General features: G+C 39.9%; 1 non-coding gene across 1 annotated transcript; it reads left to right on the top strand.

The window, feature by feature from the left end:
- The first annotated feature begins 41654 nt into the window (after positions 1-41654).
- LOC127491903 (small nucleolar RNA SNORA70) lies at positions 41655-41785 on the top strand. The gene has a single exon (XR_007920832.1). It is a non-coding gene; the product is annotated as a small nucleolar RNA SNORA70 (small nucleolar RNA).
- The last annotated feature ends 30304 nt before the right edge of the window (positions 41786-72089 follow it).

A 72089-nucleotide genomic window follows, 5' to 3' on the forward strand; every position in this document is an offset into this window, starting at 1 on the left:
AAAATAGTTTGACAAAACACTGTATTCTCAAAAAAACTTATATACATAGGCATTTCTTTCTTGTTTTTTTTTTTTAATTTTTTTTTTAAATTTTAGCTTCTCCATATAAGGGAGAACATGCATAATTTTTATTTTAGTGTCAGCTTATTTCACTATACATAATGTCCTCCAGTTGCAGCCATTTTGATGCAAGTGATAGAATTTTATTCTTTTCTGTAACTGAATAATATTCCACTATATATTTGTACCACATTTTCTTTATCCATTCATCTGATGATGGACACCTTAGATAATTCCCACATTTGGCTATTGTGACAATGGTGCTATAAAAATGGTAAGGCAGGTATCTCTTTGATAAATTGTATTCATGTCTTTTGGGTATATACCCAGTAGTGGGGTCATATGGCCAATTTTTCCCAGTCTTTAAAGAAATTTCAATACTGTCTTCCACAGTGGCTGCAGTAATTTACATTTCCACCAACAGTGTGTAAGAGTTCCCCTTTCTCCACATCACCAACATTTATTACACACTGTCTTCTGGATAATAGCCATTCTGACAGGGTCAAGGAGCTACCTCATTGTGGTTTTGATTTGTATTTCCCTGATGGCTAGTGCTATTAAACATTTTTTCATATGTTTGCCTACAATTTATATTTCTATTTTGGAGAACTGTCTATTGAGGTCCTTTGTCCATTTCTTAACTGGATCGATTGTTCTTTTGTTGTTGAGTTTTTTGAGTTGCTGGTATACTCGGGATATTCATCCTTTGCTAGGTAGCTCACAAATATTTTTTCCCATTTTGTTAGATGCCTCTTCTCCTATTGATTGTTTCCTCTGATGTTCAGAAACTTCTGACTTTGCTATAATACCATTTGTTCAGTTTTATTTTTGTAGCCTGTACTGGGAGGTCTTAATTCAAGAAGCCATCACCTACACCAGTGTATTGAAATGTTTCCCTTACATTTTCTCCTAGCAATTTCACAGTGTCAGATCTTAAATTTAGGTCTTTGATGCATCTTGAGTTGATTTTTGAATGTGGTAAAAGGTAGGAATCTAATTTCCTTCTTCTACATATATACATCAGGTTTTGCCAGCACAATTTATTGAAGAGATTATCTTTTCTCTACTGCATGGCATGGACATTTTTGTCAAAAATCAGTTTGTTATATATATGTGGATTAATTTCTGAACTCTCTATCCCATTCCATTGATACATGTGTCAGGTTTTTTTAAATGTCACTGCCATACTGTTTTAGTTACTATAGCTTTGTAGTATGATGTCTCCAGCTTGATTTTTTTCTTTTGATTTGCCTATTCTGGATCTTTTGTATTTCCATATGAATTTTAGGATTTTTTTAAAAATTCTGTCAAGAATGCTATTGGCATTTTGATATGGATTGCATTGAATCTGTAGATTTCTCTAGGTAGTATAGACATTTTAATGTTATTAGTTCTTCCAATTCATAAGCAAGGAGTATCTAGTCTCAGGATTGGTGTATATGAACTAATCCCTGATCCAGTCCTACAGGGTGACTACAAGGTATACTGGAGGTTTTTGCACTGGCAGGTTTGGGTCTGCAGAGGTGGAATTCAGGGAAGTTTTCAGTTAATTCCAGTGGTTTTGAGGAAATTAGTACTGAGTATTACAGTACTGGTGTTTCAAGGTACAATGGGGCATTACCCAGATCTCCCAGGGTGGGATCATGGTGTCGGGAATAGTGGTAGCCAAGTGTCTAAGCAAAGCAATACAAATAGGGCACTCCAGATGCAGTGAGTGAGTACAACTTACTCCAAAGATTGTAATACCATCACTAACAGCCCTGGCTCTGCAAAGCACAGATGAAAATGCCTCCAATCCTCACAAGGCATGCAAGGGTGTTGTTGGGGTTTGTGCTTGGGGATCCCAGCACAGATAGCTAGGAGGTATGGAGGGAACTCCCTCAGGTCAGATCCGGATTTTATATAAGCTTCTGATGGTGCAGGCCCCAAGAAGCTGAGGGGAAACCCCTGGATCACATGGAGGGCATGAGTGCAGCTCTGGGGTTTGTGACCCAAACTCCCCCACTTCCAGGATGCAGGGCATGTCTCCTGTGCAATACAAGACGCCCTGACTCTGGCTTTGGACACTTTTGGTAGCAGCTAAAAAGTGAACAGCTTCAGGCTTCTTAAAATAATTATTTAAGGTAAACACATTTCATGTATTTTGTATATACAGATTCTGGAACATAGTGGTACTTCCCACCCTGGCTTCCACCCTTCCTTCTTCTTCCTCTCCTATTCCCTCTCTTAATTTTTACAGTGATTTACTTTCAGTTTACTTTATACTCATAAGAATAAACCTACACTAAGAGCTCAAAAAGTGGTTACAAGAAAAAAATATTATTCCTCAACAGTAGACACAAGGGTTGTAAATAACTATTGAATCTTTCACTCCCATACATTACATTTTTAGTACACTATTAGTTACCACAGATAAGGGAAAACATATGGTATTTGTCTTTTTGGGACTGGCTTATTTCACTAAGTATAATACTTTCCAACTGCATCCATTTTGTTGTAAAAGACAAAATTTCATTTTTTTTTTACAGCTAAGTAGTATTCCATAATGTATATTTACCATAATTTCTTTATCCAGTCATCAGGTGTTGGACATCTGGGTTGATTCCATATCTTAGCTATTGTGAATTGAGCTGCAATAAACATGGGGGTACAGATAACTCTTTCATATGCCGATTTCATTTCCCCTGGGTAAATTCCCAGGAGTCATATTTTTGGGTCATATTGTAGATCTATTTTCAGCTTTCTGAGGTATCTCCATACTGTCTTCCACAATGGCTGTACTAGTTTACATTCCTACCAACAGTGGACCAGGGTACCTTTTTCCCCACACCCTCACCAACATTTGTTGTTTGTTGATTTCTGTATGAGAGCCATTCTAACTGGGATGAAGTAAAAGCTCATTGTGGTTTTGATATGCATTTCCCTAATGGCAAATGATCCTGAGCATTTTTTTCATGTGTCTGTTGGCCCTTTTAAATTCCTATTTTGAAAAGTGCCTGTTCAAGTCCTTTGCCCACTTCGTAACTAGAATATTTTTTTTTCTTGTTGTTGAGTTTCCTGAGCTCTTTATAGATTCTGGATATTAATCCTTTATCAGTTGTGTACTTTGCAAATATTTTATGGCATTCTGTCCATTGTCTCTTCATTTTACTACATGTTGCCTTTGCAGTGCAAAAGCTTCTCAGCTTGATGTAATCCCATTTGTCAATTTTGGCTTTGATTGCTTGTGTTTCCAGGATCTTTTCCAAAAAGTTTTGCTTATGCTAAGGTCTTACAGAATATCCCAAATGTTCTCCTCCAGTAATTTGATGGTATCAGGTCATAGATTTAGATAATTGATTGATTTTGAGTTGATTTTGTTTAACTTTTATTTAATAAATATGAATTTCCAAAGTACAACTTTTGGATTATAGCAGCTTTTCCCCCCCAAAACCTCCCTCCCACCTGCAATATTAAATATCTGGTAGAATTCAGCAGTGAATCTATCCGGTCCTGGGCTTTTCTTTGTTGGGAGGGCCTTTATTACTGATTCAATTTCTCTCTCAGTTATGGGTCTATTTAGGTTTTCTATGTCTTCATGGTTCAATTTATGTAGGTTGTATGTGTTCAGGAATCTATCCATTTCTGATAGATTACTCTGTTTGCTGGCATACAAGTCCTTGTAGTAATTTCTGATGACTCTTTTTATTTCTGTGATGTTGTTACATTCCATTTTTCATCTCTGATTTTATTGTTGTGGGTCTTTTCTCTTCTTTTTATAGTTAGTTGGACCAATGGGGTGTCAATTTTGTTTATTTTTTTTTTTTAAAAAAGCTCTGTGTTTTGCCGATCTTTTGTAATTTTTTTTATTCAATTCTGTTCATTTCTTCTCTAATTTTAATTATTTCTCTTCTCCTACTAGATTTGGATCTGGTTTGCTGCAGATTTTCTAGATCCTTGAGATGCATTGATAGCTCATTTATTTGGTGCCTTTCCACTTTCTTGATGTAGGCACCTATTGCTATAAACTTTCCTCTTAACAGTGTTTTTGCTGTATCCCATAAGTTTTGATATGTTGTGCTGTTATCCTCATTTACTTCCAGAAAGTTTTTGATTTCTCTTTTGATTTCTTTTATTACCCACTGTTCATTCAGGAGCATGTTGTTCAGTCTCCAAGTGCTTGCATATGCTCTAGGGATTCCTGAGTTGCTAATTTCCAGCTTAATTCTACTGTGATCTGAGAAGATGCATGGTATGATTTAAATTCTTTTGAGTTTGCTGAGACTTGCTTTATGGCCTAGTATGTGATCAATCCTAGAGAAGGTTCCATGTACTCCTGAGAAGAATGTGTATCCTTTAAGTGTAGGATGAAAAGTTCTGTAGATATCTGTTAGATCCATTTGGGCTATAGTGTTGATTAAATCTGCTGTTTCCTTGTTGATCTTTTGTCTGGTTGATCTGTCTATTGCTGAAAGTGGAGTATTGAAGTCCCCCAATACTATTGTATTGGAGTCTAAGTCTCCATTTAAGTTGCCTTTTCGTTTCTGGGAGGAGGAGCATGGTGGGGGCAAGAGGCATGGAGTCACCACACAGACCATGGGAGTCAGGTGAAAGCAGGCCTGAGGCAAGCAGCCTGCAGACACATTTATTTCAGTTGCTACAACAGCTTATATAGCCAAGGCAGCCAATCTGGTCAAGGGGTGGTCTATGCTCTAACCAATCACATCCTGTTGCCAGCCAGTTTCTGAAGCCACCCAATCACAGCCTGTTGCCAGGCAGACTCTGCTGTCATGTGTTTTCCGAATCCATCCAATCACAGCCTGTTGCCAGACAGTGTCTGTTGCCAGCGGCCATCTTGGCATGGATTTCTCATTCCACCATATTTCTAATATATGCTTTGAACTTCCTGTGATCTTTTACTGGGAGATTTTCTTCCTTTAACTTCCTTTGTATTGATGTCTGTGTTTCTGTGTGTAACACATCTTTAAACATATTTTGCAGGTCTGGATGAGTGGTGACAAATTATTTCAATTTCTGTTTGCTATAAAAGGTCTTTATTTCACCTCTGAGAGTAATTGGATGTTTCTCTCTTCACATTTTAGAATCTTTTCTTTATGTTTCAGTATGGTGAGTTTGCTTACAATGTGTCATGGTGAGGATCTCTTTTGGTCATATTTATTGGCAATTCTATGTGCTTCCTGTGCTTGGATGTCTCGTTCCTTCTCCAAACCTGGAAAGTTTTCTGCTACTATTTCACTAAAAAGGCCTTCTAATCCTTTCTCCCTCTCCATGCCTTCAGGAACTCCTAGAACCTGAATGTTGGGTTTTTTAATAGTATCCTGTAGATTCCAACAATATTTTTTAGATTTCTAATTTCCTCTTCTTTTCTTTGGTTTGACTGTATACTTTCCTGTGCTCTGTCTTTTAAGTCTGATATTCTCTCTTCTGTTTCACTGATTCTGTTTTTAAGGCTCTCAAATATGTTTTTCATTTGTTCTATTGAATTCTTCATTTCATTTTGGTTTCTCTTCAATATCTCAATTTCATGTTCTACTAAATTCCTCATGTAATTTTGATTCCTCCTTAAGATTATTTTCACAAGAGATTTTCTGTCCTGTCCTGTATGAATTTCTGTAGTACATGCATTTGTTTTTGATAACTTCTAAATGTTCTTATCATAAATTTTTTTTGAAAATTTTTTTATTTTTAACTTTTATTTAATGAATATAAATTTCCAAAGTACAGTTTATGGATTACAATGGCTTCCCCCCTATAAAGTCCCTCCCACCCGAAACCCTCCCCTTTCCCACTCCCTCTCCCCTTCCATTCACATCAAGATTCATTTTCGATTCTCTTTATATACAGAAGATCAGTTTAGCATACATTAAGTAAAGATTTCAACAGTTTGCTCCCACACAGAAACATAAAGTGAAAAATACTGTTTGAGTACTAGTTATAGCATTAAATCTCAATGTACAGCACACTAAGGACAGAGATCCTACATGAGGAGTAAGTGCACAATGACACCTGTTGTTGACTTAACAAATTGACACTCTTGTTTATGGCATCAGTAATCACCCTAGGCTCTTGTCATGAGCTGCCGAGGCTATGGAAGCCCGCTGATTTCACTGACTCTGATAATTTTTAGACAAGGCCATGGTCAAAGTGGAGGTTCTTTCCTCCCTTCAGAGAAAGGTACCTCCTTCTTTGATGACCCATTCTTTCCACTGGGATCTCCCTCGCGGAGATCTTTCATTTAGGTTTGTTTTTCCCCCCCCCCCAGAGTGTCTTGGCTTTCCATGCCTCAAATACTCCCATGGGCTTTTCAGCCAGATCCGCATGCCTTAAGGGCTGATTCTGAGGCCAGAGTGCTGTTTAGGACATTTGCCATTCTATGGGTCTGCTGTGTATCTCACTTCCCATGTTGGATCATTCTCTCCCTTTTTGATTCTATCACCTAGTATTTGCAGACACTATTCTTGTTTATGTGATCCCTTTGGTTCTTAGTCCTATCATTATGATCAATTGTGAACAAAAATTGATCACTGGGACTAGTGAGATGGCATTGGTACATGCCACCTTGATGGGATTGAATTGGAATCCCCTGGTATGTTTCTAACTCTACCGTTTGAGGTAAGTCAGCCTGAGCATGTCCTGAATTGCACATCTCTTCCCTCTGTTATTCCCACTCTTATATTTAACAGCGATCACTTTTCAGTTAAGTTTCAGCACTTAAGAAGAATTGTGTATTGATTACAGTATTCAACCAAAAGTATTAAGTAGAACAAACAAAAAAAATACTAAGAGGGATAACATATTAAGTTGCTCATCAACAGTCAGGGTGAGGGCTGATCAAGTCACCATTTCTCATAGTGTTCATTTCACTTTAACAGGTTTCCTTTTAGGTGCTCAGTTAGTTGTCACCTATCAAGGAGAACAAGTGGTATTTGTCCCTTTGGGATTGGCTTATTTCACTCAGCATAATGTTTTCCAAATTCCTAACAGGGATCACTTTTCAGTTAAAATTTGAACACCTAAGAATAATTGTGTGTTAATTGCAGAGTTCAACCAATGGTACTAGAACAAAAAAAAAATACTAAAATGGATAAAGTATTACATTGTACATCAACCATCAGGACAAGAGCTGATCAAGTCACTGTTTCTCACAGTGTCCATTTCACTTCAACAAGTTTCCCCTTTGGTACTTGGTTAGTTATCGCTGATCAGGGAGAACATATGATATTTGTCCCTTTGGGACTGGCTTAATTCACTCACCATGATGTTTTCCAAATTCCTCCATCTTGTTGCAAATGACCGGGTTTCGTTGTTTTTAACTGCTGTATACTATTCTATAGAGTACATGTCCCATAATTTCTTATCCAGTCTACTGTTGATGGGCATTTGGGTTGGTTCCAGGTCTTAACTATTGTGAATTGAGCTGCAATAAACAATAATGTGCAGACAGCTTGTTTGTTTGCCAATTTCATTTCCTTTGGGTAAATTCCTTTGGGATGTCTGGGTTGAATGGTAGGGTTATATTCAGGTTTCTGAGGAATCTCCAGATTGACTTCCATAGTGGCTTAACCAGTTTGCATTCCCACCAACAGTGGGTTAGTGTCCCTTTTTCCCCACATCCTCTCTAGCATCTATTGTTGGTAGATTTCTGAATGTGAGCCATTCTACCTGGGGTGAGGTGAAACCTCATTGTGGTTTTGATTTGCATTTCCCTGATTGCTAGTGATCTTGAACATTTTTCATGTTTCTGTTGGCCATGTGGATTTCCTCTTTTGTAAAATATCTGTTGAGGTCCTTGGCCCATCTCTTAAGTGGGTTGTTTGTTTTGATGTTGTGGAGTTTCTTGATTTCTTTGTAGATTCTAGTTATCAACCCTTTATCAGTTGCATAGTTTGCAAATATATTTTCCCATTCTGTTGGTTGCCTCTTCACTTTCCTGACTGTTTCTTTTGCAGTACAGAAACTTCTCAATTTGATGCAATCCCAAATGTTAATTTTGGCTTTGACTGCCTGTGCTTCTGGGGTGTTTTCCAAGAAGTCATTGCTGGTACCTATATCTTGCAGGGTTTTTCCAATGCTCTCTAATAATTTGATGGTGTCAGGTCGTAGATTTAAGTCTTTAATCCATGTTGAGTGAATTTTTGTGTAAGGTGAAAGGTAGGGGTCTTGCTTCATGCTTCTGCACGTGGAAATCCAATTTTCCAAGCACCATTTATTGAATAGACTGTCCTTACTCCAGGGATTGGTTTTGGATCTTTGATCAAATATAAGTTGGCTGTAGATGTTTGGATTGATTTCTGGTGTTTCAATTTTTTGAAATATGTATCTTGCATTTCTTCTGTCTCATCATCTTCCTAATCTTGGAGTGTCATGTTCATTTGGGAGTATCATGATGTCTTCTTTGTTCTTGTTTCCTCGGTTTTTGCATTTGTTGTTTGTCATTGTGGAGTTATTATTTGGTTTCTTCTCCTCCTTCCCCTCTCCCTCCTTCTCCTCCCCCTCCCCCTCCTTCTCCTCCCCCTTCCCCATCTCCCCCTCCTCCTCCTCCCCTTTCTCCTCTTCCTCCTACTCCTCCTCCCCCTCCTCACCTTCCTCCTCCTCCTCCTCCTTCTTCCTCTTTTTCCACTGTGGTTTATTTTCTTGTTATACTATGACTCTAGATTAAGTGGACTGTCTGCTTTTGTTGAATCTCTAGCGGCTTGTGTTGGGTTTGGCCAGAGAGCTGTGTTCAGTTCTTCAGGGTTAGCCGTGAGTCTAACTGGAGATCCTCTGTCTCTGTCATGCACATTTTAAAATCTTTCCTTTATGTTTTACTGTTGAAAGTTTGACTACAATGTGTCATGGTGAAGATCTTTTCTGGTCATGTCTGTTAGGAGTTCTATTTGCCTCTTGTACTTGGATATCCCTTTCTTTCTCCTAATTCAGTAAGTTCTCTGTAATTATTTCACTGAATAGGCCTTCTAATTCATTCTCCCTTTCCAGACCTTCATGAATTCCTAAGACCTGTATTTTGAGTCATTTAATAGTATACCATAAATCTTGACCTTTTAAACATTTTTTTTCTAATTTCTTTTTTTTTGTGGGGGGGCTTGATGACTGAGATATTTCCAAGTATTTGTCTTCCAGATCAGTTATCCTTTCTTCTTACTCATGAAGTCTGTTGTTAAGGCTTTATATTGCATTTTTTATTTGACATAGTAAATTCATCATTTCTAATATTTCAGCTTTATTTCTATTGAAAATGTCAATTTCATGGGAAGATTTTTCTTCCGTGTCATATATGGATTTTTTTAACTTGTGAATTTGCTTCTCATTGATTCTAAGTAATCCCTGTGAATAATCTTTTGAATTGCTTTTGAGGCATTTCATCAATCTCTTCATCTTCACATTCTAGTATTGAAGTTTTTTTGTGTTCCTTTTGAGGTGTTGTGTTGTCTTCCTTATTCTTGTTTCTTAAATTTCTGTATTTATTTTTAGGCATTTGTGGAAATACTTGTTGCTTTTTTCCTCTGATAGATTTTGTCTTCAAACTATGCCTCTGAGACTTTGTGGAGTGTATGCTCTTTCAGTGACTACCCAGATACATGTGGCCAGAGAGCTCTGGTCAGTGCTCTAGGGTGGAGTGAGTATCCAGGGTGAAATTCATATTGGGCATGGTAGATCTCTTCTATGCCAGCATGGAGGGGGATATGATTACCTCTGTTGTCATAATCACAACCTTACCACCTCTTTTCCAAGGTGATCCATACCCAGGGTTAGTACACAGTGGGTTCAAAACTCAAGCATGCTGCTGCATGAACTGCACAAAGGACCTGTGTCGTCCTCAGTGTGAGCACAGATCCCACTACAATGACCCACCCCAGGAAATCAGGGATCCCTGAGCCTCTGGTGCTGCACAGGGAGAGAGAGAGAGCGCGAGAGCGAGCAAGCAAGCGCATTAGGTCAGTTTGCAATGAATGAATGAATGGGTATATCCTAAATATATCCTAAACACATTTGATGTGGCAAAATTTCCTTCTGAAAACTATTATAGTGTCTAGTAGTTAGAGGGATGTCAGGGGCTGTTATGTTTGTTTGTTTTCCTGGATGAGGTTTCATTTGTGCCTATTTACTGATGCCCCATTTGATTTAGTAGTTTCTTTAAAAAATTAATTATTTCCTTTAAAGGCAGAGAGGGAAGAGGAGAGGTCTTCCATCCTCTGCTTCACTCCCCAAATGTTTACAACAGCTGGGGCTGGACCAGGTTAAAACTAGGTGTTAGGAACTTGATCTGGGTCACTCGGTGGCAGGGACCCAAGTATAATTTTGCCATCACTTGTTTCCTAGGATGTGCATTAGCAGGGAACTAGACCATAAGCAGATCCTAGACTAGAATCCAGGGATTATGTTATGGGATGTGGATTTCCCAAGTGATGTCTTAACTTCCACTCTAAACACCTGTCCCTAGTAGTTTAACACTTTAAAAAGTGTTCTGGCTAATTAGGTGGTTACTCAGCTTTGGGTTCTTCCTCTACAGTCTCCTGAGCAGAAAGTATTATATATTAAAAACAAATCTTAGGGACAATTTTGTCGCTTTAAATCTTGTATTAGCAAGCAGGCATACAGCCTGTGTTGAAAGCTCAATGAGGGTAACACTTTGTCTAAACAAGGTCCTAAGTGACCTAAAGCTTCAATAATTCTGAGTTCTCTTCAAGAAAAAAAGACAGTATGAGTCAAATACAAACTACAGATAAAAATGAGTATTTATTTAGAAAAATAAAATGAACCCAACAAATCACACATTTTATTAAGCTGACAGAATACAAAATTTGGACAAATCATGTTTCTTTGAAAAAACTAGGGCAAAGATAGGGTTCACTTTATTTGTTTACTTTTTGTTAGGCTTCACTGTCCTGGGTTGCTTCTTAATGTCTCCAAACTTTTACTTAATTTTATATTTAATTTTCTAATTGTTTATGTGGGCTGGAAGTCTATCATGGGTAGAAGCAAAAGTCAGACCTGATTTTATCAATAAAAAAACTTAAAAAATGTATTAGATTACTACAAGAGCAAGAATGTTTATTTTCTTCACTGTGCTGAAGTTCCTATAATTGGGGCCAGTGCAGTGTCATAGAAGGTTGAGCCTCTTTTTACAGCATTGGCATCCAAAATGGCTGCTGGTTTGAGTCCCAGCTGCTCTACTTCCAAGCCAGTTCCCTGCTAATGTGCCTAGGAGAGCAGCAGAGAATGGCTCAAGTGCTTAGGCCCCTGCACCTACTTGGGAGACCAAGAAGAAGCTCCTGTTTCCTGGCTTCAGATTAGCCCAGTTCCAGTCATTGTGGTCATTTGGGGAGTGAATCAGCAGATGGAAAATCTCTCTCTCTCCTTCTCACTGTGTATTTCTGCCTTTCAAATAAATAAATAAATAAATCTTTTTTACAAATGATTCTGTAATCATGTGTTGGTCAATATGTATTTAGTCAGTACTTGAAGAAATGAATAAAATCCATTTTTGGGAAGTAATTTGATTTCTGCTATTGACCAGAAAACAGTGTTGATGTGATTAGATTAGCATATTTATGAAATGTGGACTTTGATCTCCACTTTTATGTGCCTCTTCTTATTGATGGCTAGTTAGATAATGTAATCTTGATGAGAACACTTCAAGTATTAACTAACTCCCAGGATAAAGAATATGTTAACATATTTAATGCACACATATACATCAGATCATGTTTAATTATTTTATTTTAAGGATTTATTTATTTGAAAGGCAGAGTAATAGGAGTGGGGAGAGGGAGAGAGAGATAGAGATTGAGATTTTCCATCTGCTGGTTCACTCCCTGAAGGTCTAGGCCAGGCCAAAGCCAGGAGCCAGAAATTCCATCCTGGTTTCCCATAGGATGACAGGGGCCCAAGTATTTGGGCCACACTCTGCTGCCTTCCCAGGCATATTAGCAGGGTAGCTGCATTGGAAGAGGAACAGCTAGGACTTGAACCAGTGCTCTGGTGTGCAATGCCAACATTGCAAGCCACGTCTTAAACTGTTGCACTACAACACCAGCTCCAAAGCTCAAGGATTTTAAATGAAAGTGAAGACAAAATACACAGTACATATTAGGGTGATAAGTAAAAATTCTCCTTTTTACTCATGATTCTTATGCACTCAATCCCTTCTTCACAGTTACTATTTTTAATTGCCTATGAAGATACAAGTTACATATATACATGTGTAGTCTCCCTTTTTTTCCTCAATATAATTGTGTATTACATAAACTGTACTTTACTACCTCAGATGTAACTGTCAAGGAGAATTTTATAAAACACTTCATTGTACTAACAGTGGCCTAGTATTTCATTGACTAATATGTCATAAATTATTTAAAACATTTCCTGTTGATGGGTATTTGGAGTTCTTTGCAATTATGAACAGTACAGCAATTAACTTCTTAGCATATGTCTGTGTTTTTCATATTCCACAAGTTTCATCACATAGTTGTGCAAAGCAGCAATAAAAATGTACCCAAGAGGGAGGCATCTGGTCTAGCAGTTACGATGCCAGTTGAAACTCCCACATCCCACATCAGAATATCTGAGTTCACTATCTGGCTCTGGCTCCTAGTTCCAGCTTCATGAATAATGCAGACCCTAAGAAGCAGCAAGGTGAAGGCTCAAGTAGTTGGGTCTCTGCTACCCATGTGGGAATGCTAGATTGCATTCCTGGCCTAGCCTAGCCTCTGCGATTGCAAGAATCTGGGGAGTGAACTCACAGATCGGGGTGGGCTCTTTCTCTCTCTCTGTCTCTCAAATAAAAAACAAAATGTACTGAAAACCACATATGAGCAGGCAATCCTTCAATACAACAATCTTTTATTGCTGCACAGCAATTGCATCTTCCAGTTCAAATTTTTATAAAAAAAAATATATCAGGCACACAAAAGCACCCCAGACTGAAACTCTGCTTTGTAATACCCCCCTGCCTCTTAAGTGGCTCTGTGTTATAATATGTGACATTACTTTGGTAAAAGTCATTTTTATTAAGAAAGTAAATTATATCCTCGTGCTTCCTCGGTCTCTGGATTAGAAAAAGGAAAACCTGAAGCTTTGAGCCTTTGTGTGTATGTGTGTGTGTGTGTGTGTGTGTGTGTGTGTGTATGTATGCTTCTCGTAAGTGAAGACTCAGAATCTTGTTTGCATTTTCCTCATTTTTAAGTATCACTAAATTAATTGTTTGCATTCACAAGAGAACTGCATTTCTCTTGCCTTTATTTTCTCATTAAGTTGTCTTAGGACACCACCCCTGACAAAGGGAATTCTGGTTTTCAATTCTAAAGTGCTGGATGCTCTCGTGTTGATAGAATTATGGGTGTAAGTTCTCACCAAGATGAGGCACAAGTATTATTTCATATGTTAGAAAAGATAAAGCTTTCCCAAGGAATTCTGGGTCAGAATGTCTGTCAAATAGCTTCCTTGTTCTCCAATTAACATCTTTAAGTACTGAAGAAACACTGGGAGCCTAAAAACGTTATTAAAACAAAATACAAGCTTAGACTTTTTTTCTCAATGTGAAGATTTATGACAGACATAGGAGCGTCTGGACGTGGAGTGATTCTTACTGCTTCACAATAAAGGTCATTTGCCATGACCTTGAAACTGTAATTTTCTTAAGGCTTTGATCCTTATTTGTTTTTCCCCTTACCAGCACCTGGAGAGCTCCCCGGACTTTGCTTATTTCACAGCGCTCCTTCCCTAACAACCACCCAGGACATTCAGAACAGGTGATCTTAGAAATGTACTGTTGAGAGGGAGAAAAGTCAGGCACCAGCTCTCTGGGAGACAGTCTGCTGGATTTGGGGTTCAGACTACAGCACATCTTAACGTGGCGTGGCCACAAGACCTGGCGGACGGCTGGAGGGTTTGGGGAGAGCAAATGGAGCCATGCGGCTGTGGGAAGAATAACGAGGTGGCCCTTCCGGCACTGCTTCTCTTGACCTCACTGCTCTGGAGCCACAGTTTCGCCAGCAACTGTGATGTCCGAATAACTGGAACTTGCTGAACACCACCTCTTCCCTGATATCTGGCTCGACAGTCGTGACAGCCATAAAGAAGAGACTGAGGGAAAACTTGTTACTGTTGAGCGTTTAGAGAATGTCAGCAGAATGCTTGGTGCTGTGGAAAGTGTGGAATACAATACTGAGAGAGCTCCGCGTTTACGGTGTTAAACAGCGGCAGGTCCAATATGGGGCTGTCCTCGTGAAAGGGACAGACAGGACTGGTTTGCCCAGGTCAGTGGTTTGTGTCTCTTTCCCTCCTCCCGTCTTTTAGTGTTTTCTTGAATGACTGATATTCCAAGCTCCCTCAACTTGGCTACACATTGAAACCATCCAGAGCTTTGAAAACACTGCTGCCTGCTTCTCACTCTGGACACACGCAAGAAATCAGTCGAGGGTGTTTTCCAGACTTCAGGATTTTCCAAAGCTGCATGTGCTTCCCACGTGCAGGTGAGTCCGGGTTGATGCTGCTTGTTTAATTCTTAGGCGACTGCCCTGGTAGCACTATATTTGAAACACAACTGGTTCCTCTTCTCATCTTCTTCCTCTCAGTGCCTTTTGCGACAAACAAAAACTTCAAGAAACACACAAAAAAGTTAATTTTGGAGATGTTTTTATTTTAAAAAACAAAAATTGTGTAGTAATACAAACAATTCCCATATATATTCCACACACCTCTTAGCCTATTATTAACATCTCATGTTAGAATAATAATTTGTCATAATTAATGAACAATACCCAGCTTTCCTTAATTTTTTATCCAAATTCTTCTCTCTCTCGTCTTTCCCAGCCTCTAGTAACCATCATTCTATGTGCTGAAATGCTTTTGTTTTTATCTCATACATATAAGGGAGAACATGCAGTATTTGTCTTGCTGTGTCTGGCCTATTTCACTCAATGTTCCATACATTTTGCTGCAACTATGGCATTTCATTCTCTTTTATAACTGACTAGTATTCCATTGTTTATATACTTCCTTTATTTGATGACGGACACCTTGGTTGATTCTGTATTTTGGCTGTTGTGAATAGTGCTATGATAAACATGGTAGAGGAGGAATCTCATCAATGCAATGATTTTTTTGTCTTTTGGAGACACACCCTGTAGTGGAATTGTTGGATCATGTGGCAATTTTATTTCTACAGTGGCTTCATTAATTACAATCTATCAACATTGCGTAAGTGTTGTGTTCCTGTTTCTCCAGAGCCTCACCAGTATTTTTCACTCGGTTTTTGATAATATCCATGCTGACAGGGTTGAGGTGATATCTCATCAAGGATTTGATTTGCATTTCCCTGATGGCTAGTGGTTTTGAAAATTTTTTTATTTTTTTCATATATTTGTTGGCCATTTGTATTTCTTCTTTTGAGAATTATCTATTCAGGTCTTTTTCCAATTTTAATTGAATTTTTAAAAAAGATTTATTATTTATTTGAAAGACTGAGTGTCAGAGAAAAAGAGAAAGCAGGGGAGATTGAGAAATCTCTCATCTGCAGGTTCAACTCTCCCAACTGCCACAAAGGCCAGGGCTGGGCCAGGCTTGTCGGGGACCACATGGCCTGAATTCTGGTAGAGGCCTAGATTTTGGAGACCACCACATGGCCTGAATTCTGCTGAAGGCATGCTTGGCCAGATCGCAAAGGTGATCTGTTGAGTTATGTTAACAACAGCAAAGGTCATTTGGCGTGATGTTGAAGCAGCTAAGGAAATGCCGTGGGCTCCGGTAAACAGCAAGCGGGATGCTTGTTCCAGTGAATCATTTGTGCCCCTCAAGGTTCCTCCACGTTGTGATTGTTCTCTTAATCCCAGTTTCCAAGCAAACACGTCTTTCCTGTAAACACCAAAATTCCCATTGTTCCCTGTTTCACTACGTTTAAACTCCCTCATTATAAAATTCTGTTTTCACGAAACTGCATATTTTTTGTGATCAATTGATCACATAAAGTTGATAATAAATACTTGGAATAACAAGACTTCTGGGCCTCTGCTTCTGTCTCCATCTCTGGCAGTGGACAGAATGTCAGCTGGTTTCCCCACAGTAAAATCTCTAATCTGAGTCTGATTCCTTAATCTCTGCAACATCTTTCCTATTTCTGGTTGACCTGACATCCTGCTGTACTGGACACAGCACAGGCTGAATCCAGGAGCCTGAAATTCCATGCAGGTCTCCCATGTGAGTGGCAAGGGCCCAAACACTTGGACCATCTTCCTACTGCCTTCCCAGACACATTACCTGAATTGCAAATGGAACAGCCAGGACTTAACTAGCACTCCCATAATGATATGCCAGTATTGCAAGTGGTGGCTTAACTTGCTAGGCCTCAACACTGACCCCGGATTTTGTTGTTGAGTTTTTTGAGTTCCAAATATATTTTGCATATTAATCATTTGTCAGATAATTAGCTTGCACATATTCCCTTTTTGTCAATGTCTGTGTACTCTATTGATTGTTTCCTTTGCTACGCAGAAGCTTCTGAGCTTCATATAATATCACTTTTCTAGTTTTGCTTTTGTTTCCTGCTCTTTGGGGATCCTAGTCAAGAAATTATTGCCTACACCAATGTCTGGAAGTGTTTCTCTTTGTTAACTAAACCCTCTTCTGTCGTAAATATTAATGGAAGAGGTCTCTTTCATCTCTCCCAGGTGGCATGTGTATTTTAACTGAGTTTTCTGGAGGTAACACCTTATCTTTAACCATAGCTATGGATATAATGGTGCAGCTTTTAAGCAAAAGTTTGACATCAGGTCTACTGAATGTGTGACTCACATTCCAGTCCTTAGTCTGTTTCCTTGGGATGGGTACAATAAAAATATCCTTGTTAAGGATTGCATATTGTGCTTTCCTACCAGTTTTGGGTACTTGTTCAAGATCATAGGTTCATCTTTGTTTTACCCAATTCCATTCAGATCCAGAGAGCCTGGTTGAGTTATATATGCTCCCTTGACAATTCCTTAATCTTTCTCCTTTTCTTTCATAATTTAAAGAGCATGTTGCATCATTTGTAGGTCTTTGGATACTACCCTATATATACTATTAGGTCAGGGTGTGAGTACACTAAGACCACAGACATACCACATTGTAGATATATAGATTATGCCTGACTCCTAAGTTTCAGGAGTAGCTTGGCATATTAGTTATTTATTTCTGCCTAATACATTACTCCACAACCTAGCGTGTTTAAAATAACACATACTTGTTATTATTTCAGTGGTTTTCTGAGAGTCAGGAACCCAGAAATGGCTTAGTGGGTGTTCTGGCTCAGAACCTCTCAGGAGGTTGGGTTGGGACATCTACTTACAACCTGACTCACAAGGAAGTTGGCGGGCTTCAGTTATGGCTTGCCATTGGTTAGTAGACTCAGTTTGAAGTTCTCCATAGGGCTATGTATGAGATGACTGCTGGCTTACAACAGAGAGAGAGAGAGAGAGAGAGAGAGAGAGAGAGAGGAGAGAGAGAGAGAAGGAAAAAGAGGAGAGAAAGAAAATATGAACTATAAGCTGCTGTGCTTTTAAAAACTAACCTGGAAAGTGACATACCATCATTTCTGCTGTATTTTATTGGTCACACACATCAGCCTGGTACATTGTAGGAGAAGACTACACAAGACTGTCACCACCAGGATGTAGGATCATTGGGGATATCTTTGAGGCTGGCTACCACAGTTGGTCTGGACCAAACTAAGCAATAGTTGTATGAATTTTTCTGAGATTTAGCTCCTACTCCCATCAAACACTATTCAGTTGTCTAATTATACTAGTTCTGGCCAACTAAATGGGACAGGTGAGTTAGTATTCTTATAACAGGCATTTCTTTCAAGTACCCTGCTAGGTTGCAAGAAACCTGTCCACTCTGATGTACATTTAAAAATGCTTAGTTTGGGCCGCTGCCGCAGCTCACCAGACTAATCCTCCACCTTGCGGCGCTGGCACACCAGGTTCTAGTCTTGGTCTGGGCGCCGGATTCTCTCCTGGTTGCCCCTCTCCCAGGCCAGCTCTCTGCTGTGGCCAGGGAGTGCAGTGGAGGATGGCGCAAGTGCTTGGGCCCTGCACCCCATAGGAGACCAGGAGAAGTACCTGGCTCCTGCCATCAGATCAGCGTGGTGCGCCGGCCGCAGCGTGCTGGCCATGGCGGCCATTAGAGGGTGAACCAACAGCAAAGGAAGACCTTTCTCTCTGTCTGTCTCTCTCACTGTCCACTCTGTCTGTCAAAAATAAAAATAAAATAAAATAAATGCTTAATTTGAAGATCATGCTTCTTCCTCAGTGAGAGATTGACAATGTCAAATGTGAAACATCTTGGTTCTGCTGATTTGTTTGATGGATAAATATTTTGTGCTAATATTTTGTGCTGTTTTCTCAACTAAATATCTTAGCTTCTGAATCTTCCTTGTAATTCTACTTAGTATATTGTTTTCAACTCTAACCTGCTATTTAAAGCTGTAGCAGATGATGCCTTGACAAGGATTATTCTGGGAAAGGAAATTTTTTGATTATCCAAGGGATCCGGGTGATATTCTGCAGCCATATTGTACTTCTAACAAGTCTGGCATTTTTGAGTATGAAAAGATTATTGAGGCCTTTAACTCATTCCATAGGCATGCTTTTTTGTTGTTGTATCCTTTCAGTTTTTTAAATGAAAAAGAAACATGTTTATTGAGGCATGCTGCACAAATAATGGACTTCATGTATTTAAACATAGAAACGAATGGATTTTGACTTTGGTATCCATGGAACAATCAGTGACATGAAGACGAATGTATCCATCATGACTGAAATTTTCTTAGTGGTCCTTTGTAGTCCCTCTTTCACATCCCTCCTTAACTCACTACTTCTGAACAACCACTGATCTTTCTGTTACAGTGGACTGGATTGGATTGTTTAGAACAGAGGTTTTCAACTTCTATACTACTGATATTTTAGACCAGATGATTCTTTGGTTTTTTAAAAAATATTTATTTATTTATTTCAAAGTCAGAATTACAGAGATAGGAGGACAGACAGAGATCTTTCATCTTCTGTTTCACTCCTTAGATGGCCACAATGGCCAAGGTTGAGCCATGGCAAAGCTAGGAGCCAGAAGCTTCTTCTGGGTCTCCCATATGAGTGTCAGGGCCCAACTACTGGGCCATATTCTTTTGCTTTTTGCAGGGAGCTAGATAAGAAGCAGAGCAACCAAGACTTGGACAGATATCCATATGGGATGATGGCTTTACCTGCTACGCCAAATTGTCAGCCCCTCATTTTTTGTTACAGAGGACTTTCCTGCTCATAGCAAGAGATTTATTATATACCTGCCATAAAAGTATAACACCTCTGCTCCACCCGCAATAACCAAAATTGCCATGAGATATTGCCAAATGTCCCTTGGAGTAGAAATTGGCCTTAGATGGGAAGCACTGTTTTAGTTTTATTTCAATGGAATCAAAGAGTATATGAGCTTTATTGTCTGATTTTATTCCCTTTGCATAATTATTTTGAGATTCATCCCACAGAGATTCTTTCCATGAAGCCGTTTGATCAAAAAAGCCCCTGAACATTAATGTTTAGTTGTTAAAGTAGATAGTATAGGGGTCTGGGACAATGTGGGAGTGAAAAGTCTTATGTTCAGATTCTAGCATTTCTACTTAATACTTACTTACTAGTTGTTATGTATTAATACAAAATATCTGTCTTGCTCACTTTTTAGGACTATTATAAGGATCAAGTCTGAGCTACATATTAAAGTACTAGTATTTGCATTAATTTTTTTGTAAAGTCTGTGAAAATGTTTTCTAATCAAACATTCAAAACTATGACATATAATTTAAACTTTTAGAGTGCTTACATTTATATAGTAGTCTATGTACTGCAATCACAAATTGATTTTTTCCCAAAGATCTCACAAGGCATTGTGATTAAAGGAAACAAAAGAAATATGGCAATAAAAAATGTGGTATGGAAGTAACAGAGAGAGGAAAGAGCAATAGATGCATTCAGGAAAGTATTGATACAAAGGTGTTCTGGAGTAGGTAAGATTTGGGTAGGATTTGGAAAGATCAATGTGTCTTACCAGGTGGACAAAAAGAAAGAACTTCCATTATAATGGCAATCATGGAAGTAAGGAGGTATAAAATAGCATGGCATATTTGGGCAACTACAAATAGCTTAGTATTGCAATAACATGAAACCAGAGATCTAAGTTATGGGAGCTGAACAATAAACCAAAACCAATCAAGAAGGATATATTTAATTTTGTTAATGGGTTTGGACTTTGTTATACAAATGGTGAGAGGCTAGTGAAGGGTTTTAAGCAAGAAATACAAACTAGTTAATGTTTTAGAAAGATTGCTTTGGTTCCAGAGTGGAGAATTGATTTAAATGCCTGTTCTCATTACTGAAGTCTAAGGATTTTTATTTCATCAATATTTTATTGTTCCATTGTCATAAATTAACATTGATTTGTGCAATTATGTTTCATTACTAAGTGGCAAAAAAGAGAAGTAATTCCTTATCATGATTTCAATTTAAACAGCCAGGTAAATATATAGAAATTTTTTTTCTCTAATGGGGAATTAGTTGAATGATGACAGTTTTATTAAACAACTCTCTGACCACACGACAACATTAAAAGTCCCTTGTGGCAGAAATCTGGGTGAGAGCCTTGATGAGCAATACAGGGCTACATACAGGAAGCACAGGAAACTTCCTTCTCTAGAGAGAAGTGAAGGGACAAGTTGTCCTTTAAAAAGGAAACTTCCTGCCTTTCAATACTAAAGAGGGAAGCAGGATTCACAAGCCACAAACTTTCATGTCACATATATTTTTTTAAATAAGAATTTCAACTAACAGGGATCTTTGTCCAGATACTGAGACACCTTTATAGAACAGCAATGTCTTCTTGTCTGAGGCCAATGCTGTGACCCTTTAAGATTTCTAAATGTCTTCCTACGTAATGTTGAAACTTCTTTCATATGTATACCATCAGTACCCCTTTCATGTAGCCTTTGCATAGTTTGCTAATTTGTATGTACACATCCTATCCTATCTTTACCTATGGAATGTCACGAGATCTCATATTTCTTACATGTATGTCATGTCATCACCACCCTGCTGACCACAGGTGAACTAGGAGGGCCTTAGATTATACTCATGTACTAATCCGTGTCATATAGATCCTATGGAACTATAGTGCTATAGTCCCTTCCTCTAGCATTGAAATTATGGATGTGTTGTGGTGGAATGAGGTGAAAAGGTCATGCCAAGATGGCCATTGGCAACAGAAACTGCAACAGGCCGTGATTGGATGGCTTCGGAAACCACATGGGCCTGACTGACAGCAGGCTGTGATTGGATGGTTTCAGAAACTGCCTGGCAAAAGAGCCTGATTGACAACAGGCTGTGATTGGATGGCTTTCGGGAAACTGCCTGGCAACAGGCTATGATTAGTTAGGGCATAGACCACCTTTTGACTAGATTGGCTGCTTTGGCTATATAAGCAGCTGTAGCAACTGAAATAAACGAGTCTGCGGGCTGCTCGCCTCTGGCCCGCTTACACCCGATTCCTGGGGTCTGTGTGGTGACTCCGTGCCTCTTGCCCCCACCATGCTCCTCCTCTCAGAACAAATCCTCTCAGAAGAAATCTACCACAACAATGTGTGTGTGCCGTTCTGTAAATATATTTAAAATCATGGAATTATATCCTTTAAATGGGTAGACATTTGGTATTGAAATTATATCTTTATAAAATTGTTAGAAACAAAGAGTCAGGCATTGTCCTACTGTTTGGGACATTCAACCCATATTGAAGAGCTGATGTGAGTCCCAACTGCTCTGCTTCCTATACAGCTTCTTACTAATGCATCCTGGGAGATAGCAGATGACAGATGAAGTGCTTGGGGCCCTGCCTCCCAAATGGGAAACTTGGATGGAGTTCTGGGCTCCTGGTTTTGACCTGGTCTGGCTCTGGCTATTGTAGGCATCTGGGGAGTGAACTAGTGGATTGAGCATACAGTTGTCCCTTGTTCTTTCTCTTTTGATGGTTCTATCTTTCAAGTAAATGAAAATTAATAAATATTAAAAAACCAAAAATTTATGAATATATGATCATGCTATATACACTGTTACTTAACTTTTTCACTTGACATGTTTTAAGGTTTTTTTTATATAAGCCTATATAAAATTGGTATTTTAAATGATTATGCATATATTACATGTATATTTTTAAATGATCATGCATATATCAAATTATAGGTCATTTGATTGCTTCTTATAGTTTGATTTTCTTTTTAGTTTTTATTTTTAAAACTTTATTTATTTATTTATTTATTTATTTGAAAGGTATCATTACAGAGAGAAAGAGACAGAAGGAGAGATCTACCATCTACTGGTTCACTCCCCAAATGTCTGGAATAGCCAGGAATCGGCAGGCTGCGGCTAGGAACCTGCTACTCTATTTGAGTCTCCCATGTGGCTGGCAGGGCTGAAGCACTTGGGCCATCACTCATTGCTCTCTCAGGTGGATTTGCAGAGAGCTGGATCAGAAATGGAACAGCCAGGATTTGAACTTGCAGTCATATGAGATTCTTGAGTAGCAAGTGGTGGTTTAATATGCTATGCCACAATGCCAGCCCCTAGTTTGACTTTGCATAACAAAATTTCCCAAAGTTGATGAGAGCCTTGTTCTTCGCCTGTCCATATATTACAAATGATCACAACTAGAAGATGAGCAGCATTTAGAACTGATCCATCAGAACACTGCAGGATATACCTTGCCTAAACTTTGTCTCTACTGATGATGCTTAGAGTGTTGGAGAAGAGGCAGAACAGCTGCAGCCCAGCTATCGGCTCCTCAGTGCCTTGCCTTGTCTCACCCACTGTTTTCATATATTAAAACAGGGCAGCAGCTCTGCCCCCAATATGGTGAACTTCTTCAGTGTTAACTCAGTGCACTTTTGTGGCTGATGATTTTGTTTTTGATTAGGCCTACTTTGCATTTCTTTGTAGAAGTCAATAGGTCTTTTAATATTTTATATCTTATTTTAATATGTTTGCCTTCTTTCCCATCTCAGTCTTGGCAAGTTTATTTTTATTCATAACTAAGACCTTGGAAATGCTAACTATTCTTTCTTTTATGAATATTTACCAATATATTCTGCTGTTGGGCTTTGATAAGTTCTGTTATGAGGTTAATGATATTTCTTTTGTTTCTTGATAAATAATTTCTCCTAAAAATAAGGAATAGATATGGAGTTTTACTCAATTTGTAGGAACATCCATCATGATGGTTGTATTTGTATTTCTTTATTTATTCTGCTTTAATCTGTTCATGTGGTGAATTGCATTAACACGTTTCCTAGTCTGTTTCCAATCACTCACTTGGCATTCATTTCACACATATTTATTTAGTGCCTTCTCCATGGCAGATGCTGTTCTGAGCACTGGTGATACAGTAATAAGCAAGCCAGACATTATTCTTTAAAAACACTGTTAAATGCAACCTGCTAACATTTTTTGAATTTAGATTTTAGAATTTATTCCAGGAAATATTCAAATGTATGCACAGATATATTATAAAGGAGTATTATTACAGTATTGTATATAAATGTTAATATTTCCATTGATGGGATAATGTTGAAATATATTTTAATTCCTCTACAATATGGAATTACATGTGCCAGTTAAAAGTAATATATATAAATATGGAAAAATAAAAAATTAGCTTGCAGGATTTATGTATGTACAGATCATGCCAATTTTGTAAAAATGAAAAAGAAGACATCTCTCTGTGCTTTCTATAGGCAAGAAAAGTATTTGTAAGGAAATGGAAAATAAACTGTTAGCAATTCATTCCTCTGGGATATAAGAGAAATAAGGAGGATGAGGGCAGATTTTCACCTTCAATGTAGAAATTTTATATTGCTTCATTTTTTAAAAAAATTATTTTTCAGGAGTTAGGTATTGTTGTAGCTATAAAAGGAGAAAAGAGATTGAGGATTGGAAGGAAGGCATACAAAACATTCAGAACATGATCCCATTGGTTAATGCTTGTAAACAACAGAACTGTCTAAGCTAGTTTTAAGCAGAATGGAATTTATTATGGTGTGTTTGCTGGTTTACAACATCATGGGAAAAGTCAGAGGGAAAGGCCATGCTTCTGTATCAGGAAACCATAGAATGGGTAGCTCAGAAGGATCAGAAATTTTTTGGCTCATGGTTCTGGAGGCTGGGAAGTCCAGGATGCAGGGATCAGCATCCTACAAGGACCTTCTTGCTGGACTACACCATGGAGCATGGTGGTCAGAGAAGAGTATGTGTAAGAAGAGTGTGCAACAGGTGACCAATCTTGCTTTTTTAAGACAATGAACCCACTCCTGAGATACAGCATTAATCCATTCATAAGAGCAGAGCCCTCATGTTTTTGCATTGAGGGTTAAGTTTTCAACCCATTAACTTGGGGGAATATATTCAAACCATAGCACAGCAGGTAATGTGATTTTAAAGAAAAACTGCCAGCCAACAGTCACACCACCACTGCTCTTGTGAGCAGGGCAGTTGCAGGAAGAAGCTGCCAAGTCAGGAAGCTGGGGACTGCAGCACCACACTCTAATCTTCCACAATCCGCAGCCTACAACATGCCTCTTTCCCCATTCAATTCACTCCAAATTCTAGTCTCTCATGAAGGTGTATAATAGTTGGAGCTTAAGTCTCATATATAACTCTAGCCTGCAAAAGAACCTAAAAATATAATTTTCAGTTTTCCAAACACTGCAAGATAGGAGATGTAGTAGAAGGAGGCTTGAAAGAATAATGAATAGGCAAGCCACACAGTGTCAACCACAATGAACAAATGGCATATTGCTTTCCAAATACAATAAAGTTATTTTCAGTAAGCTGGGAAAATTATTCATTCGCTGCAAAACCTTCTTTGCACATGCAAGAAATTATATAGTTATTATAGGAAAATGGCAAAACAAGTAGACATTGATAAGAAAAGTATAAATAAAATAATCTGCAGTCAGATATATATTCTGGTTAAGATGCTGGTTAGAATACCCATGTCATATCATGGAGTGCCTGGCTTCTTCTCTTAGCTCTGGCTCTTGATTCCAGCTTCCTGCAGATGCAGGCCTGGGAGCAGATCAAGTATTTGGCACCTGTCAACCTCATGGGAGTCCTGAATTGATGTCTTAGGTCCCAGTTTCAGTCTCCCTGGCTATTCTGGGCATTTGGGAAGTGAACCACCTGTCTCTGTCTGTCTCTATCTCTTTGCCTCTCAAATAAATAAATAAAAATTTAGAAACAGTCTGAAATTTCACTATCTGATGGTAATGTTTTGATTGTTCATAGTGTTAATGGTTTGACTTTTCAAGCACCCATGCAATCTGTGCCCCACACAATGAAGGAAAATAGAATTATACTACATATCCTCAGAATCTCATTGTGTAGCAAAGCTAGATACAGTGTTTTAAAACTAAAGTTAATGAAAGACCACAAAATATGTATTGACTTAACAAGTTAATTTAAAATATCACTGAAATAACATATTCTGAATTTAAAACATGAAATTCATTTTTATTCACTGTCATCAAGTCCAAATAATCAGGCTAGCTTTTCTTCATGTTTAATGAGCTCTAATTTCTGACTTAATAAATATTTGTTTCTAATTAATGTTTTAAAAATTGAAAAATATTTTCCTTTGGCATTCAGGAAATTCCAAACACTGTCTGGTTGCGGAACACTGGAGGAGCTGCCATTAACCATCCACACAGGACAGAAACCTGCTCAGAACCTTTGTTTCTGTGTGTGCAGAGCCCAGAGGTTGCACCAGATTCTCTCGCAGGTCCACATATGAGAGACTGAACACTCTATGAACCAATTTCCATCTGTAGCTAAAAGTTTCAGCTGCAAAATCCTGGCTTTGATTTCCAGGCCTGCTTTTCCACATACCGGGTGACCTTGAGCTTGTTATGAACCGCTGGATGTCTCCATTTATGAATCTGAGCACTGAGATTAAAAGTAGCTCCTATTTACTTCCTGGAGTTTGATGAGGGTTGCCAGCTCCCTTGCAGTGAATGTCCTATATACATATTATAACTAATTAAAATAAGGACAATAATGGGTCCAAGAGGCATCTAAACAGAGTTCTTTAATTTCAGTGTAGATTTTATTCTTGCAGTAAGTTTGGGAGATTTGGGGAGATATAAAAGCAGCTATGCCAAAATTTTAAAATAGCAAGAGCACAAGAATTAATTTTAGGTATTGAATGGATTCTATGACCACTATAAATGAAAAGTTTACTCAGCATCTATAAATCTGCCAATCCAGTAACTTACATTCTGTACACTGACATATATTGGAAAAGTCTTATACAAATTAAATGTACTTATCTCTTCTGATAAAGTTATAATGGGAATCCTGAATTTTCCAAGTTATTAACTGAATTAATTACATATGTATACAGAAGAAATATTTTTAAATCTAGAAAAAATACAATCATGTGCCTTTACACATTTTTATTAACTTAATCTATTTTTTGAGATAAAATTTTTATTTACATTTTAATCAAAGGCCTAATGGTTCTACTAAATAAATAGTTCAACAGATGAAAAGTAGAAAAACCATAGTCCAACAGGAAAAATTATTTGTAAGTGAAAGTCATGCTTTGTTGTGTGTTCTGAGGCTGAGGCAGGTACAGTGGGATAACAAAGAAGAATATGAAATACCTGACGTAGGCGACTTATGAAAAAACGAAGATTATTTAGCACATTGTTCTGGAGGTTTAAGAACAAGGCACTTGCATCTGCTAAGTTCTGCTGAGGACCTCGTAGTGAATAGGCTGATGGCATTGGAGAAAGTGTGTGTTTGGGCAAATGGTCACATCTCAAACCAGAAGTTGAGAAAGAGCTGGGTGGGGCCAAAACCTAGCCTTTAAAACAACCCTCTCTCAAGAACTATTGAGGAAACCTATGAGGATCACCTTCCAAAGGCATATTCCCAATGACCTAAGGACCTCCTACTAGGTCCTACTTCTCAAAGGTTCCATCTTGGGGACCAAGCCTCCAATTACAATGAACCCTTGGAAAACCCTGAAATCACACCTAAACCATAGCATCCACTAAATTATTTTGAAGGTAGGGCAAAAGAAAAGAGAAAAACACAAGTTAGTAGAGTTCTAAGACCCTTCTGGTCATTCATAACCTAACTTCTCATGTGCTCAGTTGACATAGCTTTTGCTTTACTTTTAGATTTATAGGAATCAAAGTTGTCCTTTCTCAAAAATCATTTTACTCCACCTTGACATTAAGAGTGCAGGTGCAGGAACTGCTTAAGGAAGAGTGCAGGTGTTACCAAAACTCTTTCAATGAATTCCTTTTTTTTTTTTTTTTCTTTTTGACAGGCAGAGTTAGACGGTGAGAGAGAGAGTGAGAGACAAAGGTCTTACTTTTTCCGTTAGTTCACCCTCCAAATGGCCGCTACAGCCGCGCGCCCTGCGCTGATCCAAAGCCAGGAGCCAAGTGCTTCTCCTGGTCTCCCATGTGGGTGCAGGGCCCAAGTGCGTGGGCCATCTTCCCGGGCCACAGCAGAAAGCTGAACTGGAAGAGGAGCAACAGGGACAGAATCCTGCGCCCCAACCAGTACTAGAACCCAGGGTGCCGGCGCCACAGGCGGAGGATTAGCCTAGTGAGCCATGGCGCTGACCTCAGTGAACTCTTGTTTCTCACTGCCACCAGTTTCTTCCCTTTATCCATTTTATAATATCCTTCCCATTGTTTTCTGAGGTACAGCTCTCTGATATTTTCATTCTCTAGCCCAGTAATCACAAGTGTATGAAAAAAAAAAAAAATAGAGAACCCTCCAAACTCTTTTTACATGGATTTTCAGGACCTTCTTTGTCTATATCCCAACCTACCTTTCTAATCTGGCTCTATCTTCCTTCTTGAATCCCATCTATTCCTGCTCTTTGCTTTCACTTTCGCCAGTTCCTTGGACTGCCCTTCTGCTTCTCCAGGCATCCATAGTCTTGTCATTAAGGATTCAGCTGTACTCTGTAATAAGAAGTCACCTGCAATTCCTTTCTCTGAATACACCTTCGACTCAGCTCCCATGAGCTCTGTCTTTTCTTCTCTTGGGCACTTAATACCTTCTACCTTATGTGTTATTTGTGCTCTCTGGGATTCCAGCCATAAACACACTGTTTCCAATCTGACTTCCTCTTTTCTGTAGTCTTGAAACAAATTCATGCTTTTGGAGAACTGGCTTTCAACATTGTTTCTAGGCTAAATCCCACTAGGGTAGCTATGTGGTGAATACTTATTAAACTTTTAAAAAATTAACTTTTCCAGGCTACAGAAAAACCATTTCATGCCAGGAGGACTATACCTTATTAAATGATCCTCTAACAGACTCAGTTATTTTATTTGTGATGAGCTTACCATAAGTAAACACTACCCTAGTCTTCTGGGGAATGTGGATTGTGGAATGTTTCTTGGCACTAGACTTGAAATACATGTGGACATCTTAGAGCCAGACAAATGGCAAAGTTGTTTATCAATAGCATTTGAAATTGCAGGTGATAGAATACACTTTTAGTTTATTACATTTTACCAACTTTTTTGGTCCTGACTTCATGCCCCTCTGATTTATTTGTTTATACTTTTCTTTCTTGTATGGGTTGGCTGTAGGCTATCTTTTAGTGTGATTCACTTGGCTTAGCTGCCAACCTCTACTAATGACAGTGTGCAACTGTTTGAGGTGAGTGGGAGTTTGGGGATAAAAAGAGGTAAGTAAGTATATTTTTTCAACAGAATAGCAGAAGACCAGATTTACCTCTCTCAGAATTATGTAATTTATCTACTCCCACTGGTATGGATACCCTAATTCTATTAAAGAAACGTGAAATCAGTAGATTACTATAAATGATACATATTAAATTTCTCCACTCAAAGGCATGCAGTCACAAGATAGAAGTTAAATTCAAATAGGGCACATAAGAAAGTAATACTTCTTAAGCAATGAGGTCTATGATCTGAAATTTGGGACCCATTACATACATATTATAGATGCCACTCAGGTTGTTTTGTTTAGTTACTCTAAGTCTGATAAATTCTGACTGCCCTAATCAAGTTGAGTTTCCACATTGAAGAGCTGTTGTTAATGGTGATTTCAGCAGAGATGTGATATTCTTGAATGCCCTTTCTGGATATCCTTTTGGGTCTTCCCTTGTTAGCCTTTGACCTTATCACAATGACTCTTTAGATTGCAAGAGACATTAGTGGGGAGAGGAGAGCAGCTCATTTGTATAAGCAAATTAATCTGTTCTAGAGGTGGTTTGTGCTGGCTATAATTACAATTTATGACCAAATTCTAGGAGAAGATTATGAATATTTTTATTACATAATTTCAAGGGAATTATCCCATGACTGATTTTTTTTATTCATTTATTTGAAAGAGTTACACAGAGAAGGAGAGGTAGAGAGAGGGAGAGAGAGAGGGAGAGAGAGAGAGAGAGGCAAGCCTTCCATCTGGTGGTTCACTCCCCAAGTGGCCACAACAGCCAGGGCTGCACCTATCCAAAGCCAGGATCCAGGGGCTTCTTCTGGGTCTGCCATGTGGGTGTAGGGACCCAAAGACTTGAGCCATCTTTTACTGCTTTCCCAGGCCATAACCGAGAGCTGGATCAGAAGTGGAGTTACCGGGACTCGAACTGGTGCCCATATGTGATACTGGCACTGCAGGCTGTGGCTTTATCCACTAGGCCATAGCCCCCCACCCCCACCCCATGATTGATTTAGTTAAGAAATAATGTTTATTTGTTCTGCCAACCTGTTTCCACGAAGTTAGTACTTGAATATTCTTTTTGGGGAAAACTCAAATTTTTTCTTCTGATAATCAAATAATTCATGTGAATATAAGAAACTTAGACAAAAAATATATCTAACACAACAGTTTGTTAAAATAATAGTATTTTTATCATCAACTTTTAGCAGAGACAGTCAAGGATCTCTCATACAGGACCACATATGCAGGATGCATTAAGAAATGGGGGAACTGATCAACTATTACCTTGAGAACAATGAAGATTTGATTCTTCCTCAACTACTTGGAGGACTTAGTATTTGCTCCCTAGAGTTTGGTGCACTCAGAACTGGGATCTGCCTCTTTCCAGGAGAAATCGTAAGGCAAGGAGCTGACCAGAGTTGTGCTTCCTCTGAAGGTGTTCAGAAATGCATGTTTCATGTGGACTAGGCATAGGCCTCTTGGAAAGAAGCAGCCTGGGATTGTAACAAAAAATACCCTATCCAGAAAACTATATGAAGGAGCAATGTTACCCCAACCTACATATTAGCAACTGGAAGCTCAGAGACTGAATTGCAGTAGAGGAGGGTCATTGAAGATGTGAGGGGTGACTGACGTCCAGAGATGAATCTCAGAGGGATCTGGAAAAGATGGCTGCAAAGCAATAGTCAGCTCTGGGCTGCTGATTCCAGAAAGAGCTGACACAAGAACACTGGTGAGCTGTTCAAAGCATACTTTGCCTGTACCTTTACCTCCTCTTTCTTTCACTCCCAACAAATCTTGGAGAGGCCACATCTTTCAACCAGCAAGGGAATAAGAAGCAAGAAGTTGAACCATCAGCCCTTTTCCACTGTAAAATCTGTAGTCTAATATGGGATCGAGCAATACTTCTTGCTACCAGAAAAGAGACACTTAAACTGGATAAGAATTTGGAGTTCTGATATTACACCTGACAAGTGTATGATCTTAGATGGAAGTTCAGAAAAGGTCACCAGAAAAAAATGATGTGAACTCTCTCCTGCACCAGAGAAGCAGGACATAATTAATTCTCAAAGATGGTTTATAAGTGCAGTGCTGGAAAAATGTGGCTCATTTTTGCTTCCTTGTATAACAATCACCCAAAATCATGAAGATCTAGAAACAAGCAGTGCACACTGGTTTATTTCTTTCTAGTCTTTTTCTTTGCCTACGTATATTTTGTCAAAACAAAATTGGGATCACCTTATGTTGGTTACAGTGTTTGTTTCCCATCTATTTTCCATAGTCCTTTATGAAAGTCTTAAAAATATGGATAGCAATAGCAAACTCATTTTAAAAATAAATTGGGGTGAAGCTGGAAGACATAAGGCAATTTAATGCTATTAATTTTCTGTGAAATCAAGACAGTTGTGTAACTGTTGAATGACTCTTGTTAAGGACTATTGCAGTGCTTTACAAATCAGTTAGTTTTATTTGCTGCATGTGGTTGACGAAGTGAGGCTTTGTAGCATATGAGAGCTTTCCACTCTGTTTCAGACCCAGGTAGAACTCCTTGGATAGGAGTCAGTCATCTGTCCTCTCCACCACAAGTCATCAGTTTCTGTTGAAGCATCAGAAACACCTGGTGATTGCAGTGAGACAATAATCTTGGTATTATTTCATTAATTATACCTCCTTCCCAGCTGGTGTTTTTGTTTCTGGAATGTTTTGTCTTCCTTGTGTAGTCTTCACACCCCATGGGTATGGACCATATTTTCTATTTTGACTTATTTTTTCCTCTGCCTAAAAACATTGAAATATAAATTTAAAAAGAAGATTTGACTCATTTGGGATTCATCTACAAAAACAGAGAGAGCCACTAATATTTTTTCAGCCTGTGTCTTGCAAGCATAACACCTTCTGAAGTTTTAATTTCTCCAGCATCTCCTCCTATCAGAGGCATGTGGGCAAAAGTGACTTCTTTGACAATTAAAGCAACTTGCTGCAGAAGACATCATTCCTTTTCACCAGGATGTTAGTGAGACATATTAGCAAAGCTGATTTTTTTCCATCACAGTTACACATTGACAGCCTATGATAGGATTTTTTTTTTTTTTTTGGTTTACACATTTTTAAGAAGTTGAATTAATGGACAACATTTAAAAATCAGAGTATTCCCATAAAATCTTGGGATAAAGTAAAATAAAATAAAAAGAACTGGTAGCTTATGGTCTACATTTTGTTGTAACAACAATCAGCTGAGTAGCTATTTTCTTCTGAATAGAGCATGCACATTCCATAATGCTATAGTCCCTACCACTCATTTATGCGTTACAAACCATAGAGAATGCGTTATTTACCATTTACCACTAGGCTTGCATTGCTTCCCCAACCCTGCACTTAGCTTATTACATTCATATAGCTTGTCCCTGTGGAGCATTTCAGTATTCTAAGTCCTGCTGTCAGCCACATGATCTTCCTAATCTTCTGCCTGCTCAGCAGCTATACCATGGCAAGCCAGGTCTCCAAATCAATTGTTGGAGAACATATAAAAGGCAATGGCATCTTTACAAAACAGTCTATTTTGAAAGAAGTATTAAAGAAGCATTTGAACAAAAAAAGCATATTTAAAGCTCCCTATTAATAAATAAAAACTGATGCCAGTTTGAAGCAGTGAAAATGATGTGTTCAAGTTCTGGAAAACAAAGTGGCTTTCTATGCTACTGTAACTGAGTTGATATGTGTACCCCTGGATTCTAGTTAGAACCAAAGCAGAAGGAGGTACCTGCTTACACCGGATGATACTCTGGTTGGAAAATTGATGATCAGCTTTGTTTAAGGACATTGCTATTTAAGTGGTTGGCGATATGAATTTCTTTTCAACTTCCAGCCCAGTTATCAAGAGAAACATTTATGTGTAGAATGACTTCTGAAAATCAATCACTTATTCCCAGGTCCCTGACAATTATGTTCTAGACCAGATGCCTATTCTGCTACATTATATTTCATTAGGAAGTGTAGACATTATTTCTGAAAATTTTAAAACTGGTTTAGTTCCCAGGTTTGAAAATTATGTTTCATTCTTTGCTAACCTTCTCCTCCTACTCCACTACATTGCAGCTCATTCTATCCAGTTGCTCCAGTCAGTGATCAGATTGTCTTTGGCAGCTTTCTCATGCCTGCCAATCTCATCCACTCCAATCCTTAAATAATTCTTTTTTTTTTTTTTTTTTTTGACAGGCAGAGTGGACAGTGAGAGAGAGAGACAGAGAGAAAGGTCTTCCTTTTTGCCATTGGTTCACCCTCCAATGGCCGCCGCGGCCGGCGCGCTGCGGCCGGCGCACCGCGCTGATCCGATGGCAGGAGCCAGGAGCCAGGTGCTTTTCCTGGTCTCCCATGGAGTGCAGGGCCCAAGCACTTGGGCCATCCTCCACTGCACTCCCTGGCCACAGCAGAGAGCTGGCCTGGAAGAGGGGCAACCGGGACAGAATCCAGCGCCCCGACCAGGACTAGAACCCGGTGTGCCGGCGGCGCTAGGCAGAGGATTAGCCTAGTGAGCCGCGGCGCCGGCCTTAAATAATTCTTAAATACTCCTGACCCATCTGCTTTTTACCATAACCATTGCCACTCTTCTGGTCCAAGTCACCATCCTTTCATACAAAAAGCCACTTCCGTCATCCCCCTGCAGTATTTCTTGCCTGACTTAAGGTCCATCTTCCCAATACAGAAGCAGCTCTCCAGCATTTTTAGGATCAAGCTTTCTTTTTTTAATTTTATTTAAGGAATATATGCTTCATACATTTAAGATATACATATATGGGAACATGGTGATTCTTCCTACCTCCCTCTCACCCATAACCCCACCCTTCTTCCTCTTCTCTCTCCCTTTCCCATTCTTATGTTTTACAATGATCTGTTTTCTGTTAATTTTATACTTATAAGATTAACCCTACACTAAGTAGAGAGTTCGCCGAATTGTATGAAGAAAAAAGAAAAAAAAGAACAATAACAAACAAACAAGAAAAACATTGTTCCTCAACAGTCAAGACAAGGGCTGTTAAAAAATCATCATGTCTCAAGGTCTGAGTTTTACTCCTATAGATTACCTTTTAGGTACTCTATTAGATACCACAGATCAGAGAGACCATGTGATATTTCTGTTTTTGTGACTGGCTTATTTCTCTAAGTATAATCGTTTCTAGTTACATGCAGAGATCCAGTTTTCCCTGCACTGTTGGTTGGAGAGATTTTCTTTGTTCCAGGGATTAATTTTTGCTCCTTTGTCCAAGATAAGTTAGTTGTAGAAGGGTAGATGGATTTTTGGAGTTTATTCCCATTAAGATCTGGAAGCAGGCAAGGATGCCTACTCTCACCACTGCTATATCATAATGCAGGCTTAACTTGCTATATCATAATGCAGGTCCCTAAATATCATTTTTAATGCTTATTGTATGACTGTTTCAAAATCAGTGCCTTCATTATTGCATAATATTGAAAATGTAGAGGGATCCAAGATGGCTGACTTAAACCACAGACAGATATCAGAGTAACAAAGGAAGGATCACCTTCCTAGGCTATTGAATGAGTGAAATTTTTAGTGAGGGGGTGGGGAATGGACAGAACAGAATACAGACCCATGAACAGTGAGGAGAGAGGACAAATGTGTTGTACCAGCCAGTACCACATCTATAGGGCCATCTCCTGGCTCAGAAACACCATCTTCCCAGAGCAAGTTGAGAGGACGTGACTACAGCCCCTGCCATTGGTGGCTTTTACAGGGAGAATTCTATGGTCTCTACCAGCTTCAAATATGACGTAGAGACCTGGCTGGGGCCTGGGAAACTACTTTGCTCCATGAAGGAAGGCCATGTTGCCTCTGTGTCCTCCTCCCATGAAAGTGCCAGCCTCAGTTTGCTGAGGTAGCGCTATAGCTGAACTGCATCCTGAGAGGACAGTGGGCATTATACTACTGGCAGAAGCCACCGATGTTGAGGAATAGGTAGCTTGCAGGGTACAGCAGGATAGAGAATGGATTCCCTGCACTCTGTGATTGTGGGAGTTCTGGGCAAATGCCTCAGAGCTCAGAGTGCCATGTGTTGCACTGGGTTCCTATCCACCACCTGGTTTGATTGAGGAGACTCTGAGCTACCTGCATCTGGGGACAGATCTTGTGGAGGGATTGGAGGACACACAGTGGAGTAGGCTGATGCTCTGAGCAATATCTGTGCCTTAGTGGGTGGGGCACACTGATACTTGGAGCTAAGTCTAGGCTGTGAATTAGTAGGTTTACCATGGTACACTAAAGGGCAGAGACGGTGAACATACTAGCTGGCTCCGACATCTCTTTCCCCACCAAGTATAGCCATAGGCGCTCCACCATACCCAATTTGGGTATCACTCTGGATTCTTGCCCCTTTCACAAAGGGTGGCTAGAGCTTCCTGGCACCATGCAGTACCTACCCCTACAACTAAAGTGTAAGCCTTAGGTGCTCCACTACACCCCAGAGGCACATTTCCAGGGAATAAATCTTTTAATCAAAAAGTAAAAATAAAAAATCCATCCTCTAGAGGAGATAGTAACAAAAGAGTTCCACAAATGCACAAAAATCCATGTACAAAAGGGCAAAAAAATAAACAACTCAATATGTCTCCCCAAAAGGAACACAATAATTCATTAATATTGGACTGTGAAGAAGGGAAGATTGGTGAGATGCATGAAAAAGAACTCAAAAGAACAATTGTAAAGTTACTCAAAAATAAAGAGAAATGGTTAAATGTGATAAGGAAGTCAGTACATGACATGGGTGAAAAATTCAGCAAGAGATAGAGCTATTGAAGAAAAATAAGTCAAATATTAGAAACAATATATTCAATAAGTCAAATAAACAATATAGTGGAAAGCAATAACGGCAAATTTAATGAGGCAGAAGAAAGAATATCTAATCTAGAGGACATATGTTTTGAAATATCATAATCAGAGAGAAAAAGAAGAAATTAGGAAGACCAAAAACCCATGTTCAGGACCTATGGGATACCATCAAATGACTAAAAATATAAATGTTAAAGAGTTCCTCAGGTTTTAGGGCAAAATAGTGACTTAGAAAACCTATTTAGTGAAATAATGACAGAAAATTTTCCCAATTTGAAAAATATATGGACTCCACATACAAGAAGCACATAGAACGCCAAAAAGACATGATCAGAAAACACTCTGTTTTCCTCACTATGACACATTATAGTCAAACTTTCAAAAGTAAAACATAAGGAGAATATTCTGAAGTTTGCTATAGAGAAATGCCAGTTCACCTTTTTTTTAGAAAAAGATTTATTTATTTGAAAGGCAGAGTTACAGAGAGGGAAAGAGAGGGGGATGGGGAGGGGGGAGAGGGGGAGGGGGAGAGGATCTTCTATCTGCTGGTTCACACTTGAAATGGCTGCAATGGCTAGGACTAGGCCAGATGGAAGCCAGGAGCCAGGAGCTTCATCTGGTTCTACCGTGTGGGTGTAGGAGCCCAAGCACTTGGGCTATCTTTTGCTGCTTTCCCAGGCCCATTATCAGGGAGTTGCAAAAGAAGCAGTGTGGTCACTACTTGAACTTGTGCCCATATGGGATGTTGGCATCGCAGGTGGTGGCTTTAACCAGTTTGCCACAATGCAGGCCCCTGCCAGCTCATCTTTAAGGGAACTCCCATTAAATTAACAATAGGTTTCTCATCAGAAACCCTACAAAAAGGAGAGAATGGAGAGACATAGTCCAACTCCTAAAAGAGAAAAAAAAAAAAAAAGACTGCAATCTCAGAATACTTTATTCAGTGAAGCACAATTTCATCAATGATGGTAATATGATGACTTTCCAAAACAAACAGAAATTGAATGATTTAGTCACCAGCCAGACAGCCTTATAAATAAGTATGTAGTACACACCAAAACAGAGAAAGATAATAAACATCATGAGAGAATGTGAAAGCAGAAAACCTTCTAGTAAAACAACAAGGATAATCAAACCAAACATTTGAAATATTTATGGATAAATGGCAGGAGTATGTCATTGTTTATCAATAATGGCCTTGAATGTAAATTGATTAAATTTTTCAATTAAAAGATACTGATTGGCAGAATAGATTAAAAAACAAGAGACCCATCCATATGCTGCCTACAGGAAACACATTTCACCAATAAAGACACACACAGACTGATACTGAAGGATGGAAAAAGATATTCCCAGGGCCAACACAGTGGCATAGCGCAGAAAGCTGCACATGCAAGGCCAGCATCCAGTATGGGCACAAGTTCAGTCCTAGCTGCTCCACTTTCAACCCAACTCTCTGTTAATGTGCCTGAGAAAGCAGTTTAAAATGGCCCAAGGACCCTTGAGCCCCTGCACCCATGTGGGAGACCTGGGAGAAGCTCCTGGCTTTGATCTGTTGTGGCCATTTGCATCCTCCACAAAATAATCCTCCATAAAATAAAGTAGAACTAGAAAGACACTGTTCTTCAGGAATATAGACAAGGACTAAAAACAATATCCAAACCTGAAGATGTCAATTTCACTCATATACATGACATTTTTGTGCTCTCTTTGTTAGTTACCACAAATCAGAGAAAATACATGTTATTTGTCTTTTTGGGATTGGCTTATTTCACTAAGCATAATGGTCTCCAATTGCATCCATTTTGTTGCAGATGTCAGTAATTCATTCATTTTTATGGCTTTCAAGTATTCCATCAAGGGGCCAGCGCTGTGGCACAGTGACTTAAAACCCTGGCCTGTAGCGCCAGCATCCCACATGGGCACCAGTTTGAGACCTGGTTGCTCCACTTCTGATCCAGTTCCATGCTATGGCCTGGAAAAGCAGTAGAAGATGGCCCAAGTCCTTGGGCCCCTGCACCCACATGGGAGACCCGGAAGAAGCTCCTGGCTCCTGGCTTCGGATCGGCGCAGCTCCGGCAGTTGCGGCCATCTGGGGAGTGAACCATCGGATGGAAGACCTCTCTCTCTCTCTCTCTCTCTTTCTGCCTCTCCTTCTCTCTCTGCGTAACTGTATAACTCTGACTTTCAAATAAATAAATAAATCTTAAAAAAATACAAGAAGTATTCCATCGTGTGTATGTGTGTGTGTATAATCCAGTCATCAGTTCAGAGATATCCACATTGATTTTATATTTTAGCTGTCATGAATTGAGCTGTAATAAACATGGGGGTACAAATAACTTTCATATGCTGATTTCGTTTGGGTAATTTCCAGGAATGGGATGGCTGGGTTGCATTATAGATCTATTTTCAGATTTCTGAGGAATCTCCATATTGTGTTCCATAATGGTTGTAGTAGTCTACATTACTACCAACATCATATTAGGGTACCTTTTTCTCCACATCCTTGCCAGCATTTTTTATTTTTGGATTTTTGGATGATAGTCATTCTAACTGGGGTAAGGTAAAAAGCACTATGATTTTTATTTGCGTTTCCCTGATGACTGGTGATCATGAGCATCTTTTCATGTGTCTATTAGGCATTTGTATTTCATCCTTCAAAAAATGCCTGTTAATCTAATTGGAGATTCTTTGAAGGTAATCTGACATATCTCTCTTGCACATTTTAGAATCTGTTCTTTATGTTTTATTTTTGAAAGTTTATCTGTAATGTGTTGTGGCAAAAATCTTTTCTGATCATGTCTGTTAGGACTTCCATATGCTTCCTGTGCTTGGATACCCATATTTTTCTACAAACGAGGGACATTTTATTTCTCTGAATAAATCTTCTAAGTCATTCTGTCTTTCCATACCTTAAGAACTTCCTAAGACACATATATTTGCTTGGTTGATGGTATACCAGAAATCTTGAACACTGTTTTAAGATTTTTCAACTTTTTTATTCTTTTTGTGCAAGATATTTCCAATAGCTCAGATAGTCTTTCTTCTGCCTCATTAAGTCTGTTGTTAAGACTTTCTTCTATATTTTATTGACATATTGAAATCTTCATTTCTAATATTTCATTTTGGTTTTTCTTTAATATTTTTATCTCCCGACAGAACATCCATCTCATGTATTGATTTCTTTAACTCATATCTTTGTATGTTGTGATTTTGAGCAATCTTACAATCATTCCTTTGAATTCCTTTTCAGGAATTTCATCAATCTCTTCATCTTCACATTCTTATATTGAAGTGTTACTGTGTTCCTTTGGGGAGTCATATTGTCTTCCTTGCTCATGTTTGTTGTATTTCTACATTTACTTTTTCTGCATTTGTGGAAAGAGTTGCCAGTTTTCTCCTCTGAAATGTTTATTCTTTAAAGGTGCCACTTTGGCTTAGAGGAATGCCTACTATTTCAGCAAATATGCAGAGGTATGTGGTGGGTGGATCCAGGAAACTCTGGCTAGTGCTTGAGTGTGAGGCCAGCGTCCAGAGTGACGTCCAAGTTGGACACAGCAATATCTCCCCATCTATTGTCAGTGGAGGGGAGAGGGTATGATCATGCCCACTTGCATGTTCACAGCCCAGCCCTTCTCTGTCAAGGTGAACCAACTACCCAGGTTGAGCCCATAGTGCTTGTGCATTCATCCACTCAGGTTCATTAACTGCATAATTGAGGTCCACAAACTTCACATAGAGTATATGTGCTCTTCAATGTGAGCTTGGAGTTCTCCCCAGTGATCATCCCTAGAACTCAGGGAATTCTGAGCTTTTAGAGCCAGATTCAGTGATTGCCCAAAGATCCAGCAACACTCACACCCTGTTGAACAGTCACAGGATTTCCACAGTCACAGACAGCAGGAGATGTACTCTGCCCTACAAGCCTCTCCATCCATGGAAAGAGCCACACCATTCCCAGAGCCAGGTGCCAGCCCAGGAAAAGTTGGTTGGTGCTCCACCTTGGCAAGATGACTACAGTGATTTGCTGGAGTAAGGGGAGGGGAACATTATTTCCTGCTTCATGGAACTAAATGGATACCCAACATCCCCTACCAACTTTCCAAGATGGACTGATCAGTGAGGACCATGGATTTATCCCTCCACAAAATCCACCAGTGGCTCATGGACTACAGCCCCTCCCCTTGCCTGATTAAGATTTATTCTTCCTCCCTGATGGTTACTGGACACCTTGGTAGGGGGAGGGGAGGAAAGCATTATTCTCTCCATTCACAGAGTTAGTTGGGTGCCTGTCTCCCAGCCAGTGCTTCAGGTCAGACTCAAAGTCATTGGAGACCATGCACTTCTCCCTCAGACAATATCACACATTGCACAGGGTGCTGCGATTCCTCTCACCTCACTCCAAGAAGGTGGTGTCCCTACCAGCCACTGGATTCAGGAGTCACCAGCAGCATCCTGCTAGCTGCTGTGTGATTATATACTCCCCACTGCTCCTCAGAATCTCTTTTCTTTCTGTTATCTTTCCACTGAAAACTTCTCCCCAACTCTCACCTTGGGAATGTTGTTCCTCCCCGTGCTTCTGGTATCATCCCATGGTCAAACCAGCACTTTTTCCATTTCCAGCCATCTTCAATCTCCAGAAAGATCTACTTTAAGACAAAAATTGTTAAATAGATAAAGAAGGTCATTATGTAATGATTACAGGATCAGTTCAACGTGAATATATGACTATAGCAAATGTATATTCACCCAATGCTAGGGTATCCAGTTTTATCAAACAAATGTTATTGATTATAAAGTGAGACATAAGCTTCAATACAATAAAAATTAGAGGGGCTGGCTCAGTGGCACAGCAGTTAAAGCTGCCACCTGCAGTGCTGGCATCTCATATGGGTGCTGGTTCCAGTCCTGGCTACTCTACTTCTGATATATCTCTTTGCTATGGCCTGGGAAGGTAACAGAAGATGGCCCAAGTCCTTGGGCCCCTGCACCTGCATGGGAGACCCAGAAGAAATTCCTGGCTCCTGGCTTCAGATTGGCCTAGCTCCGGCTGTTGTGACCATTTGGGAAGTGAACCAGAGAATGGAAGTCTCTCTCTGCCTCTCTTTAACTCTGATTTTCAAGTAAAATAAATAAATATTTAAAAAAAAAGAATTGGGGACTTCAACACCCCACTTTCATCAATGGACAATTAAAGCAGACCAACAAATCAACAACAAAACAATACAGCTAATCTATACTACAGATCAAATGTACCTAATAGGTATGCACAGAACATTTCATCCCATAGCTGCAGAATACATATTTTCATTAGATCATGGAACATTCTCTAGGACAGATCATATTCTAAGCCATAAAACAAGTCTCAACAAATTTAAAAAAGTTGAAATCATATCATGTATCTTTTCTGACCACCATGGGATGAAGCTGGAAATAAATAACAAAAGAAATTCTAGAAAATATACAAACACATGGAGACTGAACAGCATGCTCCTTAATGAACAGCGGGTCACAGAAGAAATAAAAAAGAAATACAAAAATGCTTGAAATGGATATAAGTGAAAACATGGCTGCCACAGCCGGTGTGCTGCAGCTGGCGCGCAGAGCTGATCCGAAGCCAGGAGCCAGGTGCTTCCTCCTGGTCTCCCATGCGGATGCAGGGCCCAAGCACTTGGGCCATCCTCCACTGCCTTCCCGGGCTACAGCAGAGAGCTGGGCTGGAAGAGGAGCAACCAGGACAGAATCTGGCGCCCCAACTGGGACCAGAACCCAGGGTGCCGGTGCTGCAGGTGGAGGATTAGCCAAGTGAGCTGCGGCACTGGCCCTGGCTGCTCTTCTTCTAATCTAACTCTCTGTTGATAGCCTGGGAAAACTGTGGAAGATTGCCCAAGTGCTTGGGCCTCTGCACCCATGTGGGAAACCTGGATGAAGCTCCTGGGACCTGAATTCAGATAGGCTGAGCTCAAGTTCACCGAAGCTGACCAGCTCCCTTTCTTCATGGGGGCTTGGTGTGCAATGGCTGCAAACAGCAACCTCCTTGGTAGTGTATGCAACCTATTGTATGTCTGGGTTGCCCTAAGGGACCTTGGAGACAGCCCTGCACAGTGGACATTCGTGCCTCTGACCTCATGCTGTTCTTAATCTAGGCTGCAGACAGGTATACAGGGTGCTTTTGGAAAGCCCCAAGGCACAGTAGCCAGAGTTCACATTGGCCAAGTCATCATGTCCATCCACACCTAGCTGCAGAACAAGGAACATGTGGTTGAGGCCCTACGCAGGGCCAAGTTCAAGTTCCCTGGCTGCCAGAAGATCCACATCTCAAAGAAGTGGGGCTTTACCAAATTTAATGTGGATGAATTTGAAGACACGGTGGCCGAGAAGCGGCTCATCCCGGATGGCTGCGGGGTCAAATACATCCCCAATCGTGGTCCCTTGGATAAGTGGCGGGCCTTCCACTCATGAGGGCTTCACTCTCCTGTGCTCCTTAATCATCGATAATAAAGCTTGATTCCTATTAAAAAAAAAAAAGAAAAGGACTTCTTGGATAAGACCCCAGAATCACAGGTGATAAAAACATAGACAAATGGAATTACATCAAGCTATGAAGTTTCTTCATAGCAAAGGAAGCAATTTAAAAAGAGGCAACTGACCATTTGTAAACTATATCTGATAAAAAATTAATAGCCAGAATATCTAAGGAAGTCAAGAACCTGCACAACAACACAATAAATAATGCATTCAAGAAATGGGTAATGGATATGAACAGCCATTTTTCAACATAAAATATAAATGGCCAACAAACATATGAAAAAAAATGCTGAAGATCACTAGCCTTCAAATAAATGCAAAAAAAATTAGGTATTACTTCTTCCCAGCTAAAATGGATATTATCCAAAAACACAAAAATGACAAATACTTACAAGAATGTGAAGAAAAGGTTCTCTAATACACTGTTGGTGGGAATGCAAACTGGTACAACCATTATGGAAGGCAGTATGCAGATTCTTCAGAAAACTAAAAACAGGTAATACCATATGACCCAGCTATCTCACTCCTAGGAATATATCTAAAGGAAATGAAATTAGCACATGAAAGAGTTACCTGTGCTCCTATAGCAACTCAATTCACCCTAAATAAGATACAGAATCAGGGCCAGCGCTGTGACACAGCGGTGCAGCGGGTTAATGCCCTGGTCTGAAGTGCCGGCATCCCATATGGGAGCTGGTTCGAGTCCCGGCTGCTCCTCTTCCAATCCAGCTCTCTGCTATGGCCTGGGAAAGCAGTAGAAGATGGTGCAAGTCCTTGGGCCCCTTCACCCATGGCGGGTGGGGGAGACCTGGATGAAGCTCCTGGCTCCGGATCGGCGCAACTCCGGCCACAGCAGCCAATTGGGGAGTGAACCATCAGATAGAAGACCTCTCTCTCTCTCTCTCTCTCTCTGCCTCTCCTCTCTCTGTGTAACTCTGACTTTCAAACAAACAAACAAATAAATAAATCTTTAAAAAAATATATGGAATCAACCTAGATTCCCATCAATGGATGATTGTGAAAAGAAAATGTGGCATATATATATACATGATGGAATTCTACTCAGCTATAAAAGAGAATGAATCCTGACATTTGCAACAAATGGATGCAACTGGAGATGATTATGCTAAATGGAATAAGAGCAAAAAGACAATTATAATATTTCTCTTATTTGTGGTAGTTAATATAGAGTATAAAAATTATATGGATATCATAATTTGGTTTATAGTTAAAATGGTGCTTCACTTGCTCATATCATGTAAATAACAATAGACTCATTTCAAAAAATAAAAATAGAATTGAAGTTCACATATTGAAAATAGAAATGAAGAGGGAACAATAAGACTCTTGGGGTAATAAGTAATGTTTTTTAATTTGGGTGTTGGTTATTAGTGTGAGCATGTGACTAAACTCTTTTATCTGTACACTTATGTGAGTTTCTTGATATGTATATTGCCTTTAAAGTTTGGAAAGGAGAAGAAATTTAAATCATCTACATTGTCATTTTTCCTCTTATCTGTGCTTTAAATATATGTTTATTAAAGGACATTTGCTCACTATGCCCTTAGCTTTTGGAATTGTTGGCAACAACATAAATTATGTAATTCTTAATATTTGAGAAGCCATAAAACAGAGTGATTAAGGGAATGATCTACAGAGCTAGATTTCCCAGGCTTGAGCCATGGCTCTGTAACTGACCTGCTTAATTCTGAGTGTATTACTTAGCTTCTTTGTAATTGCATTCTGTTTCATTTTATTTTGGTAAGAACACAAGCAAAATGTTTTACAGAAGATCTCTAGAACTTACTCATCTTGCAAAATTGAAACTTTATGCAAATTGATTATTTCTGTTCTCCTGAGTCCCTGGTAAGGATAATTGTATTCTTAGGTTCTATGAGTTCAAGTATTTTACACACCACATCTGGCTTCTTCACTTAGTGTAATGTCTTCAAGGTTTATCCGTGTTGTCACATATTGCAAGATTTGCTTCTTTTTATTTAAGACTGAATAATATTTCGTTTTCTGCACATACTGTATTTTCATTATTTCTTTATCCATAATGAACATTGAGGTTGATTTCATATTTTGGCTATTGTGAATAGAGCAGCAGTGAACATTTGGGGTCTTAGCTTCTGTGCATTTTATTTGTCTATAAAATGTGACATAATCCCAAAGTAGGCCTCTATAAACCTCATTCAGGTTACCTAAATAAATGTTTTTCCTACTCCTCCTCAATCCTCCTTTTCAATCCAGTTTACAGTCTTCTGTTTACCCTTAAAGCACAACTCTTATATTTCGTTCTGGTATTCAAGAATCAGCAGTGTATTTCCATGTTGCAAATGTTATCTCGGGACTCCTTATCTGATGCTTCAAGCCCTCCACATCCATGTACAATGCTGACTCCACTAGCTCATTCTTTGTTCCTTGCCTGTTATTTACTTCTGGCTGTTGTTGATGCTTTGGCTTGAAATGCCCTTCCCCCGTGCAGCCCTGTTTGTATTATTAAGCTCAAACTCCTAGGAAACCATTTGAGTTCTCTCTCCTTGACGTGCTCTCCTTCTCCCTCTGTACTTGTAGCATTTTGTCTTTACTTCTTCCTGGTTACTTGCATTGTTTTAAGTTGCATTTTGGTTATTTGTGGCTTTGAGTAGGTCATTGTGTAGGGAAGTACCTATCATCAGTCTTATTTGACATGGAATTTACTATAGGACTGTGCCTTTGTAGGTGTGGAAGAAACACGTGCTAACACGGTTGTGGGCTAGATCTCTCTATACTTCAGAAGAAGGATTTACTGTTCCAGCCCACGGTTTCACCCGCACGATTGTGATGTATGTTAATGCAATAATATATAAAACATATTGTCATCTAATTTAATAGTGCTTTATGAGATGCCGTCTTTTCTTACGGTCACTCTTTCTCAAATACTCTGTGGAAATTGGTTAAAAACACTATTTTCAGCATGTCTTGCTAGTAAACTTTCTCCTTTCTCCACCTCCATGTGTAACTCCTTTTTTCTAAGAAAATACTGCGTATCACATGTGCGTTTTATTATGACTATTTCTATGGCTCTCAGTTTTTTTTTTTTTTTTTTTTTTTTTTTTTTTTTTTTTTTGACAGGCAGAGTGGATAGTGAGAGAGAGAGAGAGAGAGAGAGAGAAAGGTCTTCCTTTGCTGTTGGTTCACCCTCCAATGGCCACCGCGGCTGGCGCGCTGCGGCCAGCACACCGCGCTGATCCGATGGCAGGAGCCAGGTACTTCTCCTGGTCTCCTATGGGGTGCAGGGCCCAAGCACTTGGGCCATCCTCCACTGTACTCCCTGGCCACAGCAGAGAGCTGGCCTGGAAGAGGGGCAACCGGGACAGAATCTGGCACCCCGACCAGGACTAAGAACCCCGTGTGCCAGCGCCACAAGGCAGAGGATTAGCCTAGTGAGCCACGGCGCTGGCCTCTCTCAGTTTTTTGTTCACCATCCAATGTGCTATTGCCTTGTTGTGCTGTGGAGTAGGCCCTGCGTCAAAGAGCAGTAAAACCTGGTGGGGCCAGATTCCCAGTTTGGTGCTTCATCAATGTCACAGAACAGTAGTTTCATGCAGTTCAAGGGTGGTGGCCCAGTGCCCTGGTTGATAGCAACTTTCGAATGCTTGAACAGGGAACCGACAGGAAGAGAAATCGACTCATCTTTTTTTTTTTTTTTTAACTTTTATTTAGCAAATATAAAATTCCAAACTACAGCTTTTGGATTACAATGGCTTTTTCCACCCCATAACTTTCCTCCCACCCGCAACCCTCCCATATCCCTCTCCCTCTCTCATTCCATTCACATCAAGATTCATTTTCAATTATCTTTACATACAGATCAATTTAGTATATATTAAGTAAAGATTTCAACAGTTTGCACCCACACAGAAACACAAAGTGTAAAGTACTGTTTGAGTACTAGTTATAGCATTAATTCACATAGTACAACACATTAAGGACAGAGATCCTGCATGGGGAGTAAGTACGCAGTGACTCCTGTTGTTGACTTAACAATTAACACTCTTGTTTATGGCGTCAGTAATCACACTAGGCTCTTTTATTTTTATTTTTTTTTTTATTGTTTTGCCAGGCAGAGTTAGACAGTGAGAGAGAGACAGAGAGAAAGGTCTTTGAGAGAAAGGGCTTCCTTCTGTTGGTTCACTCCCCTAATGGCAGCTACGGCCAGTGCTGCACCGATCCGAAGCCAGGAGCCAGGTGCTTCCTCCCGGTCTCCCATGCGGGTGCAGGGACCCAAGGACTTGGTCCATCCTCTGCTGCCCTCCCAGGCCACAGCAGGGAGCTGGACTGGAAGAGGAGCAACCAGGACTAGTACCCAGCACCCCAACCGGACTAGAACCTGGGGTGCTGGTGCTGTGGGCAGAAGATTAGCCAAGTGAGCCATGGCACCGGCCACCCTAGGCTCCTGTCATGAGTTGCCAAGGCTTTGGAAGCCTTTTGAGTTCGCCCACTCAGATCTTATTTAGACAAGATCATAGTCAAAGTGGAAGTTTTCTCCTCCCTTCAGGGAAAGGTACCTCCTTCTTTGATGGCCTGTTCTTTCCACTGGGATCTCACTTGCAGAGATCTTTCATTTAGTTTTTTTTTTTTTTTTTTTTTTTTTTTTCCAGAGTGTCTTGGCTTTCCATGCCTAAAATACTCTCATGGGCTCTTCAGCCAGATCCGAATGCCTTAAGGGCTGAATCTGGGACTCATCTTCTTACTTTAACTCATCCTGACTGTGTGTCATTGAAGCCAACCCTCAAGCCAGCATCATGATCAGCATCTCACCCTGCCTGCTTTGGTGTTACGGCAGAGAGCACCCAGATTTTGGCACTGGATCAATCTTAAGTGTGTGGATTCACTGAATTTAAGTGGGAAAATCATGCTTCGTATGTTGCTAGGTAGGTATCTTTGTCAACTGGAAGCCATGAGGGATAGTTAGAAAAAAAGCTTTAACTCTAAACATTTTTTTTTTTAAACTGGAAGTTTGTGTTTGTTGCTGATGTAGTCAATATGCCATAGTAGCAGCTTTTGGCACTATCTAAATGCTAACATCAGAGCAACAGTCTCGGAGACACCCGATACAGATGGCATCCCACTTAATTCATGGCATTTGTATAAATATCCAAATAATTTCCGTATGGTGTAGCTTTGATTAGGATGACAATGAGCCTTGTCAATTGCATTTGGGAGGGAGAGTCCCCCTTTAACTTGGCATCGGAGACCAGAAGCCAGAACGTGATGACGTTGAAGAAAGACTCAGGCCCAGGAGATAGAAACTTAGGTCAAGTTCATTGAGCTTTCTTGAGGGAAGACAGGGGATCCATACGGAGACCAGGATCTTTTTGAGAACCTGAAAAAGGACTGAATGTCATTGTGCTTCTTCTTGTTAGGATCCTGTTTTTCTGCATACACAGAGATGGAGAAGAGCTAAGAGAGAATGTATATTCTTATTAGAATCCAGGCATCTGGTTTTATTTTCTGTTAATCATCATAAGCCCTGGAGCTTGTGTCTTTTTGCACTTGATGATATCATAAAACATACATAAATTTCTTATGGCATAAATATTTCTCAAATATTAGCATATGTACTAACTTATGGTACTGAGTTTAAAAAAATTAAAATCAAGTGATCAAGAGAAACAAAGAAGTTGTCATTATTGCTTTATAATGAGGGTTTCAAACTAGTAATTTAATCATTAACAGGCTCATGATTGTAAATCAATTGGAAAACATAAAGTACTACAGAAACGCTTTAGAAGAAAAACAATGGGGTCAGACAGTATATTTTAAGTACATCATAAAGGAAGAAAAATGAATGATTATGGTTTTGAATTTTCCTTATAAAAAGGAAGGAATCTGGAAATTCTTTTATTGGGATTTATTTCTTTATTCGAAAGGCAGAGGGACAGGAGAAAGGAAGTGGGAGACACAGAGACAAATCTTCTAAATACTGGTTTGCTTCCCAAATAGCTGCAACAGCTGGGGCTTGGCCAGGCTGGAGCCAGCAGCCAGGTCTCCCTTGTGGGTGGCAGGGAATCAAGTACTTGAGCCATCATTTGCTGGTTCTTTGGCACATGATCAGGAAGCTGGGTCAGAAGCAAAGCAGCCAGGACTCAAATCGGCAATCTGATATGGGATGCAGGTGTTCTAAGCTGCAATTTTACCTACTGCACCACAGCACTCACTTATCACATCACTCACTCAAATTCTTATCATCTGAGTATTGCCCCTTCAGTGTAGATCTCTGTCCTCTACCTTTCTCTGCCTCCAATTCCAGACTTGACTTTCCTGGAACCAATGAATAGTTGTGGATGTCAGCCAGCACCACCATAGAAGGTTCTCAGGTCCTCCTAGGTAGAAAGGCATCTACAAGGTTCCATGTCCTAAGGATCAGGACACCTTTTGTACCACATGCTTCTAAGGCAAAAGCATCCAGCTTCCACTGCGTGTTCCTTTGGCCTCAAGGTGTTATTTGCAAATTCCACTTGCCAATGATTTAGGATTCCTGGTAGATACTCCTGATTAGATTATGAGTTTCATGGGACTTGGTCAGCAGTCACCCAAATTTGACCTTTTACTATCTGCCCACAATAATCGGGGCAAAGGCATAAATTAATATCTCTAATCTGCACTCCAGACTGAACCAGCCCCTATGTAGTAAGTCCCAGGAGTTGTTGTTAAATGACTGCCCTGGTAATTTCTTTGGGAAGACTTTTTAAAATCCCAGAAAAGTAAAATATACATATAACTGCATAATATAACTAATGGACCCAATTTTAAAATATGGCTATTTATTTATTTGAAAGGCAAATTAAGAGATAGGCTGACTAACAGAGAGAAATCTCCCATTCACTAGCTCATTTGTCCAAATGCTCCCAACAGTTAGGGCTGGCCCAGTCTAAAGCCAGGAGCCTAGAACTCAATCTAGATCTGCCACACTGGTGGCAGCGACCCAAGCACTTAAACCATCACCAGTGCCCCACCCCCCAACCGGGTGCATTTTAGGCCAAATCTGGAATGGAGGGTGGGACACAGAGCCTGGATCCAAGCCCAGCTACTAAGGATCTCTATACCATCTGTGCTCTTCAGCAAGGACTTCATTTTATCGAATTCAGCACAGCTGCAGATCTTTCTTACTGTGCCTGATGAAGCTTCCACTCTGCAGAACTGCAACTTCACCATCCCAAGCCATGTGTAAACCACTGTGCCAAACGTCCACCGCAATTGACCTAATTTTATCATTTTTGTTATGGATGCTTGATTTTTTATTTTTTATTATGAGAGAGAGAAAGCAAAGAGGAGAAAAAAGGAGTGGAGAGGGAAGGAAAGGAGACGGGAAGGGAGGGGAGGGGAGAAGAGAGCACTTCCCTCTGCTGGTTCACTTCTCAAACGCCCACAGTCAGTGGGGCTGCACTCGGGCAAAGTCAAGAGGCAAGAACTCCCTCCAGGTTTCCCACGTGAATGGCAGGGACCCATCTACTTGCATCATCATCACCATGTCCCAGGATCCACATTAGCAGGAAACTGGAACTGGAAGTTGGAGTCAGGACTCAAACTCATGTACTCTGGTATAGGATGTGGGTATCTTAACCACTAAACCAAATGTACATCCCTGGATTTTTCATAACAGATACTGCATTGCTGATATAATTTTTGCCTTTAAAAGTTTTATTGATATAGTCCTCCTTCTTCCTCCTCTTACCAGTAATCATGACTAGGAATATGAGTATGGTGGGTATCTCCTTAACACATGTTTTATAGTGTGTATTAGGGTTTTCATATGTGAATTCCTTCCCAATATTTTGTAAGAAATTTATGCATTTTTTCAAATCCTAAATCTTGAGAAAAATACGTTGATATGTATAATTCTTTTGAAGAAATTAAAGCTGAATGATCGGCCGGCGCTGTGGCTCACTAGGCTAATCCTCCGCCTTGCGGCACCAGCACACCGGGTTCTAGTCCCGGTCAGGGCGCCAGATTCTGTCCCGATTGCTCCTCTTCCAGTCCAGCTCTCTGCTGTGGCCCAGGAAGGCAGTGGAGGATGGCCCAAGTGCTTGGGCCCTGCACTCCATGGGAGACCAGGACGAAGCACCTGGCTCCTAGCTTCAGATCGGCACGGTGCGCCAGCCGTAGTGGCCATTTGGGGGGTGAACCAATGGAAAAGGAAGACCTTTCTCTCTGTCTCTGTCTCTCTCTCTCTCACTGTGTAACTCTGCTTGTCAAAACAAAAACAAAAAAACAGCTGAATGATCAACACAGATACAATATTGGTTAGAGGAGATCTGTTAATATCAAATGGAAAGCTGAACACAGTGACAAGTAGACATTTTGCTGTGACTGTGGATGTATTGAGTTTGTGCTCATGGTCCTGAGTTGATCTTGCAAATAAAATAAATACTTAGGGGATAACATTGTATTGCAATGTGTTAAGCTGCCACTTGCAATGCCAACATTCCCTATCAGAGTGCTGATTCAAATCCTGGGTACTCTGTTTTTTGTCCAGCTTCCTGCTAATGGGCATGGGAAGGCAGCAGGAGATGCCTTGACTAGTTGTGATCCTGCCCCAATGTGATCAGATGAGGAGGGAGTTCCTCATTGTTGGTTTCAGCCTGGCCTAGACCTGGCTGTTGTAAACCAGTGGGTGGGAGATCTCTCCCTGTCTTTCTCTTCCTCTCTACTGCAAGTATCCTCCTCGCCCCCACCTCCTGTCACTCTGCCTTCCAAATAAATAAGTAAATAAATTATATTTTAAATAAATAAATAAGTGAAATTTTTACACATTTATGCATATCATACTTTAGACCAATTTTTTATGGCATGCTAAGAAACTGCAACTTTTGAAATAAAAAAATACTCTTGAAATTGGCAATTTTGGAGTAGTGATATAGGAGATTCCAAGATGGATGGATAGGGAAAAGATTTGCTGCATTTGAATAGGGGAAAATAGCAGAAGGAAAGCAGAGGGAGTGTAGTCCCAAGGGAGAGTTGGAGAGAAGCTTTCAGGGAAAATTTTACAGAAGGAAGAAGGATGCTGTAGACCAGCAAGGAAAGTGATGACGCGCGGCAACGAGGAGACGTGGGAAGGAGACACCAGCTTTGGACTGTGAGGTGAGAGCAGATTGAGACAGCCTGTGCCACTAGTGATGTTGCCTGAGAGAGCTCTGCAGACCACACTGTCTTCGAGTCCCACCTGGAGTCCTAGTGGGGGGCAGAGTACCCACCTAATCCAGAGAAGAAAGTACATGTGTTTCTTTCTCCTCAGCCTCCAACAAGGCCCCTGGCAACTGGTGGGGAGAAGGTTCTATGTTGACCCTGATAGAGGCCACGGTGGCTCTTGTACACACCTGTGACCAAGGGATTTTACCAGAGGGAAAAAGGCATGTTCTGCACTGACTTTGAGTCTGGCTGGGAGGATCGATGGGAACTGGATATCTATGTAGGGCTGTGAGGTGCCCTCATCCTGTCAACATATTACAGGCTCCCAGGCTCAAACTGCCAAGGCAAGGCACCCACAGGCAGCTGACTCTAGAAATGCCCCTGCTGTCTCTGTGGAAGGGGCAGGCACATGGGCCCGGTAGATCCCCTGCTGCACCCTGTGATTGTGGGAGTCTTGCATGCTATGACTATGGAAATTCTGTTAATGTGTGATAGGGAGCAGGGTGTGGCTGGGTCTTTAAGTAATCACTGTATCTGGCATCAGAAACTCAGAGTCCCTGATGGCCTAGGGTGGGTCATTGTAGAGGGTTCCTGGCTCATACTGATCCTTTGTGCAGTTCATGTGCCAGTGTGCTTAAGAGTTGTAAACACCCTTTTATATACATCTTTGCACTTTAACCAATGTCAATATAAAATGAAACTGATTTTTCTACTTATGAAATATTTATAGTCTTCCACTCAAAAAATATTTTGTTAGTATTTTTGTGTTACTGTTACACTTTCATTTTTTATAAAATTATTTATGTATTTGAAAACCAGAGTTACAGAGAAAGGGAGAGCAAAAGACAGAGAGAGAGAGATTTTTTGTCCCCAGATGGCCACAATGGTAAGGGCTGAGCCAGGGCCAAGCCAGCAGCCTCCTCTGGGTATCCCACTTGGATAGCATGGGCCCAAGTACTTGGGCCATCTTCTGCTTCTTTCCCAGGTCATTAGCAGGGAGCTGGATGGGAAGTAGAACATCTAGGACTCAAACTATTGTCCATAAGGGATGCCAGATGACAGGAGGTGGCTTTACCTTCTGTGCCACAACACTGGCCCCTTTAAATGTTTTCTTTTATCAAATATCTGCATCAGGTACACATCATTACTATGTCTTGAAATGCATTTGTGTCACAATAAGTGGGTTAATAAGTTAATAATAATAGTAAACCTTATATTTATTATTGCTGTTTACAAGATATCTCTGAAATTTTTCATAAGCTAATCACCTCACATTATTCATAACTTACTCTTGTTGTTATTTACTCTTTTTCAAATGTGTAAAAATTATGAAAAAAAAAACAAAATAAATTATGATTTCTTGGAATTCCTGAGAGTTTTAAATTCTTGTTCACAAATGTTAAAATTAATCAAAGTCCAGAATGTAGAAAGAACATCTGACACCTGCTACTCATGTTTCTTACTCAACATTGTCTTCAGCTATAGGTGTAGGGTAGCGAGGGCAAACATTTTTAAAAATCTTATTGTGCATCAAGTTGTTCTAACTATGTGTATTGACTTATTTAATTCCTCCCAATAATTCTATAGTGTGGTTTTCCATTATTATTTATTTTTGTGAAGAAATCAAGAGACAAAAGGATTAACTTATCCATTCTCACTCTTTTATACATACTGATCCCTATCGCTCTAGTTCAATTATTTTAACTGCTGTACAATATTTAATCACATGAATTAACCATGAATATTCCCCTGTTAATGGATATTGTTTTCCAGTTTTCGACTTGAAGAAATGATTCCACAGTGAGCAGCTTCATGGAGGTCTCCTGTTAGACATGTAGGTCTACACAACTAGCATTGATATTTCTGGCTATCTCAAGTCACACCGTTTCCATGGTGTGGTCCTGGGTTTTACCAAAATGCTTTCCAAAGATTAAACCAACTGCCCTCTCGTAAACAGTGTTTGGGGGTGTTCCTTCTTCCTGTTTTCTTAACAACAGTTGATATGCACAGGATTTTTAAAATCTTGACTTATCTGATGAAATGACACTCTGTTTGTATTATGTTATCCTCATTTAAAAAAACGACACTAAGGCTAAAAAAAGTTCAGTTCTTTGTTCAAAATCACAGATCTACCAGAGATTCCTGGAGCAGAAAAGTGAAGTTGGATATTGAAATAAGTTTTTCCCTTTTGATGATTCTCTTGAAATTTGACTTTCTAGTTTTATTTGGCAAACTATGAAAAGAGAGTCCCCCCCCCCCCCCAAATCTGACTTTTGGAAACTTCCAATCCCAAGTGGACTCTTAAGTTTGTGAAAATTGTATCATTAAAAAACAAAAATGATGCCACCCTAAAAAAAATGGGTTACCAACAGAAAATTGCAGCAGTGATAAAAAATAATCTGTCTGATACTTAAGTTTCTCATCAGTAAAAGGAATGAATTTGGACCAGAGACTTTTATTTTATCAAATGAAATTTATGTTTGTTTCTTTCCATCTTAAAAGACAGATGAACACTGAGAAATTCTGTTTGAAAGGTGGGGAGGCCTGCTCATGCCACCTCTGTGGCAGCTTCTCAGGGCTCTAGGAGAAAAACTACCAGACAAAATGGTCTTTGAGGCTGATTCCCTGTACTAATAGTCAGCAAAAAAAGTACACTTGGGTATCCACAAAACTGACTCAAAGTTGTCAAATAAAAATGTTCCTAACAGAGGCAGGCATTTGGTCTAGCAGTTAACCCACTTGTTAGGATGCCTGTGTCCCTCATGGAGGGCTAGGGTTCAATTCCTGGTTTTGGCTCTTGACTCCAGCTGCTAATATAGACCTTGGGAGTGGTGGACCAAATAATTGGGTTCCTGCCACTCTTGTGGGAGACCTGGATTGAGTTCCTGGCTCCCAGCTTCAGGCATTTGAGGAATGAACCAGTGAATACGATTCTCTCTCTCTCTCTCAAGTAAATAAGTAAGTAAATTTACTCGAAAACATGCTCCCTCAACATATGATTGCTTTTATACATGACCATGATATACCATGAGCCAGACTGTATCCTTTAAACACCAGACAGTATTCAACAAAGCTGATAATGTTGGTATTTGTCCCCATTGCAAATTTTATATTTTTAATAGTAAAATCCTGGAACAAATGTTCTGGATCAGCTGACCCATGAGGGATGGATTTTTCTATATGAGAAATCATATCCTGTATTTTAAGTGTTGGTTACTATTTTTTTACTTGAATGTTTGTCACTAAAACAACTAACCCCAAAATGTAGTAGAATTGTAGAAGCATTTTTTGTGCCATATATGCTTTTTGGTTTCTGATTTTTTTGTGCATACTGTTTTAAATGTCTTCTCTTCTAATGCTTAATTAAGAAGGAAAACTAAAATGGATTCAGTGACACCAATTAGAATATATTTTCCTTTATTTTGCCAATTTTCTTTCAGCTTACCTCATCTTTTCTTGTGAGAATAAATCAGTTTACACTGCATAGAGAGAGATCTTTTGCATTTTTAATATTTAATTCCCAGGAAAATACTCTTCAATGCAGTAGAAAGCTTATAGTAATTAGTCCCTTGGATTTGATAAACATATTCATGCAATTAAACCCAGCCATCAACACACAGGCACACATTTTATTAACTGGTATCTGAAGTACTATGGAGCAGAAAAAAGTATATGTGGAAATGATGGAAAAAATTAATCAGGGATTTAACACTAAGCAACATGATGAATAATTTATTGCCTTTGGATAAAATTATTTATTTATTTATCCACTTATTTATTTTTGAATTCACAAAGGCATGAAAAATTAAGCCACTTAACTATTCTCCTCTGCTGAGGAAAAGAAAACAACTAAAGCCATTAATACCATATCGCTTTACAAGAATTGGACCTCCACTGGAACTGGATGCATTTTCTAAAGCAAAGTTTGACAATGTACTCTGTGATGGTGGTAAACTCTCATACCGGGAAACTGCAAAAAAGACTGGTGCTGTGCGAATCTTCTTGTGTTAATTTTAAAACAAAAGACAGTACAAATTATGAGACAGAATAAGTGAGTTTTTCTAGAAATTTGTATATTCTCTAATTGACTATTGACTGTTAGAGGTGACTCTAACACAAGATAAATTGCAAAAAGGGGCAAAAAAGTGAAGAGACCAATACATTGAATAGGGAGGAGATTTAAAGGATAAAATAGAATTTCACTTCACAAAAGTATAGGAGTAGAAAAAACATTAGCTAAGCTTGAAAACCATAGTTTGAAGAAGAGTTTGGAATATGAAGTATCAGAAAACTGAAAAAATTTTCAACCTATTTTCTTGAATAATTGAAAAAGTTGAATCACTTTACTTCTGCCCTAGGAATTTCCTATGGCTACTAAAGATATTGCTTTGTAATAGAAAAATAACAGTGTAAACATCAAACAATTGGGGATTAATAAAAATATTTTATGACTCAACCATCTGCTAGAATGTACCCATTTAAGTTATATCTAAGGAGCTTCTGAAATTATTTTAAATGATATTTAATGACATGGGAAATTTGCATCTATAATGCTAGGTAAAAAAGAAGCAGGATGCAGCATGGTATAGAAACTATGCTCTCAGCTTTAGAAGAAATGTGTATTGTTATATTGTGTGTCTGGTAAAAGGACAGGAAGTAATAAACCATAATTCTTTTCTAATCAGGAAATATGAGTATTATAAAAATGAATGAGTTGTTTTCCTGGATTATTATGTTTTGTCTTTAATGATAGGATTCTTTACACAACTATTTCTTTCCCTTTTGTTTCTTTTCTTATTTCTTTATCTGATGATTCAGTGCCTGATAGCTGTGAGATTCTTAGTGATTATTTACTGAACCTCACAGTCAATAGTCACAGTCAACTTCTTATTTAGATGATGGCTTTTTTGCAGAGCTTCTTGTCCTTTATTATCCAGGAATTTCTAAATGTATTTTTTGTACATTTTTATCAAGTACTTATATATATTTTTCACATCCTTTGAGCCCTGTAAAAGAGTGATTTTCCCAAGGTTTCTTACTGTGATTGGACCTTCTTTACTGCTGGAATCCTGGGAAATCAGCTCCTTGCACTCTTGAGTTGGTTCCACTATTTCTTGGATCTCATTTCTTTTTCTTGGATCTCAGTTTTTTGTTTGTTTGTTTTGCTAGAAGATAATTTTAAGTGCTGTTCTACAAAAAAGTTTTGGACGGAAAATTTCCTGAGTCTTCACATGTCTGAACATATAATTATGTTGTCCACACATTTGCTTGATGGTGGGGTTTGCCATAAAGAAAAGTTCAAATATTTTTTTCAGATATTTGAAGACATTCATTTATTCTCTTAGAATTCAGCATTGCTGATGTTAATGTGACATTAATCTCATTCTTCTCATTTTGCGATCAGATATTCACCTTTCTCTAAAATCATTTAGAGCTTTCTTTTTCTCTTTAGAGTTCAGAATTTTTGCCAAGAAATGGCCAAGTGTGAAAACTTTGTCATTCATTGTTCAGTTTGGAAATGTGTGCATTTTAAGGGCCATTTTTTCTTTTCTTGCTTATCTCTTGCCTTTAATTTTCTCTCGATTCTCCTTATGGAATGCCAACAGACAGATGTTGTACCTTCTGGATCTAGCTTCTGTGCACTTTAATTTTTCTCTGCTTTGTCATTTTGTCTTTTAGCTTTAAATTCAGAATGATTTATTTTTGTGTTATGGTTCAGATGTCTCACTTGGTCTTCAGCCATATCCATTCTAAGGTTTGATCTTTCCAGTGAATTTTATATTTTGGTAGTTAAATATATAATTTCCAGGAACACTTTCTTTTTCTCAGATGCCTTAAAAAAGCAACCTGTGTTTATTTTATGGTTATAATATCCTCTCTGTAACTTTGAGGGCTAATTACAATTTAGTTAAAATTAGAATATAAAGTTATTTTCAATGGTACATTTTTGTTTTTCCCATAATTACTCTATTTCTCCAGTTTGATCATTCTGTTTCCTGCATGGAAATGTATGACGAGAACACTAGGTTAATTTTTGCAGATCACTAGCATGGTTTGTCTGGTGTTCAATGAATTGTTTATTCAAAAGACCTCTCCTTTGAATGGGAAGGTGTATAGATTAAAAAATGGCTACAAATCCTTTGGTACTTCTTCCCTGGAGGTAGGGGTTCATGTCTCTGTCCCCTGGTTCTGGATGGGTTCTAGCTTCTTTAATAAAATACAATGAAAGTGATACAGTCCAGGTTTATGAGACCATATGGAGGTGGGCAGCTTGCACTTCCACTTTCCTCATCTCTTAAAACATCACTCCCTGGAATTGAGCTGCCATGCTGAGGGGGAAGCCCAAGCAATCCTGTGAAGATGCCTATGTGCAGAGCAGCTAAGGCCCCTGGCCCAGGAGCCCTGGCTAACCTCTCAGGCAGATGCTGACACTAACTGGATGGCTATGTGAGTGAACACTGTAGTCCCAATTGAACTGTGCCACTGATACTGAACTGTGAATATGAGTAAGCTCTCCCCATCTAGACCTACCCAAATGCCTTAATGTAGAGGGAGATGTCGCTCCCCCTCTTCGTGGAGGAACGACACAGGACCCTGCGCTGTTCTCTCGTCTGCTCGGCCCTCCCCGGGTTTGCTGCTGGTTCTTCCCGGGTTGGCTACTATCCCTTCCACCTCCGTGGAAGGGCAGTTCCCCCTGGCCACATTCCCCACTTCCGCAGGGGAGCGGCACACCGCCGGCCGGCTCTCTCGGGGGCTGCACAGGTGTTCCCCTTAGATGTTCCCCATAGATGTTCCTGGTGCATGCCGTCTCTCTCCTCCTTTATAGTCCTCCTCCGCCAATCCCAACTCGGCTGCCCACACGCCGAGTACGCTGCTCTCCTCCAATCAGTAGCAAGTCCTACAGTTTATTGGTTGAACTGGAGGCAGCTGTGCGGAAGCTGTTTACTTCTCTCCCAGCGCCATATTGTGGGAGAGCAGATGCATAGAATAAGTCTTAATTCCAGTAACTCAGTCTAATCCGGTTTGCTCACCACAGTGGGAGAGCAGATGCATAGAATAAGTCTTAATTCCAGTAACTCAGTCTAGTCCGGATTGCTCCCCACAGATCCCCCTTTCTTTTTATTTTTTGGCGTTGATACGCGCCTGTCTTCGGTGTCCCGCGGCACACACTCTGCTCTACTTGCTAGAGTTGCCACAGGCTCTTACAAGTCCTATCAATCAGGCAAACCGAATCCGGGTCCTCTCTTCGCCATGTTGTGAGGAGGTTTTTAGGCGCTGATGCGTGCCTGTATTCGGTGCCCTGCAGCGCATGCTCTGCTCTGCCTGCAGGGGCTTACAAAACCTAACAATCAGGCAAACCGAATCCAAGCCTTCTCATTGCCGTATTGTGGGGGAGACTTATTAGTGTTGGTTCGTGCCTATCTTCGGTGACCTGCAGCTCATACTCTGGTCGAGCTGCCTGTCGGTGCTTACCGCCCTAATCAGGCAGACCGAATCCAAGCCTCCTAATTGTATTGTATTGTGGGGAAGCCTTACTGATGTTAATTCGTGCCTGTCTTCGGTGACCTGCGGCGCATAAGCTGCTAGCCGCCGCAGGTGCTCATCGTGCTCATCGCCTCACTTAATCAGGCAGACCGAATCCAAGCTCTCACAGTGCAGTGTTGTAGGGAGGCCTTTCTATTTCTCTATTTCTCTATCTCCGGGCATTCCTATTTCTCCCATTTTACTTCTATCTTCCAGCATTCCTATTTCTCTCACTTTTACTTCTAAACTTCTGTTTCTCTTATCCCTGCGGCTTCCCGGCGGCGCTCGCCCCGAGGCTGCTTCTCGGCACCTCGCCCCGCGGCAGCTTCATGGCTCTGCGAGGCTTCCCGGCGCCTCGCCCCGCCGGCGGGTTCCCGGCTCTGCGCGCACGCTCCGCGGTCTCCACGCACTTCGCGCCCGCACCACGGCCTCGCGCCAACGCCCCGTGCTCTCTCTGCACGCGGCGGCTTCCGCGAATGTTTCCGCCACCACCGGCATTCAGTCCAAGTTCCCCGGACTAACCTGGCGAATTTCAACCTGGCGGCCCACGTCTCTGCCTCTGGTTCCAGATCTTCGCCTCTTGCTCCCCGGGGTGACTTGAAGAATTCCAAGGTGGCTTATATCTCCGCCTCGGCCTGCACTCGCGGCTTCATCCTCCCTAACATTTTTCTCTACCCGGTATGTTTCCTTAAGTTTTCTTCCAACAATATTCCTCTCATTTCTCCTGGCTTCTCCCCACAGTCCGTATCCGAGTCCAAGCCTCCTCCAGGTTTCACTTTCGCTTTCAATCTCCTAGCTTCCCCGCCATAGTCCGCATCCGAGTCTATGAAAGCTTTCACTTTCACTTTCAATCCTAACTTCTTTCCCACAGTCCATATCCGAGTCTATGCCTAGGCTTTCAATAGCTTCTTCCGGCACCTAGGCTCTTTGCTAGTCTCTCTCTCCGGTATTTTCCCATTTCTTCCCGTTTCTTCCCTCCTAAGTTTCCTATCCGAGTCACGTTTCCTATCCGAGTCAGGTTTCCTAATCCGAGTCACGGCACCATTATGTCGCTCCCCCTCTTCGTGGAGGAACGACACAGGACCCTGCGCTGTTCTCTCGTCTGCTCGGCCCTCCCCGGGTTTGCTGCTGGTTCTTCCCGGGTTGGCTACTATCCCTTCCACCTCCGTGGAAGGGCAGTTCCCCCTGGCCACATTCCCCACTTCCGCAGGGGAGCGGCACACCGCCGGCCGGCTCTCTCGGGGGCTGCACAGGTGTTCCCCTTAGATGTTCCCCATAGATGTTCCTGGTGCATGCCGTCTCTCTCCTCCTTTATAGTCCTCCTCCGCCAATCCCAACTCGGCTGCCCACACGCCGAGTACGCTGCTCTCCTCCAATCAGTAGCAAGTCCTACAGTTTATTGGTTGAACTGGAGGCAGCTGTGCGGAAGCTGTTTACTTCTCTCCCAGCGCCATATTGTGGGAGAGCAGATGCATAGAATAAGTCTTAATTCCAGTAACTCAGTCTAATCCGGTTTGCTCACCACAGTGGGAGAGCAGATGCATAGAATAAGTCTTAATTCCAGTAACTCAGTCTAGTCCGGATTGCTCCCCACAGGAGAATAAATGAAACATTATTTAGTGTAATGCTGCTTATTGCTGTTTTAAGCTGCTACATTTTGGGGTGGTTTGTTACATACCAATACATAACTATTACAGAGACTGACTATAGTTTCTGTGAGTGGGTGAGTTATGTCAGAGGCTACCTTCTGAGGTCTAGGGAGGAGAGTAGCAAAGCAAGATGAAATTCAGGAAGCATTACACTGAGTAAATACAGCCAGACACACAAAAAAATACACTGTATCCTGCCATCTCTCTGTTTGCAGAACAGGCAAAAGGCACGTGTAGTGATAGAAATCAGATCACTGCCTAGGGAGGGAGTACAGACTGGGGGAGAGTTCTGTTTTTATCTAGTTGAGGGTGATGGTTACATAATTATGTGCATATGTCAAAACTCCTCAAACTCTTTCCTTAAAGCAGGTGCATTTTATTGGACATAAATCAATGTAGATTTTAAAAACACACATTTGCTTTTCTCCTACACCAAATTCATTTCAGGGCTCCATGCCGTTCAAACACTTAAAATATATTCAAGTTCCTTCTCTGGGATTGCAGATTCTTTATGATCTAGGAAGCATACCCTCTGTGGCAAGCTCTGACTCACTCCATGCGGACGCTCACCCGTCCCATGCTGACCAGTCTCAGACATGAAGGCTCTTTCCCAGTCTCTCCTCATGGAGGGCTTTCCCACCACGGTTTATTCATTTTAAAATCCTGTCTTTCTTTTAAGTAAACACCCTTTCTGAATTCTACAGTCTAAACTGTCTTTGTGCTCTTGAGTTACCACAATACATTGCTCATACCTTTCTGACAAGATGTATGTAAATGTGCCAAGCATTATAATTAAATGTGTCTGTTTTGTCTCCCTTACTAGACCTAAGCTCCTAGATAACAAGGATTTTTCTTGTTCCATGTATAACTCTATCGATTCTTTGCAAAAACTCCCTCCATAAATGTGTGTTGAATTGAATTATCTCAATAATTTCAATTTTAGGCTAGGTCTGTCTGCTGGTTAGATTCTATTCTTCTTTTCTGTAATAATTGCTTTTCCTGACATTACAAATTAGCTGCATTTCCCTCTGATCATGTGACTTCCTTGTCATAGACACGCTCATCCATTCCTCTTAAAAGCTTCATATCACTGGCATTCACCTTTTATTCCAGGAACCTTCCTTTCTAAAACATCTGTCTCTCTGCCATACACTGGGCTGGTTTTTCTCTGGCTGGGCTGGACCTTGGCCACTTTGGGACTTCCTTGCTTCCTGCCATCTGCCACACATGTTAACACAAGAACATTAGCTACCTCTGCCTTGTTCCATTAATCATTCCTTATTCATCTATCTCTGTGTTCTAGAAATATGTGGAATTTCTCACCCACAGGCTGCCTTGTTTCCTATTCTCTTTGCTGTTATCAGTTCATATTTTAAAACTTTTATTTAGTCATATTTTAGTGGCTAAAGAGAGGGTTTAAACACAAGGCTTTGACCTATTATCTTTAGTAGAAAATTTCATTCTAATATTATAAGAATTCCATTCTAATATTATAAGTATTCCAATTTTGCAGAATTATACTCATATAATATGTGCTGTTATTTTCCTATTTTTTTAATTTTTTATTCAACAGAGTTATAGACAGTGATAGAGACAGAGAGAAAGGTCTTCCTTTCCCATTGGTTCACCCCCCAATGGCTGCTGCAGCCAGTGTGCTGCAGCCGGCGTACGCACTGATCCAAAGCCAGGAGCCAGGTGCTTCTCCTGGTCTCCCATGTGGGTGTAGGGCCCAAGCACTTGGGCCATCCTCCACTGCACTCCCAGGCCACAGCAGAGAGCTGGACTGGAAGAGGAGCAGCTGGGACAGAATCTGGTGCCCCAACCAGGACTAGAACCTGGGGTGCCAGTGCCTCAGGCAGATGATTAGCCTATTGAGCCGCAGTGCTGGCCCCTATTTTTTTTAAACAGCCACTTCAATCCTTGGGATTTACTTTCTCATCTATTAAATGATTGGACTAGACAACATGAGCTTTAAAATATTTTTTTCAGATTTAAAATTTTTAGTGCATTAGAATTCAAGCAGATAAAGATATTTTTCCAATATTTAGAATTGTTTATTTGTGCACACCTACAATAAGATGCAAATTACTGGGAAAAATAGGAGTGGATTGCATTGAGTTGACATAATCTAGCAGCAATCCCCATTGGCAGATTATGAATGAGATGGTAGGTTGTCTGTTTTTTCACAAAGAAACCTATGGCCATTTTGTACAGAGACCTGATCTTCCTTCATGAAACCAAAGCAGAGACTAAGAATGTAATAAATCTCTCATAAGCCCTAAATGACCCAATCTGTGTTTGTGACAGTTCTAACATCCATGAGTAGGTTTTAAGAATTATCTTTATCATATAAAAAATGGGGTAATCTTAAAGTTGGTCATTGAAATGCCTTATAAATAAACAGAATAATGACACATAAGAATCTACCATCCTGAACGTTGTATGTGATGTTATTTATCAGTAACTACAGCAATTACTCATAATTTTCTCCAAATTTCCAAAGGCATGTACCGTGGAAACAAGAGTAAGAGGTGCGAAGCTATAGAAATCATGATCATGGCAGAGTAGAACAGTTTCTCTTCTGGTAGGTTATGTTATTCTGGAAACTTTATTTGTGCATTTAGAAATGTTATTTATTTTTCATTTGATTAATCTAGTTAATGAGCCATAAACTCCCAAAATTCAAGGATTCCAGACTGTTAACATTGGGGATAGTATAATACATTGCAACATGAGGATGGGGAAAAAGAGGGGCACTTCAAAAACTTGGTAAAAAATTAAATTAAATGTGAGTTTATTTTGCTGTGAAACATATTTGAAATTCATACACAGTTTTTCATGATATATATTAATGAAAAAAGCTTTTTTCTCACCAACAGCTGTTTTTAACACCAAAACTTTTCATTCCATTTCCTATGAACATTTTAGAGTCAGCTATAGAGGGAAAACGGCCCATAGTAGAGGGAGGAAGGTAGGAGGCAGGGAAATCTCTGTGTAAACATAGAACCAACTACAGTCAGGCAGCACATCAGGGAATTTGTGTCAGCTTTGGACTGCATACACAGTGGTGGTTCCATACGATTATGATGGAACTGGAAAATTCCTATTGCCCAGCCAAGATATTGTCGTCATAGCATTATAGCACATGCACTCATGTGTTTTTGGTGATGCTGGAGTAAACAAAACTACTGTGTTGCCAGTCTTATAAATATATAGAGCATATACTTATATACTGTACATAATAATTACATTGACAGTAAACTGATTTGTGTCTATTACACCATACTTTTAATCATAATTTTATTTATTCATTCATTTTACAGATTGGGAGGGAGAGAGAGCAATCCCGTCAGCTAGTTCACTTCTCAAAATCTCACAACAGCTATTGCCTCTGGGCTTGGATCCAAGAACTCAATCCTAGTCTCCAACATGAGTGACAGGAGACTCATTATTTGAGCCATCACTTTTGCCTCCCAGGATCTGCATCAACAGGAAGCTGGAGTCAGGAACTGGGATCATGGATCAAACCCATGGCACTCTGATAGGGGATATATATTTTAGCTGGCATCTTAATTGCTAGACTAAATACCTGCCCTGTCATCATTTTAGAGTGTACCCCTTCTACTTAATAAAAATTTTACCTTAAATAGTATGCCATTTCATACCCAGAAACAGCTTCATACATCTTACATTTATTGCACCTTCTGATTGCATCATTTTTATTTATTTATTTATTTGAAAAAGTTATAGAGATCTCAGAGAATGAGACAGAGAGACAGAGGTCTTCCATTCACTGGTTTACTCCCCAGCCAGGGCAGGGCCAGGACAAAGCCAGGAACCTGGAACTTCCTCCAGGTCCCTCACACATGTAGCAGGAACCCAAACACTTGGACTATCTTCCACTGCTTTTCCCAGGCCATTAACAAGGAGCTAGATCAGAAGTGGAGCAACCAGGGGACTTGAATAGGCGCACATATGGGATGCCAGCATCAGAGGCTGCAGCTTTGGCCACTACACCACAATGCAGGCCCCTGATTGTATCATTTTCTATTGTGCTTTACCATCACCAATATAATTTTTAATATGTAAGAATGTACCATATAGCACAGGTGTGTGTGTAGTAGGCTACACCATCTAGATTTTTGTAAAAGCACTGTATTTTGTTCATACAATAAAATCACATAACGACACAGCTGTAAGAACTTACCTTTGTGGATAAGCAAGGCATGACAGTATTATTACAATGTAAGGATGAGTGTGAGCTCTTTCTCACCTGCAAAGAAAGGGCGAGATCTGCAAAAAATGCTGACATCCCAGTGCCTGCTTTTCAGACAAACTGGGGTTTGTGAAGGCTGTGAGAACACTCTGGGACTAGCTGCTTGCTAAGGAAGTGCACTAACTGACGATTAATATTAATGTTCTGATTAGACAGAATCAAGATCACATTCCTCCACCTTTGAATCCCCCCAGGATGTATTTCAGTTTGCCTTTCATTTACCATAGCGACTCATGTTATCAATTTAATATGAAAAGCAGTCTGCTGTAACTCAGGACCCCCACATAGAAGGAGTAAAAAGAAATGTTTGCCAGTTTCTCTTCTGGAAAGATAATGTTAGAAGACAATGTTTACTTTTCTTTATGAAAATAGCACAAAGAAAAAGCTTAAATATTAACAATGTCTAAAGGAAACCATCCAACACATGCATATATGTAACTTACTGAGAATATAGAAGTGTTGTGAGACACAAGAATTCTGAAAACTCATTCTTGAATCCAAAGTTTCAGAGAGAATTAAAAATAGCATAGTGGGCATCTGAAGTTCATAACAGATGCTGTTTTGAACCTGGCAAGGTAAAACCAACAACTGTCATTCTCAATATCATTGCAACCAAAATGCCTTGTTTTTCTCATGACACACATAGCAAATTAACAGTGTATTCCTTAAGTAAATCCAGTTCTTAATTTTCCTGTTTTCCGGGAGCTGTAATGGGAAACATACAGAAAGGCTACTTGCTTGGTTTCTCAAAACCTATCACAGGAAAACATTGTTCAGTTTTCAGATTTTAAAACATACTTTCAAATGTTTCTTTTTAAAACCTTAGCAATATCGTTCATTATGTGTTTCCTGGGATACATGGACTTTCTTTGCAAACAAAGACTCACACTTTATGAAGCAGAGGTCTTTACTAGTTCTAACTGAAGTAATTTATAAAAACCTGCTTTTTCATGATGATATTCTTGAAGCTGCTGCATTATGGTTTCCAAGGCATGCAATCACCTTCAGCTACTTCTACATAGATCAAGAGAATTCAGGATCCATTCTCACACGGGTCAGCTGAACGGAACTGTGGCAAGGATAACATATCAGCAGTGGGCCAGTGAGAGCCTACACAAGGCTTAGAGATCAATTGCTTTTCCACACAAAATGAAGTGGTTATATTTCTAAGCATCTTTTCAGCATTTTCATTCATCCTTCATTTCCACCTTGACTGCACATGGCCTGTTGGGTTTCAGAAGAAGTGATGGCATAATTTCCAAAAGTGGCTTGCAAGTCAAGATGTAGGTGACTCAAGGTTTTATGAGAAATCTGGCTTTAAAAGGGATAGATATTATGTGGGCCTGCTTCATTTCCAAATTTATCACTGTTAGAGAGCTTACTGTATTAATTTTATGCATGATTGCCTTATTTGTTTCCTATGAGCTACAGCACTAGGCTACTGGAGCAAAATATCATTAGGTCTGGAAAAGGATTGGGTCACTAATGCTTTGTCATCAAGGATCATTGGATACAGATGCTGTGCAATCTTTCATATGTTTATTAGGTGATAGATATCAAATAAAGCATATTGGTGTACAAATGCAGAGGAGTTCATTTGAAATCTATTAGTGAAGTGACATTTCACTTCAAAGCAAGACACAAGTGTGGCAGTGTTTGCTACTAATACACTCCAGGGCATCTATGCTTGTTGGTCTTCCTCTTCTATTTTGATTCAGTGGCATTGGTGGGAAAGATAATATTGGCATGAGTTTGCTTCCTGGGATATTTTCCTATGGGTCTAGACCTAAATGCCTATTTCTTGCTTTGAAGAAAAGAACGGAACAAGATAGGAACTGAGGGGGAGTTGCAGGTGCTTCTGTACATTTTACCTAACTACACAGTAATTTTAAGGATGGAAATTGTATTTACATGATGTTTGATATATCTACACACACACACACACAGAGGGGGAGAAGGGGGGAGTAAGGAGGGAGGAGAAGGATGGGAAGGAGAGGGAAGGGAAGGAGAGGGATGGGGATGGGGTTCTTCTATCTGCTGGTTCACTCCTCAAATGCTTGCAACAACCAGGGTTGTTCAACCAGGGTTGAAGCCGGAAGCCAGGAACTCCATCCGGGTCTTCCATTTCATTGTACTTGGGCCATTATGTGCTGTTTCCAAGGTGCAAACAGCCCACAGAAATGATGTTTGGAGTGAGATGGAAGTAGATGTTAACTAGAGAAAGTGAGGGGGTAGGAGAAACAAGTGCTTGGGGGGGTGGGTGGCACTCCAATCACAAGAGAAAGCAGGAAACAGCAGAGCCTGTTTAGGGAAACTATAGCAGATGATAGACACGGCTGGGGTGTCAAGGCTAGAGGACATGCAAGCACAAAATGAGATGGGAGAAGGTTGATAGGGAACAGATACTGCAGGGCAACATAAGCAGTGTTAGAGTCTGGATTTTTCTTAAGTTTAGCAGAAGTCACCAATGAGTTTTACATTGAGGAGTCACAGGCTTGATCTATGTTCTGGAAAGGCCGTTCTGACATCACTGTTTACATAATCCCGTCTCTAACACAGTCCTCCGAAAGTGAGATCATTCAGAATTGGTACTGTGGGATATTCAGTCTTTCCCCTTCCTCTCTAATAACAACTTGTAAAAAGAAGTCAGTTCTTATTGTTGTTTTTTTTTTTGGTGTCAACAAAAATCCTAGGTATAAATTCTGTCCTATCTTTTAGTTAACTCTAGGTATATGAGTTATAATTTGCTTCCTCTAAAGAATTATTATACTAGTAGTTATATTATTATGCTGTCATGCTACTACTAATGGTTTTAGTTTACTTTCTTCCTCTTGAAAGTATAATTTGGGGGCTGGCACTATGGCGCAACAGGTTAAAGCCCTGGCCTAAGGTGCCAGCATCCCATATGGGTGCTGGTTCTGGTCTCGACAGCTCCTCTTCCGATCAAGTTCTCTGCTGTGACCTGGGATAGCAGTGGAAGATGACCCAAGTCCTTGGGCCCCTGCCCCAGCATGGGGGACCCGGAGGAGGCTTCTGGCTCCTGGCTTCGGACTGGCACAGCTCTAGCCATTGCGGCCATCTGGGGAGTGAGTCAGCTGATGGAAGACCTCTCTCTCTGTCTCTGCCTCTCTCTGTAACTCTGTCTTTCAAATAGATAAAATAAATCTTTAAAAAAAAGAAAGTATAATTTGTAGATGCTTTTAGTATTCTGTGCTCTATCCATATCTTAATTTCTACACTTTTTACACTTTGCTACCCTAATCTCTTCCATTGACTCAATTATAATTTTTATTCCCTTATCCGATAAATATTTTTCTTTTTAAAAGGATTTATTTATTTATTTGAAATGTTAAGTTACAGAGAGAGGGAGGAGGAGAGAGAAAGAGAGGGAGAGAGAGAGAGTGAGAGAGAGAGAGAGAGAGAGAGAGAGAGAGAGAAAGAAAGAAACTTCCTATTCAATGGTTAAATTCCCAGATGGCCTCAATGGCCAGGGTTGGGCCAGACTGAAGCCAGGAGCCAGGAACTCTATCCAGGCCTCCAACGTGGGTGGCAGGGGCCCACGTACTTTGGTCGTCTTCTGCTGCCTTCCAGGTACATTAGCTGGATGGGAAGCTGAGCAGATGGAATTGGAAGCAGCACTCCAATGTGAGGATGCTGGTACTGCAAGCAGCGTCTTAACACATTGTGCTACAACACTGACCTCTATCCAACAAACATTTCTTAAATAATTACCCTTAGTAAGTGCCAGATAATGCACTGAGTTTTCTGTGGCAAAGAAAACAGACACATATCCAATCTTCCTGTAGTCTGTGCTATGAGTCTGGGGGTGAATTACAAAGATCCTGACTTGTTCAATCATTGGTCTTTTGGGCATACCTTGAAGACCAGTACTTGGACTTTATGCAGTGTTTTCCCAGAATGCTTCAGATAAGCATTCCAGATTGCAAATTTTAGGGCTTTCTTGGATGATGCTCTGTCCACGGCGTGCCCTCTGTCCTATTTACTCCTGCTCAAATTCTTCCACTGGAGACATTTGACAGAAGCATCCTGTACCTCACACCCATCCTCTTCTTTCCATTTCCTGGGCTACCACCCTAGTTATAATCTGCTCCTTTGTTCTTGAACTACTGTCTTGATATCCTAACTGCGTTGGTGAAAACTAATCTGTAGTCATACCCTTCTCCCATCCTTGCTGCATCCTTGGTGGCTGATTCTCTTTCCTAAACTAGTTAGACTATTCGTTCTCTTCTCCAAAATACCTCATGCTGTCTTACTTTTGTGTCTTGTTAATGAGGTTTCCTCCATCTGGAATATTCTCCTGAAATATGTCATCTGTCAAATTTCATCTTTCAAAGCCATCCAAAACGCCACCTACTTCATTAAGCTGTTCTCGAGCTCCCAAAGGATCTGTCCTTATCTCTCTTTTTAGTTTATAAGGAAGCAAATACTGCAAAAAGATGCTTTCAAACAGATATTCATTTGGTGGATTTTTATTAAACTATCAGGTTAAAACATTCTGTCAGGGATGGTTTTTTGTTTCTCATGTTTGATCTTGTCACTTAATATCTTATAATCCTATAAACTATAAGCATACCCACACTTTAATTTTACAAAATGTGTAGAGTACTTGCTTTGTCTAGGTCCTTACCCTCTAGTGGACAAAACTGGGATGTCCTTGAGTCTATAAATCAGGTGCATGTCAGGAGAGATTGTCCTTGTGCTGGTTTGGCAGAAGTGCTAATAGCTGGGACCTAGACCTGTGTGCTCTGCATAGCAATGCCATTGTTTTTAGGTACTAGATAAAGTGTATCTGGGTGTAGATGTGGTTGTGGATATAAAAGAAAGCAAGCCCACAATCAAAGCTGCCCTCAGGGGGTGGTTAGTTCGCTATATGCCTTGGCTGACCTTGTGGCAGGTGACAGGCAACTGATATTTGTGTCAGTGTTTATGTCTCTGGCCCCTGTATTTACTTTTCTCTGTGTATTTGCTGCCTTAGGAGAAAATAAAAATAAAAACCCACTTTGAACTGTATCCAAATGATCCTTCTCACCCAGGATATATCTGATCAGCAACTTTATTTTTGAGCAATGAAGCTTCATAAAGGTAGCCAAAAGCCTTTGGAGGTCATACCACAGAAAGTATCTCAACTTTACTTCTCATCTGTGGTTCTACCCCCCCTCGCAGGGTCTTTCCCATGTCAGAAACTGAAACATCACATTGTTTAGAACAGCAGAGGGAAGGAAATCTAGTCCTATGTCCTCAGTTTGTGTCCTTTTGAGGAACTTTAAAAAATGCATGTTATGAAAAATTTAAGCATGGATTTAATTTTTTTGCACCAAAATAAAACTGTGTTTTAATTCCATGTTCCATGAATTTTTGGAATTACCCTCATAAAAATAGATAACCCCAAGGGCTTCCATGTTCTTTCATGGGAAAAATGATTTTGACTGAGTTCCACCAGGTGAGATTTTTTCCTTAACACTCCTGGCTCTGCACACCAGCTCTGCCTCCTTCCCACAGATGCAGAATGAGTTATGTAGGTGGTAGGTCCATCAGGAAAGTTAATTTATTGAAAGTCTGTGCAAAGTGGATTTTATACAATGTGAATAAAACATTAGGGCCCTCTTTTGCATGGAGAATTTTTAAGACCCTGGCCTAGACTCTTCAGAGTGTGTGAGATTAGTTCCTGCGATGAAATACTAAAAATGTCCAAACTCCTAACATTCCCATGTGAATTAATTCTGATAGAAATTTTCCCAAATTCAATAGCAACCCTTTCTAAATTATCAATCACCAGGCTAGAAGAAAGATTGAGTTATTATTCCTCTCTCTATGGAAAAACATCAGAAAATTTTAATCCTATGAAAAGATAGCATATTCTGTGAAAAAAATGTAGAAACAGAGTGTTAAAGGGGTGTTCTAGTTGATTAATTGATAGGAGTATTATGCTGTTTTATGGTTTATTTTATTTGTTAGTGTTAAATTAAAAGAAAATTGGTCTGATTTGTCTCATTCCAAAAAGGTATTTACTATTTTACAAATAAGTTTCTTATTTTTTAGCTTTAAAAATTAGCAATTTTGTCACATTCACTTCATATGTAGCCATTATACACTTACACATATATACTATTTTTTGGAAAGTTGAGATATTAATATCACAAAGTGAGGGATTCATGACAATGATCAGTTATCTAATTTTCTGTTCTTTTTCTTACGTAAATTCTTGAAATTGCATTGGCTTCAGCACTTCCAAGCCTGGCTGTTTCCCTGGCCTTCTGCCCTTTCTATTCTGGACCAGTGAGTGGGGATGACTACTGTCTGCTTTTCTCTTAATGTGCAGTTCTGAGCACAACAATGCTGGTTCTCAAACTTCAACTTGCATCAGAATTATCTGGAGAGTGTGTTCACCTTCTGCCTCCCCCAGAATTTCTGATGAGGTGGGTCCTGGGTGAGACTTGATATGCATTTCTGTCAAGGTCCCTGGTGATGCTGAGGTTGCCACTCACAGAACTACTCTTTGAGAGCTGATGCTCTAACACAATGGTTATCAACTCTGGACAATAGAAATGCCTGAGGATTTTTAAAAGATACTGAACTTGCTGAGTGTCTTGAGCCTTTATAAATTCTGAATATTATTTTACATAGTTTGCAAATATATTATCCCATTCTGTTGGTAGCCTCTTCACTTTGCTGAGTATTTCTTTTGTAGTATAGAAGCTTTTCAGCTTGATGTAATCCCATTTGTCAATTTTGACTTTGACTGCCTATGTTTCTGAGATCTTTTCCAAGAGATCTTTGTCTATGCCAATGTCTTGTAGGGTTTCCTCAATGTTCTCTAGTAATTTGATGGTATTGGGTAAAAGATCAAGTCTTTTTTTTATTTATTTTTTTAACTTTTATTTAATGAATATAAATTTCCAAAGTACAGCTCATGGATTACAATGGCTCCCCCCCTGCAACTTCCCTCCCACCCACAACCCTCCCCTTTCCCACTCCCTCTCCCCTTTCATTCACATCAAGATTCATTTTCAATTATTCTCTTTATATACAGAAGATCAGTTTAGCATATATTAAGTAAAGATTTCAACAGTTTGCTCCCACACAGAAACACAAAATGAAAAATACTGTTTGAGTACTAGTTATAGCATTAAATCACAATGTACAGCACATTAAGGACAGAGATCCTACATGAGGAGTAAGTGCACAGTGACTCCTGTTGTTGACTTAACAAATTGACACTCTTGTTT

Source organism: Oryctolagus cuniculus, chromosome 3 (genome assembly GCF_964237555.1).
Source record: "Oryctolagus cuniculus chromosome 3, mOryCun1.1, whole genome shotgun sequence".
NCBI classification, from domain to species: domain Eukaryota; kingdom Metazoa; phylum Chordata; class Mammalia; order Lagomorpha; family Leporidae; genus Oryctolagus; species Oryctolagus cuniculus.